This window comes from Passer domesticus, chromosome 9 (assembly GCF_036417665.1).
Source record: "Passer domesticus isolate bPasDom1 chromosome 9, bPasDom1.hap1, whole genome shotgun sequence".
NCBI lineage: Eukaryota > Metazoa > Chordata > Aves > Passeriformes > Passeridae > Passer > Passer domesticus.
Window position 1 is genome coordinate 27,866,122 of NC_087482.1, and position 53,732 is coordinate 27,919,853.

A 53,732-nucleotide genomic window follows, 5' to 3' on the forward strand; every position below is an offset into this window, starting at 1 on the left:
AGAATTTGTGCTGCAGGTGGAATTCCAGTTCAATTTGTAACAACTCTTTTCTTTTTTTCCTTGTGTGTGTGTGAATTAAATAACCAGGTAAAAATCCCACTGTGTACAATGCACAATGTGAAAGATGTACAATGCATATTTTTTTCCCCAAAAAATAAACACAAACTGCCAAAAATCTTACTTCAACTGACCACTTCCTCTCCTTGGCTGAAATATTCCTTCTCAGGAAAACCAACCACCACTTCTTTTAGCAGCAAAATGCCCCAGGAAATTCATTGCGACGTGGAAGAAATTTAATTCTTATTCCACTTAGAAAAATCAACAACTGCAGCTGCTCAGATGGGAATAATGAATGGGAATTTGGAATATGGGAATAATTAATTATATGGGAGCAATGCAGAACTTGATGAATATGTAGTGAACAATTTCAAGGCTTCTAAGCCACATTCAGATTGTTAAACGAGGGAAGATGAGTGAAGCCTAAATTATGGGGCTGAAACAGTGGATTTTGCTGCTCCAGAAGCTGTCCTGTAAAAACCCAAGCCAAAAAGAGAGATTTGATGCCTTTCCAGCCACGCTGGGAGCCCAGAATGTGTCAGGGGTGTGTTCCTGAGCACCTCTGGAGATCCTGAGCACTCTCTGGGGATGTTCCTGAGTGTGCCTGGGGATGTTCCTGAGCATTTCTGGAGATGATCCTGAGCACCTCTGGGGATGATCCTGAGCACGTCTGGGGATGTTCCTGAACACCTCTGGGAATGTTCCTGAGCACTTCTGGAGATCCTGAGCACTCTCTGGGGATGTTCCTGAGTGTGTCTGAGGATGTTCCTGAACACTTCTGGGGATGATCCTGAACACTTCTGGGGATGTTCCTGAGCACCACTGAGGATGATGTTCCTGACCAGTCCATGAGGATGTACCTGAGCATCTCTGGGGATGATCCTGAGCACTCTCTGAGGACGATCCTGAGCACTCTCTGAGGACATTCCTGAGCACCCCTGAGGACGTTCCTGAGCACTCTCTGAGGACATTCCTGAGCACTCTCTGAGGACGATCCTGAGCACTCTCTGAGGACGTTCCTGAGCAATCTCTGAGGACATTCCTGAGCACTCTCTGAGGACGTTCCTGAGCAATCTCTGAGGACGATCCTGAGCACTCTCTGAGGACGTTCCTGAGCAATCTCTGAGGACATTCCTGAGCACTCTCTGAGGACGTTCCTGAGCAATCTCTGAGGACGATCCTGAGCACTCTCTGAGGACGATCCTGAGCACTCTCTGAGGACGATCCTGAGCACTCTCTGAGGACGTTCCTGATCACCCCTGAGGATGTTCCTGAGCGTGTCTGAGGATGTTCCTGAGCACTTCTGGGGATGTTCCTGAGCACCACGCAGTGATCAGGGCCCTGCTCAGAGAGGCTGGCTGCATATTCACTCCCTGTGATCTTTTCTCAACAATGATAATGAGCATAATTAGAGGATTCTGCTAAAAGGTTCACGACTTGCAGGACTTCTGGGAATTTTAAAGCGTATGGATTTTTCATTTTCCCCCCAGTTTTTAATTAGAAGTCTCATCTCTTGAATTTTTTTCCCTGGAATTATCCCACCAGGACATGACTCTGTATGCTAAGCAGAATGTATATTCTTGCTTAGCTTTTTCCCCCTATTTTAATTTTTAAGGAGTTGTTTAATTTACAGTAGCCCTTTAATTAGTGGCTGGTTAAATGCTCTGAGGGAAGGTTTTCTGTAGAGGAAAAAGCTGAGCTGGGCTTGCTTATGACTACAGTAAAATGCAGGGTGGGCTAAGGAGTAGTTGGATCCTGGAATCTGATGGAATCTGATGCAGGAGAAAGAAATGAAGGGCTCAGTTCATATTTCCAGCCCAGAGCAGGAGCTGGGACAGACTCTGAGCTGCCTCAAGTGCCAGGGTAGGATCAGAAAAGTCCCAGCTGAGCTTAAAGATTGAGGAAAAATTTAAAAATGCTTTTCAAATCTCAACATTTGCTCTGATGAGCTTGTAGAGAGGAGCTTTTCTACCTACATAATCCTTCTGCTGTCTAATGTGAAATTAGAACTGAATGTGGCAGCAGGAAATAAAATTAACAGCTTAATTTTCTTGTCGTTCTGAGGCCAGGTGGCACTGGAAAAAGGCAGGATTTGTTAGTTGGCAGTGCCAGCACTGTTCTTCCTGCCACTGGATGGCAATGTTTGACTAAAAAATCAAATATTTGTGAGGAAATAAAACCGATTCCTTCTTTTAATGACACATTTTCCTCTGGGTCTGTGGCTTTCTGAAATCTGAAGAGAAGGAAAAGATAATGTTTTATTAAACTGCAGCTAATTTTTTTTTCTCTGTTTGTTATTATTATCCCAACAGTGCTTAGAAACCTCTTGGGCTCTGAACTTCAGCAGGTTGGATGCTGAAGAAAATGTTGGACACTGTAGAAAATTCCCATTTTACGTAAGTCTGGTTGCAGGCAGCTGTCTGTAAGCTCAGCACTGTGGAAAACATAAATCTCAGTGCCCCCTTTGCCATCCTGCCTCTTGCTAGGAAAAGCAGGTTGATAATTAATGCACATTCATTTTGCCACAATGAATATTTATGCTTCAAATTGCACAGGTGCTTTAAATACTGAAACAGTCTCGTGTGTCAGGCCAGGTTACAAGTGGTGTTTGTCAGACAGGATTAATTTGGGGGAAACAAATATAGGTTAATGGAGCTGTTTATTCCTGCTTAAATGGTGAATGTTTAATTTATGGTGGAACTCAGAACAAATTTAATTGGGTGGGCAAAGGGAGTATTTAATTTAGCACTGTATCTTCAACAGGGAATAAGGTAAGAGTGTGGTAAAAAAGATCCAGAGGTCTCCTCTTTGGAAAGGCTTCTTCCACAAATTTGTTGGAGGTTTTTTTTTTGTTGTTTTTGCTTTTTAGAACTGAATCCCTTCAGAGGAGTTCCACAGCTCTATTACATTTTGTGCAAATACCTAATTTCTTAGAGGTTTTGGACTTATTTAGTTGCATAAAAAAAACATGTCAGAACCTTAGAAAAGCCTACTTTGTTGTAGCTCTGCTCTGCCATCAGCCAGAATTTATATGGATTATTTGGGTTTGGGCCAAGTCAGCAGTTGCTTGGGGACTCATTTTGTTTGATTTATTTGCAAATGGCCAATGAGGAAGGAAAAAAGTGGATTGCAGTGGAGACAGAATGAAATTCTGTGATTGTGTCTGGAGCAGGGCTTGTTGGCAGGATAAACTTGAGGAGTCTGGACATGAAGGAAGAGAGGAATGTGAGGAGGGCAGGTGCCCAGCTGGCTGAGTAGATTTAGATGAAATTCACAGTTACTTTAACAGGCCATTTTTCTCATTAAAGGATTTCTTTTTACCACTGCTCTAAGTCTAACCCACTAATTCCAACCAGTAACTAAATATATTGGGATTATTTCCAAAGGTGAGATGGGAGCCCTCCAGTCTGGCTTCAAGGATGGAATTCCTGCCTGGAGTCTTGCCCTGAGCAGGACCAAGTCTGGCATCTCAGGATGTTGTGGGATCCCAGCAGGTTCTGCTCGTGGGGCAGCAGCCCCTTCCAGGGAAAGCACCAAGGGCCATGTTCTGCTTTAAAACCACAAATCCCAGACTGGTTTGGGTTGGGAGGGACCTCAAAGCCCATCCAGTGCCACTCCATGTTGTAGTAAGGTAGAAAAATGACAAAGAAAAGCCTTATAAAATCAGGCCTGCTCTGTTAGCCTGTCATTTCTTCTAAAGTCAGGCCAGCACTTTGCAAGTTCCCATGTGAAAGCAATCCTGGTGGGAGCAGTTCATTAACATCACAATCTATTCCTGGGTGAAAAACACCTTACACCTCTATAAACTGTTTTTACACCATCAGATAGAAAAATGAAAACTATCTCTCACAAACAACTGTCCCTGTACTGGGACATACTGGGGGTTTGAGTGACCAATCAATACAGAATAACAACTTGTTAATAACCAATAAAGTAATTGGCAAGAAAGCTACTGACCAATTGGAGTCCCACACAAGGGAGTATAAAAAGGAGTTACATAAATAAAGAATGGCCTTTTTTACCATGAAGGAAATGGAGTTTGTCTGATTTATTCCCATAACCCCCTGCCCTGGTCAGGGGCACTTCCACTGTCCCAGGCTGCTCCGAGCCCCTTCCAGCCTGGCTTTGGACACTTCCAGGGATCCAGGGGCAGCCACAGCTGCTCTGGGCACCCTGTGCCAGGGCCTGCCCACCCTCACAGGGAGAATTCCTTCCAAACATCTCACGGCAATTTCTCCTTCTTTAATTTAAAACCATTCCCCTTTTGTTGTATCATTATCCTGAATCACTGCTGTCTAGCTAATTTAAGGCTAATCCAATCTTAGTCAAGCACAGAATTCCTTTTTTTCTTGAAATAAACACTCCAACAGGTTTAGGATCTATGCTGCAGTGTAGAAGCATTGAAAGTGTGCTTTTTCAGGATTTGTAACTGTTCTTGTAACCACAAAGAAGCTCAGATCGTGCAGTTATAAAGGCAGGTTCACCCCTCCACACCCTGAGCACAGTACAGAGGGAAGGACAGTTTTCCCTGGCAAGCTCATTGCCTGGAATTTGGTGGGGAAAAAAGGTTTTGAGGTGCAATTTCCTGTGGAATATCCAGTAAATTCAGCCCATTTGCCAGTCTGACTTCCATTGAGAGAAATGTATTATTTTGCCTACATATAAAAATTTACACTCTTCTCCCAGAGAATAATATTTGATGAACTTGTAGCTCCTTCAGAACTCTCCCTCTATGCCAGGCAGTTTTCCCTTCCTTGCAATAATCTGCTCAAATGTAGAAGTGTCAGGGAGGTTTTAGACAGATAAATTAGCTTTAGAGTCCATTGGGGCTGAACATGATCCACTGTAAATGTGTCTGCTTCCATTTGCCTCTCCAGCTGCTGCACAGCTCCTGAGACACGGAGCAGGGAACTGGAAAAAAAGCAAGAGCAAGTGTTAAAATTTTTATTTGCTATCAGTTATGACACCATGGAAACATTTGTGTTTGAAATCAGAGGTGTTGGGAACACCAAAAGCACAGAAAAAGCTGGTGTAGCATGAAGGATAATGACTCTGAATTTGTGGTTTGTGTTCTATTTAAAAAGTATTTAAGTGATTGACAGATAGTATTCTTAGAAACTTCCTGATATTCATCCCCATACACCTGGATCCTTTGCAGCTCAAAGGCACTTGGTAAAACAGCACAGATTTATGGGGGTCTCCTGGTTTATTTGGTTTTATTTTATTTCCCTTTGCATTTCCATTTAAAGTTCCCTTGAATTCACACTGCAGAGAGAAACCTCTGAAGGGCTTTCAGTAGGATGCTCCCTGTAATTATGGAGCAAGGAGGAGAAGATTCTTCTGCAGCTCTAGATGGTGTCTAATGGAGATAAGAGCAAAATTATCCTTTGGATTCACCCTGATGTGCTACTTTTTGTCCACATCAAAGTGTTCATAGGATTTTATTCTGTTTATTCTGTTTTTCCCTGTTTAGATGCTGCTCCAGTGCTGTGAAGTGTCATTTTTAAGGTCAGGTTGCCACAGCCTGCTTGGGTCCCCTCCTTAGGGTACTAGTGGCACAAAGATTTTTTCTCATTTTCTTTTTGTCTCTGTATCTAAGCTCTAACTGCATTTTGGATTTGGGAAACATGAGGTGTGGGAAGAGAACATTAACAAATATATTTGGCGTGGAGAAATAGAAGAGGCAGGATCAGACAGCTTTCCCCATGCTGAGCTAATTTGTGCTAATTCTATTTTTCCATTAATATCTATTTATTCTGTGATGATTTTGATAGGCTTTTCTGCTAGCTGCACGTTTTCCCAGAGGTTTTGGGAACATCTGCCTCCCTGGCTTGAGCTTTCCAGTATCCTGGCCTGGGGAGATGCTGTTTTTGGGGTGCTGAAGGCACCAGGCTTCACTCTGAGCCAGACAGGGAAGCTCTGACCAGTCCATCCCATGGATGGGATCCAGCAGTGCTGGATTTCCTGCTCCAGGTTAATAGAACAGGTGTAGGTCACTTCTCCAAGACTTTCTTAAGGCCATTTATCATTAAAAATAATGGGTTTGGTCAGCTTCCACTTCCCACCTTGGATTAATTAAAAAGACTTGGTGTTTAAAGGAAAAATTGATGCTTCTCTTTGGTTGTGGGGTTTGGTGGCTTTTTTTGGGTTTTAATTGGTTGATGGATTTTTTGGTAAGGGGCAGAATTTATTCATCTGAATGCTGTTTCCAAAGAGAGAGAGAAAAAATTGAAATGTTTTTAAAGAAGCTTTCGTAAGAAAAAGCTAAATTTGCTTATTTTTTTTCCAAGAAAAACAGGCTGAAAAACTCCCCAGCAGCAGCCTGAGCCCTTGGAATGGCACCACTGAACTGGGGCATTTGTGTGGCAGGTGTCACCCGCCAGGATTTCCATCCCAGCTGCATCCTGAGCATTTACTGATGTTAAAATCATCTGAAACTGCTGATGTGTAAATACCAAAGGCAGGCTCTGTGACTGTGCACATGGAAAAACCTGAAGGGAGGATTCTGAGAGGACCTGAACTTTCCATGACCTGCTACCTGTTGATCGCCAGCTTGGCTGAACTCTGAGTCTGCTCCCGATCTTGATTGGTGGTGTAGGAACAAAATTTCAATTATTTTATGTGTAAAATAAGAAATCTTGACTAATATTTTTAATCCTGTGAAAGTAAGAATCTGTTACAAAAATACTCAGTGTTATGTGTACAATGAACTTAATAAAAGTCTTTAAAAGGTGAAACTGCAGCAATGTAAGAAAAGTTTTGCCACCCTCAAAATAAATTCTTTACCTCTGAAAGTGGTTGAAGTGGTTGTAACTTATCCCATTTTTGGTTGTTCATTATCAAATATAGTTGGCTGTGTTGTTCAAACCACACCAAGCAATTTGATAGAAATATTTATATAATATAGAAATGATATAAAAATAAATTATATCATTATATTATTATATGATATTATTATAATAAGACATTATTAATGGTATAATGTTTATTGTATAAGCATGATTATATGAATTAGAATTATTCATTTTAATTATATTAATGCCATATAAATAACATAGAGTAATAATATATATTATTACATTATAGTATTGTATTATATTGTTATAATATATCTATTATATTACACTATATTATATATTATATTATACCTATCATTATATATGTTAGAGATAATTTATATTATATAATGTTAAATATTATTATAATATAAAACAAGATAGTAATATTGTAATATGGTAATATAAAATATAGCAAAATATATATTATTCTAATATTATTATAATGGACATGATATATTTTATATATATCTATCTATATATAAAGTATAAATAGTGATATAAATACATATAATATTCTATTATTCTTCTATATTCTGGGGAGGTGGGATATCTCCTGTTGGGAAGAGCTGCATGGAGCAGCAATTCCCCAGAGCAGCACTGGGTGTGACCATGGGGCTGCCACAGAGCAGTGCAGCAGGGTAATTTTTCTGTCCATCACTGTCAGCTCTGAGCGAGTGGGGCTCTGGCAGCTGCAGGAACAGCTGTAGCCCAGGTCCATTGTCCTTGTGACCACCCTATGAATTTCCACAGCCTATTCATGGCACTCTCAGGGCTTGAAAGCTGGATGGTAGGAATGAAAAATCTGAATATTCTAAATGCCACTGGCTCATTAGGCAGCGCTTCCCACAATAATATCTAATTTTTGAGAGTTCACTTGGCAAAAGAAAAGGCGTTTGCAATGGGACAAGTGTTTCACAGCTTTACAAATGCGAGCAGCGTTTTCCCAGCGAGCACAAAGGGGGAGGAAAACTCTCCCCAGATGGATTTAATTGCTCCTTCTGCTCCCTGGGCTTGGTTTCTTCGCAGAAAGAAGACTTGGCCTTTATGGCAAAGGGAAAAATTCCTGTCATGGAGATCCAGGTGCAGGTGGAGCAGGAGATTCCAGAGGAAGATGGGGAAGGTGGAGAATTTTCTGTTGTGTATTCACAGAACCACAGAATGACCAGGCTGGAAGAGACCTTCAAGATCATCAAGTCCAGCCCAGCCCCAACACCTCAACTAAACCCTGGCACCCAGTGCCACATCCAGGCTTTGATAACACATCCAGGGATGGTGACTGCACCACCTCCTCAGGCAGCCATTCCAGAACTTTACCACTCTTTCTGTGAAAATTTTTTTCCTGATATCCAACCTGTATTTCCCTTGGTGCAGCTTGAGGCTGTGTCCTCTGGTTCTGTCAGTGCTGCCTGGAGAAAGAAACCAACCCCACCTGACTACAACTACCCTTCAGGGAGCTGTGGAGTGATAAGGTCACCTCGGAGTCTCCTTTTCTCCAGGGTAAACACCCCCAGCTCCCTCAGTCATTCCTCACCAGGGCTTGTGCTCCCAGCCCCTCACCATCCTCGTTGCCCCCTCTGGATGTGCTCGAGCGACTCAATGTCCTTCCCAAACTGATGGCCCAGAACTGGACACAGCACTCGAGGTGCGGCCTCACCAGTGCCAAGAACAGGGACAGAATGACCTCCCTGCTCCTGCTGGCCACGCTCTTCCTGACACAGGCCAGGAGCCATTGGCCTCCTTGGCCACCAGGCCACACTGCTGGCTCATGTTCAGCTGGTTGTGACCAGTGCCCCCAGGTCCCTTTCTGCCTGGCCACTGTCCAGCCACACTGTCCCCACCTTGAACACTGCAGGTGGTTCTTGTGGCCAAAGTGCAGGACTGGGCACTTGGGCTCATTAACCTTCATCCTGACCTCACAGACAGCAGGAAATGAGATCTCTGTTGTATTTGTCTTCCTGCACTCCTGGAAGTTCGGGTTTTAAGCTCCACCTTCCTCCTGGATGAATTTTTCTGTTTGCTGATTCCTTAACAGTTTTGTGCCTTGGGGATTTTGAAATTTTCATTAAAAGAGCTGGACTTGTCCAAGGCACACAGAATCCAGGCTGGTGGCTGTTTTGCAGATGGGATTTTATTTGATTAAAAGAGGAAAATAAGGTGTTGGAGACCTTTGAAAATAAGGAACTTTTGAAGAAGAAGAAAGAATTATTTTAGCTCCTGGGTTAGGAGCTGTTCCAATCTAAATTTTATAATCTCATGAGGCTGAGCCCTGCTTTGCCTCCTTGCTCTTGCTTCAGTGAAGATATTTAATATTTTTCAGCATTTTTTTCTTCAGGTTAAGCACCTGCTAAACTTTCTGTAGGGTTTTATTTTGGTCCTGCGTATCAAACAAAACTCTGTAGGCACTCCTCCTTTTCCAAAATTCATCATTTTGATGCAGTATTTTGGCTGCAGAGTTCTCGTGGGTTTGATGAGTGTATTTTGCTTGGCAGTTGTAGTAGCCATATGGAGCCCTGCTGAAAGCTGAGACAGGCTCGAGACTTGGAGAGATAGTGAAAAAAAAAATTAAAATCTGACACAGCTGCTATTTCTACTTGGAAATTGGAAGGAGTTTCTTACATGGCACTGAACCTCAAATCTACATGGCAGTAGTGAAGAATTAATTGAAATTTTTATTTCAATATATGATGGAGCACTGCATTTCCAGTTTCCCTGGTCAAAGGTTGCTTCAGTTCTTTCTGTGGCTCTCACTTCATTTATTATAACTTCATTTATTGTAACTTCATGGCAACCTTCAGCATTTTACTTCAAGCAATGACAGAATTAGTATTTGCTTTATATAATTATACAATGTGGAGAGCATTGGTTAACAGTGCTTTCTACTTATTTATAGTAAATCTATTTCCTCTTCCTCTTCCTTTTTTCCTTTTTTTTCCAGTTTTTCTGGTTCAGAAAATAATGAGAAGCTGCTGAATCTCAAAGAATCTTTACTAACATGCAGCTCCTTTTATGTTTATCTGTTCCACCCCGCTCTTTGGAAATAAAATTCTCTGTTCTGACCAGTCTGAGCTGAGAGCAAAACTCTGATGATTATAAGCATTAAAGAAATTTAAAAAGGAGGTGCTTGGATTCGAGGGACAGAAAAAGAAAGTGGTGATATTTTGGGATTTCCTGTCACTGGTTGGTGGTATCTCCTGCCCTCTCATTTTCTTTGGATCTTCTTGAAATTTGGGCAGACAGGAATGGTATATCTGAATAATGTATGTAATCCAAATAAATGGAAAAAATTATGGTTGTATAGTAATTGCAGCTACTGAAAGGCACTAAAACCCCATTCTTATTTGGGTAAACTCACCCACATTTGTAAGATTTCGCACCTCCCACCAGCAAGATTGCTTCTTTAGCATGCTGGTGCTATCATTTTACACATGTATCAAAAGAACAATTGCCGTGTGTCCTCTAATGTCATGGATATTAAAATGCAGCAGAATATTTTAGGTCTTCTGTAGTGATCCAGTGTATGGAATAATTACAGAGGATTCAGAGTTACAGGTTAGGACTTAATCTTCCAAATTTAGTTCTTCATTTTGAGGAGATAAATTAAATATTGGACTTGTGACAGCAAGGAAGCAACTCTAGCAAAGCTCTAATAACTTGTGAAGATAAATATATGTGTGTGTTATGTGGAGCAGAAGTGGAGTATCTGTGACCCAGCTTAGCTGAGAGCCAAAGGTGATCACAAGGATGGTGGATTCTGCCACTTCAGAGGGTTATTAATCCTCTGAGGAAGGGGATATGGGACATGGATATATCAGATATTAGAAAAAAATTCTTGGAGGAACTCATAAAGAGGAGCTGCTTTTAACAGATGTTTGTGTTTTTCATGTTTGGACATATTGGGGCTTAAGAAGGAGGGAGCTGTAAATGTTACCTGTGAAACACCAGTGAAAAGGAGGGAATAAATGGGAATATTCATATGCACATGCCAGGGAATAATCCTGCTGATGGAGGAATGTCTGTGGTGTGTGCATTCACGTATAAAAATGAGTTTTTATTTTAAATAACACTCAAAATGGCTGGGCTGCAGGGAGTTTGTTCCTATTTTTCTCTCTATTGGAATGCTTGTTTTCCCATTTATAAACAAAAGCAATGATGGTTGGCTCTCTTGTGGACAGCTTGAGCATGACACCAGGAGAATTTAAAAGATAAACACTTCCCCCTTACTTATTTTATGTCATAGATTTATTTCTTCTGCTCCCAGGAGTTCTTTTTCTCCCTTCTTCTTCTTCATCACTAAAAACTCACTATATATATATATATATATATATATATATATATATATTTTAATTTTTTAAAATGGAATGTATGGAGCAAATTCCCAATGATCTGCATTGTCTAATAACATAAACTTTTCTCTTCTTTTTCATATTTCACTGTAATTTACGTAACTGTTTTAATTCATGTTCAGTATTTCAAAAGTGAGCACTTTGAGAGGCACCCTGCTGAACCTGCCATCCCTCCCCATGTGCAGCTGCACATGCTGACCAGAACATTTCAGTGATGTATTTTGGCACGTTCCAAAGACTCTCTGCAGCCCTGAGCCTGGAAATTTTGTTTTTCCTGAGACCAGGATAGCCAAGGAAGATGTCATCCTTCTGCTCCAGAGTAAGAACAAAAGTTCATCTTGTCTTGCTCTGAATCCTTCCTGCTAAAGCCTCTGCTCTGAGTGTGAGTGTGCAGTAGGAAATTATCTTTATTAACAAAAGTACAATGCCAAATTAATGGTTTTTTCCCCATCAAAACAGACTTTTCCCATCCCTAGGAGTTGAACCTTCCCATAGTGGTGTGTCCATGTTGTCTTCTGAAAGTAGGGTTTAGTCCAATGCATTCTCTCATCTCATTTCAGTTTAATTTCACCCTGATCTTGAGGATAATAAAGATGATACATATTAATTATGCACATTAAAAAGTAACATGTCTTCATTTAATTAGTTCAGTGATTAGAAGCAGAAATATAAAAATATACAGTCTATGTTTACCAAGCTGCTTTACTTAGAAAAAAGCCTAAAAAACCCCCACAAGCTGATGGCTGAAAGACACCAACACAAATTAATTTATTTTCATGAAATAATTTCACTTGTAAATCCGCTGCTATTGCTTCATTTTCAGATTTATTTCCTGGCTACTTATTTCTCCTTGATTAAAATATATCCTGATTAATGCTGAGCTGAAAGGCTTTGACTGTTCAAGAACTGACATTGCAATGAGTTTTTCAACTTGCAAAATCGCCTGGAGGAGATCTGCTCCTTCAGATTTGTGTTTTTCCCCACCCATGACAGCCTGATTAGAATATCCAGCACATCTTTCCTCATGCACAAGCTCTCCTGCTCACTTAAAAAAGAAAAAAATAAAATTATAATAATTATTCATCAAGGTGCACAAAATAGAAATATTTATGTGTCATGCAAGAGCATGGGCAAAGTGTGTTCTGCTTCTCCCACTGCAGAATTCCGTGGCTCTGGCCCTGCCAAAATCCATGTCCCTCATTTTTCAAGCTCAGCTTTGCCTGGGGAAGAAGACAGGATCACCTGGAGTGCATCAGCTTGGATTAAAAACTCCAAAGCCACTGGATTTTAGAATTTACTGGCATATAAAATGTTAATCAGCAGGTAATTTATTTACTGAGGTGTCAAGGAGACAATACTAAGAAGAATTTGCAAGTAAATAAATAGAAACTCAATCTAGAACATAAATCAGGGATCAGTTGAACAATGTATTGTGTGCTACATGGATTTAACTTGGTGGATTTAATCTCTGCTGCACTGGATGTCAGGCAGGTCCTAAACAGTGTGCGTCTTTCAGAGAATAAATGAACAAATGATTTATTTACCAGAAAATGTTTGGGAATGTTTCTCCTGGCAATCCTGCTGTGTTCTAAACCAATATATTCAAATATCTGCACCCCCTTCCTGTTCTGGGGAAAGGTTTTTAATTCCCCTTGCTTGGTTTTCTCTTTAAGAAGAGTCATTATGCCCCTATCACAATCAGAGTATTAAAATAAAGGAGATTTACAACATTTCTAATTATTGAACTTTACTAGAGAATAAAGCAGCAGGAAAAAATTTCCTAATAACTGGCTTTTAATAGTTCTGCATTAAGGCTTAATGAGGTGATCCTTTACCTGAAACCACTCAGTTTTGCTTTAGCTCAGAATAATCCTGAGTTGAAACTAGATTCCACCAGCAGTTCCTGCCTCCCCTGATCTTTTTAGGAGGCATTGGTTTGGGGATTATTTGGGGAAAGTTGATATTTTGGGTAAAAAGACATAAATTTATGGAATTAATGGAGCCTGCTAGAAAACATAACTATCACAGTAATGTTTAAATCTGTTTATCTGAACCAGGCTCTTGCCTTTCTTAAGGAAAATTCACTTTGCTCTGCTTTTGCTGTCACTGGCAGTGAATGCTGTGAAATTTCCACCACGGGAGGGAATTTTGGGCAGCTGGTTCAGCCTGGGCAGAGCTGTGGGGCTGGGAATGGCTTTGGGCACCAAAAATGGACCCCTCAATTCCAAGAGCTGGAGTGAGCTCAATTCCTTCATTTGCCTTGTGCAAATTCCTGAGTTATACTGGGGATTGGTTATTGGTTTGGGGTTTTTATTTTTTTCTTTTTTTTTGTTTGTTTGTGGGTTTTTTTTTTTTTAATTTTGGGTTTTTTTGGCACTTTGTGTGGTGTTATTTTGCTTGTTTAGTTTTTAAAGGTCACTTAACTCACCTGGCCCATCATTTCCGCAAGGAAATGTAAATTTGAGCAGCAGTCAAGACATATTCTGGGTATCTCAGCCTGGAGAAGCAAACCTCTTCTCATTCCTGCCAGAAATGAGGGAAAGTTTGTTCAGCTGCAGAGTGCACGAGGGGAAAGTGTAAAAAGGAGGAAAACCCAGGATTTTCATTGTTATGAATGATGAGATGAGTTTTGTTACCTCAGATGCCTCTTTTGCAAGTTAATCGTGAGAACAAAAAGTGGTCTCCTGTAGCCAAGAATTGAAGGGAAGTTTTCCCAGAGAGTGTCAGCAGTGAAATTTGCCTCTGATGTGGTCGTTTGAGCTGCTTTGGAAACTTTTCACTAATTTATTCACAAAATTATCTGTTTATAGCCAAACTAAAAAATGCCTCATAGCAAGTGCAGAATTACCTGTAAAAATTGGAATCAAGCAAGAAGAGGCAGGAAATCCCAGCCTGTTTGAAATGGCTGGGATTATTTCATAAACTGGAATAAAAAGCCATCATGTTGAGGCAGTCCTGTCTAGGGTGACATGCTGGGAGATTGGTGTCTAAGAATAAGTAAATGCCTGTTTTTAAAGAAAATAATATTCTTACTGAAAAATAAGAAGTATTTAAAAATAGTTTTAAGAAAGGCAAGGGCTGGAAAATAAGGCCCTCATATTTTTATTTGTTGGATAGCAAAAGATTAGGAAAATGAGAAATGGATTAGGGTGACCTTTCCATCTGCAGGGCATCCTGGTGGTGTGACTGCAGTCAGAACTCCTGGAAATGCTGATATTTTGGTTAAACCCACCCCCAGCAGGGTCACAATTTGTGAGGGAGCTCTGACTGGTACCCCAATGTCAGCAAAGTTAACTTGCTTTGTTCCAGACATAAATAAACCAGAACTCAATGTTCCAACCAAGCTGTTTTCCTGGAAAATGAGCGAGTGCCTCCGGAGCCCTGGCACTGAAGTTGCTCTTCTTTGCTGCTGCTTTCTGCGCCCCAATCAATGGGGGGGTTTGGACCTCAACCTTTCAGTCCTTTTCCTCTCCCCATCAGCACAGGAGCATCACCCTAGAGGTTAATGCAGTTACTGCTGCTTCTTGCAGGAAAACATCTCTGAAAAAGCAGCTAATTCCCTCTTACTCCTTATTTTATTGAGGAATTATGAGGGAGACCTTGCTTTGAGGCAGGCAGGGACAGACTGGACCTTGATGTCTTCCTCTCCTCTGCTAGAAGGGGGCTCAGTATCTGTTTAATTCACCCTCCTCAAATGAAATTCTCAAATGAACATTTCCATTTCGATCCAAGGAGGAACACAGAAGGATACAAACAAGGTGAATTTCAGTATAATTTACAAACTGAGTAATATAAACTCTATTTACATTTTACATTTTTTTCCTTTTTCTTTCTTTCTTTTTTTTTTTTTTTTTTTTTTTTTTTTTTTTTTTTTTTTTTTTTTAAATTTTAGGACTAATCTAACTCTTGGCTCATCCATAATGTGGGAGACCAGGACCTCTGTCTCAGGGTGTGCCAACCAGCACCTCCTCACCTTCCAAAGAGGCTCCTTGGGTCTTCTCTCCTGTGAAAGCTCTTCCACTTGGCATGAACCACGCAGCTCCTGATCACAGAGAGCCTCAAGGACAGGACACTCTTTAACAGGCTCTGGCTTCATTAGGAATTTAATTTTTTATCCTCTTGGTGCTGCAAAGTCCCTTTGCAGGGCTGTGGCTAGGAAGGTATTGATATTTCATTTTCCTCTCCCTTCCTTGTGCTTGGCTTTATGGATCTGTGTCAATGAAGTGTCACTGGAGTCCTTTTCTCAAGGCAAAGGTGACCCAGCAGCAGCCAAAGTGAATTGAGTGAATTTTGCTTCCATTTGAGCTGTTTCTGGGGATGAATGCTTCACAAAGAGCATCTGATGATCTCTTGATAATCAAGTCTATTGGTGAGCGGTGCTTGGCTGGAGAAATTGCTGCTGCCTGGTTGGGAAAGCACTGCTTTCAGTCTGGAGGGGACTAGAGCTAAAAGTGGCAGTTAAATAATAATTATGAAACGTTACCTTTCTGCATGATATCTGCCTGCCTTGCTTCCAGAAAAATACAGTTCCTGTAGGTGCATTCACTGTGTACAGAGCCATCCTTTGGGGACTACTCATGCAAAAACTGGGGCATGCAGGCAGGAGAGGCACAAGGGTGAATGTTAGCCCAATAATAATTTTGAAGCATGTGCCAAATCCTTCTAGAACAGTTTGTTAGTATTTAGGAGCTGTGTTGTCAGTAGCACCTGTAATTCATGGATATTCTGTATTTGTAGCTGCCAGCAGAATGAGAAGTCCCTGCTCCATGGGAACTGGACACCAAAAAAACCCCTTATTTTGGAATAAAAAAGGCCTGATTTTCCACAGGGAATGTGCTGAGGGATCAGAGATGCTGGAGTGCTTGGCACCAGTGTCTCCCAGTTTGGTTTTGCTTTGGCACACAAGGAGCCCCTGCTCTGACCTTCTCCCCAGCCCTCACCATCACCACCCCCACCCCCATCCACTGCTGCTTCCAGCTGGAAAATGCCCCAAAATAAATGGCAGCAACATCCTCAGTGCACTTTCTTTCACTGCCTTGTTAGTGTGGCTCAGAAAAACCCCCAAAACCAGGCAAACACCTTTAAAAATCCTTACCCAACAGCTGGCACTGAACTAGCACAGGGGGGTCTCTACAAAGTGGTTTCCACTTTGCTCTTTTCCTTTGGGAAGACTTGCTGGGAAATTGCTGCACAGCTTCCATCCATAAAAACTGTTGTTTTTTTTTTTCTCCAAGTGTGATATTTTCTCAGCCCATTCGTTTCCCTGAGTGCACACATCACTCCTGGCAGGGAAATGCTCCGAGGGACCAGGCAGCTCTGCCAGCCTGGCCCTGCCAAGGTGGGAAATGATTCCCCCCACAGAGCAATTTTCTCCAACAATTCTGAGCTTCTCACAGGGAACAAGTTCTTTCTGGAGACTGATTTTTACAGGGCACATTTTCAAATGGGTTGGAGTCATGATTTATTTTCACAAAAGTTCATCCCTTGGCCTTCTCCAGGTGAGGCCCTCAGAGATTGCTGTTGGTGACAGGGCCCTGATGCTGCTGATGTGATTTAAATATGAAAACAAACCCCCTATATCCAAATGTGTCACACTTTTGAAGATGCCTAACTAGTTCTGATCTTTTTTAAAGTAAAATACAACTTTTAAAACCTCAGATCCTCCCAAAAAACCCTGGGCTTTTCCAGGTGAGGTCCTCAGGGTTGAGGTAGAAATTGGTGTTGGTCACAGGGCCCTGATGCTGCTGTTGTGATTTAAATATGAAAAAAACCCCTATATCCAAAAGTGTCACACTTTTGAAGCTCCCTAACTAGTTTTGATATTTTTAAAGTCAAATATAACTTTTAAAACCTCAGATCCTCTCAAAAAATGATGCTTTTGGGGAAGAGTTGCTGAAGAGGAAAGTAAAATACAAGCCAGAAAATGAACAGGAAAAAGACCTTTAGGAAGGATTAGACTTGAAACTAATTTTGTCCTTCAGATACTTTCTTCTTCATTTTAATTTCCAGTTAATAGTTATGAATAAAGAGTTATTCCTCTTGCACACTGGACTAAACCATCCTCTGGATAACATATTTGTAGCCTGCTGCTTTGTCTCCTTTTTTTTTCTGATGGAGATCCATACTTCTGTTGTTTGGAAGAATCTTGCTCTCCTGTATATGTTCATTTTACATGTTTTATATCCTCAGTGTGAAGTGTCCTTTGATCACCACAAACCTGTTTGAACCCATCTGGGCAGTGAACATTTTCTTCAGAGCTTCTCCTGTTCCAGAAGATTCTGCACTGGCCCCACAGTGTCACCCAGCACTCACTGTTTATTCTTTATTTCAATTCTCAGACTCTACACAAGCAGATATTCAGCACATCTGAGCCATATATTAAAGTTATTTAAATGTCTTGTGGTATCTTGAATGAGGCAATCACAAACCAGTCTGTGATTTACCTATCTCAAGTTTATCTTCCCTTTTAGCCAGCCTCTCCTAAAATGTGTTTTCACTTTGACAGAGCACTGAGAGGCTCCTGCCCTTTGTAGGGTTAATGGGCTCTGCTTGGACGTGGAGCAAGTGAGTAATTAGCAAGGCTATTTACACAGATGTAAGCACTGCACAAATGATGACTAGAATTTTTAAATACTCAAATGTGGAGTGAGGGAAAAAAAAACAAGAAAATTACAAATATTTCTGTCTTTATGCTCACTTTAACAACATGATCATAGAGAAAGAAAGAAGGCTATTCCTTATTTATTTCTTATTTCTTTCTATTATAAATATGAACTATATATACACGACTATATATATATATGACTATTTCTTATTTCTTTCTTATAAGGAATTAGGCTATTCCTGTCTTGCTCATGGGGCAGAGCTAATGAAAACTGCATCCCCTCACCAGCACCCCCCAGAAGGAGAGTTCCTGAAGATGTAATTTCTAGGAGTTCATGTCAGAGTCTGAAGTTCTTGGAAGATTGTTTTCCCTTGCAGCAAAGCTTTTGGGAGTGATTCATCAGATCGAGGTATTTTTTGAGTCCATGGAGGCAGGTGCAGCTGAAGGCAAAGTCACTTTGGTGGGTATTTACAGGTCTGCTGTTCCAGATGTGCTCTGGGTTTGTGTTCATCCACACTCACCTCTGGCACAGAAAATCCCCAGCCCTGGCACTGCCCTGTGTGCAATTTGCACACGTTGGAGATGACAACAACTCAGGGGGCTCAGAATCCTGATAGGATCAGCTCTGATTTAGTCCTGACACAAGAGCCCCGTGATGGATGGCTCAAGGAGCAGCTAGAAAATGGCTTGTCCAGTGCTGTTAACGTGAGCCATCTCCTTGGTGTTCCTGCAGCCCCTGACAGTGTGGTGGGTCTGAAACACAGCCTGGCTGGCCCTGCAGCACTGTCCTGATTCGGAGCCTCTCTTTAGGTTTATTTGTGCAGATTCTGAGCACACAGCAGCATGGCTGTGCAATGTGACACATCCCATTAGCCTGAGCCCTGCACGCAACGGGCAGGGCAGAGCTGCTGCAGTGATGGTAATAAACTGGGAAGGTGTAGGGCAGTGATGGAAATAGCACTCCAGGGAAATGTTCTCAGCTCAGTCTTGCAACAGATAGGCTGTGCTGGGCTTCAGACAAAACTCAGAGCTGATGGCTTTGCTGCTGCCTTGACTGGGAGAAGCAGAAGTGGTGCAGAATTGCCCAAGTCTGGAAAACCATTTATCCTAAAGGGTTGACTTCAAGGTTTGGGGAAAAGAGCTGCAGCATTTTAGCTGGGGGTTAAATCAGCTTAGTTTTGGCTGTGATTTGGGATTCCTGAATAGGACAGGATCCCTAATGGTCTAAATATTGGCATGAGAAGCTAGTGCAAGGAAGGAGGAAGGAGTTTTTGTTTGTATGAAGTTTCAATTCTAATTTCTGTCATGCTCCCCCAATAAAATGTGCCAACATAGTGCCAAAAGGCACAACTGAAACCTCAGCAAGTTCTTTTTTTTTGGTACTTGGTAGTACAGAGGAAAAATAATCCCAAATAAAGAGCTGTGCTGTAGACAACAAGGGGAACAAGATGCCTTATCAGCAGCTGTCCAGAGCAGTGATAAGGGAGATGTGCATTTCTCCAGCTGAATTCCTGATGAGGCTGTGGCTGCCAGCCCTGCTCAAGGGCAGGGCACTGGGAAGAGCAGGTTCTGCTCTGTGACAGACAATGGAGGTGCTGGCAGGGGAACATCACTGCCACAATCAGCAAAGGGAGCAGAAAACCAGACCCTGGGCCCAAAGAGAAAAAGCAGTGCTTGTAGTGATGCCTTGAGAAGGCTGCTCTAGAACACAGGCTGGACAGAGTTACAGAATAAAGCAGGGATTTATCAGGAGGCCTCAAGGGATGCACCTTGGGCAGCACAAGAGCCCAGCCAGGGCTGCACCCAAGATGAACCCAAATGGTCCCAAAATGCACGAGCGCTCCCGGGGTCTCTCCCTGGGATCAGCTCTGCTCCATGTGCAGATTGCAGTTCAGTGTCCAGTTCCAGCTGCAGCCCCTGCAGTCCCATCCTGCTTGTTTTTCTCTCTGCAGCCCACGGGGTTTGTGCTCTTGGGGCTGAGATTTGGGTCATTTGTCCTTGGTGCCCAGCTGGAGCAGGAATTGTTTTGTCTCCCTGCTCTGTGCACAGAGCTCACCATCCCCTGATATGAAGCCCAGACCCACACACTATAGCAGCACAGAATGTGAAACTATAAAAGCCAAAACCTGAGGCATCAGAAGGATGTGTTGTTTGCCATATAGAGCATCCAAAATCTCTGGAATGCATTGCACTCCACCTGTTGCACTCAGATTCTTTCTTGGCATTCTGTAGGGTCTGTGTGGCATCTCCTTTCCTCTAAGAAACTCTGTGGGTGTGGGTAAGGTGAAAAACCATCTTGCTGGACCTGCAGAGAGGCTGTTTGGATTGTCTTCCTTTCTTTTTTTCAAGAGAATTTTTTTTTTCTCTTAAAAAGCAATACAGAGGACAAACTGATTTAGAAATCATGGACCTTCTGTAGAACAGGTGAGATTTTGGTTTTTTCAACTGGATTAGTGGAGGTGGTTTAGTGTCTGAGCGACACAGGCCATGAACTGATAATATTAATTTTATTCATGTGTATGTTTAAGGTTTATTCACTGCTAACCAGGTTCTTTCTATGGTTTGGCAATGCAGAGGTGTTGTAGGACTCAGAATGGCCCCATGGGAGAGGAGCCTGTGTGTTCTGAGTTGTAGGGAAATATCTTGGCCACATCTCCCTTCTCAGTGCTGGCACTGCCGAAGCAGAACTCAGACCCCTGCAATGCCTCATGTTCCAAGCCCAGCACCTCCCCCTGCAAAGCTGGGCCATTGCACAATGGCAGAAAAACCCCCAGTTAACAGCAAATCTCAGCAAAAATCCCTCTTCCCTGCCCCCTCTCCCAAAATTTCCAACTGCTACAACAGAAGAAGCCAGGAGTTTTGTAGGTTTAAACACCTTTTACTGCTCCGTTAAGTAAAGGAGAGATGGGCAGTGCTCCTTTCTTCTGCTATAAAATGTCACAAGAGCTACAACAGTGTGAAGAGCAGGAAATCAAACATGCAACCTGGAAATAATTGAACCCCTCAATTATTTCAGCTATAAATTGAAATGGAGTGGCTGCAAGCTGCAGTTGGTTATTTTTAGATTGCTTTGATGGTTTGATGATTTAAAGTCCCATCACTGCCTCCAGTATTTATCCCAGCAATCTATTTTAAATTTGATCAGAGACTGTACAATCCTCCAGAGTTTGTTCTTGTGTTATTTAGGAGTTGGCTGGCGAGGCAAGAGGCTGCCCACGTTTCAGTGTTCAGCAGCAGTGTGTGCAATGCAAAGAGGAATTTTGGATAAATCCCTCCCTGATTCCTCACTTTCACCTGTTGCAACATTCAGGGGATGGCTGTGAGAGCAGGAAACCTCCAGTGAGGGAGACCAAAGGCAGCAGGGCTGCTTTGGATACAGGCAGAATCTGAGGCTGGAAGAAGATGGAATGAATGGGGAAAGGTGGGAAGGAAATTCCATTAGAGCTTGGGAGAGCTCCTGAAGTTATAAAAAGATGTGCCAGACCTTCATGGCAGTGTCAGGGTTCCTCTGTGTGATGGTCTGAGAGGACAGCAGTGATTTATAAACCTTTATATTCAGATAAACAGTATATAAAAAAAATAGCTTAGCAGTTTCCAGCTTTCATTGTTAATGATTTGAGAATCAACTCTTAGATTCTTCTTAAAATTATAAACTTATAAAATCATAACTTACTAAGTTAAAGCAGAGGCCTTTTGCCTGGTCCTTACTTGGCTCTCCTGGAGGGAAGAGGCACATGGGGTCTTTGTCCTTTTTTAGATGTGTAGTTGCAGATCCAGGCACTCATTGCAGCTCACTGTAAATAAATTCACAATCACTTGGTTGGTTTTTCTCAAGTTCTCTGTTTCTTAATTCATGCAGCATAACCTAAACACATTGTGGGGACTGCCTGAGTTTCAGGGCTGACTTTGATTAAATAAACTTAATTTTTTAAAAGAGAAAACAAGGAAGCCTTGCTGCTGGTGGGAGCTCTGGGTTCCTGTTTGACCAAAGGACCAGGCTGCTGTGAAGGGTGTTTATTATTGATGGGGAATCGGTGCACAGAACTTGTTTTTACACAAGCCAATGTCAAATAACTTTTCAGTTCATTATTAAATTCATTTTTATTCATTATCAGGATTCATTATTAAATTTTCCTGTATATGTATGAAACCAAGCAGGGCTGTAATAATTTTTAACTCCACCAACAGATTTTCTTTCGTTTGTTTTGTTGTTGGTTTTTTGCTGGGGGTTTGGAACTCGATGATCTTTGAGGTTCCTTCCAAACCATTCTGTGAGTCCACAAAAGTCCCAAAAAATCATTTACACCCACAGTTATTCTGCTAGAAATAACCATCAAGCTTATGACATTTTTCCTGTTGCAAGACCATCACAGACAGCTTCTTTCTTTCCCAAAGCTGCCATCCTGAGGTCAGCCTTTCCAAGCTAGCAGAGTCAAGCTACCACTACCCCAAAATTGCCATTTTTGTCATTAATACCTGCTGAAGCTCTGTTCCAGCTGGGGAGCAGCTGCTCCAAATTTTCCTTTATATATTTTATGGCTGCTAAACAGTTGACTTCTGCCATGTGCTTGACTGGGGACAGATTTGTGTTTGACAGCTTTGGAGTAGCTGAAAAATGCACAAGGGAAAATTTGTGCTGGGCCAGTGAGAAAATCCAGGAAATAAATATTTAAGGAAGCATTTATCAGATGAGTTTAATGCTGGATTTTACATAGGCTGGAAAACCAGGAAAACATCCAAGACCAGAAGGGATTGTTTATGTTCCAAGTGTAAGTTCAGGTATGCTAATGTCTGTATGAGCAGCAGGATTTGTTAAAAAAGGATAGAAGAGCTTTGTTTTGTTTGTTTTAAGCCTTTTGGCTGCAGAAATTTAGGATTAGAGAGGGACAATGGCTCTGGACTAATTTTTAGTGTTCAGGGAACCAAGAATTGTCTTTTTGTTTAATTATGAGTGGGAGTGGGTTGGTGTGAAGAGGACAGATTTTCAGGTTTTAATGCACTGAAGGATATACAGAAGCAAGCTGGGGTTTGATTGGGAAAACCCAGAGGTGGAGAACATTTTCTCTTCGTTTCCTCTTCTGTTCCTTGTTGTGTTCAATCTGTTCAGCAGCACCCAGGAATTTCTTGAGCCTAATGACAAAAACCCGCTTCCTGGGTGGGTGCCTCGAGCAGAATTTGTTTCCAGCCTCATCAACTCAAAGGTCTGCAAGAAAGGATGAAATGTGGCCTTCTGTTTCCTTTTTCACACTACATAACAAACCGATGATTAATGAAATAAGTTCTTTCCAGTTAAAGAGAGAAAAGACAAAATTTAATGTAATTTATTTGTCTAATTGGAATGCATATTTGATCTGAAATATTTAAGCTTTTTTGTCTCATTAAGCAACTTAGTTTGGTTTTATATCGGAAAGGTTTTTCAGTTTTGCTGTTTAATGAAGGAAACAGACTATGACATCCTCTGGAAAGAAAAGAAAAAGTGTTGGCACTCTGCAACTTAATATTCATAAATAGAAAGGGTAAAAATATAGAATATGAAAAGGGCAAAAAATATAGGATATGAAAAGGGGAAAATATGGAATATGAAATATAAGTGTTGCATGAGAAAAGCAAAGAATGGCTAAGAGAGAGAATGTCTAAGGGGGAGAACATCTCCTTGCCCACCTTGTCCCACCTCTCCCAACAGGGCTCTGATATCTGGCCTGCCAACACCACTGGGTTGTGGCCACCTCCCTTCCATCTGTGAGGTCAGAATTTCAGAATTTCAGCAGATTATTGCTTTAATTACCAGGCATATTCAGAGTTCCTCAGGAGGCAAACGAGCTCCTTGCCCACGGTGCTATCGGAGCTGGAGTGAAACAGAGCTGTGGGATTTTGTTTGCTGCCAGATCAGATTGTCCCTGTGCAGATCTCTCATGCTGAGGTCATGATTCAGGTGACATCAGGGGAGTGCTGCTAAGCAGCAGGTAGTAACTTGGATCCCACATTTGGTTCTGTGATTTTGTGTTTGGGATCTGTCCTGACATGTTCGTGTTCCACACCTGGGCACAGGGCTTTGTGCTGCTCCGGGTTTCTCACATGCAGGAGCTGTCCAGCTCAAGTCCAGCCTTTTGGAACAAGGTGGACTTGGGCAAAGCTTTGTGGGCTGAGATACCAGCACACACTGTGGGGAAAAGGAAGAAAATAAAGCATTATAAAAAGAGAAAATGGAGAAAAAAGTGATATGAAAGAATAGAGAAACCCAACTGTATCCTCCTTGGATAGCATCCCAGCTGGTCCCACAGACACGTCTTTTAAAAACACATATTTATTTAAAGCTGCATAGTATTTGTCCTCCTCCACACAGAGCAGGCTAAAAATGTCCTTTAAATTGTGCCAGGCATAAGCGGAAAATGAGATTCATGACTGCATGCCCTACATTTTGCATTCAGCTTTGTTTTGAATTGTATATTCTCTCCATTATTAGTCCTTTCTGTTTAATTCCACATGAACATTAGGCAGTAGTTCATAAATGTTAATTAAACTTTACTATTCACCAGTGAGGAATTATTCTTGTTTGATAGGCAAGGAGCATGAAGTGGAAGTGGAGGAATATAACCTGTGTAGGTAGGGGACCAATAAACAAAATGCACTTTTCCTGGTGATTTTTGGGGTTTGAATTAGCACTGCCAAGCCCAGGAGAACATCGGGGATCTCTTCTCACAGTGTCTGAGGTCTGTGTGACCACAGCCACATTAAATTGACCTCTTCAGAACAACCAGCTGAGGTCAAGCTGCCTTTCCCAGCTGAAGCCCCAAACTGCTAATTAATTTTCCCTGCCTTGATGTGCTAATTTCAAGCATGTGCAGGGAGGGTTGTCTAGCCCTGATAAACACAACAGGCAGCAATTTTTTCTCCCAGATATCAATCTAATAAGGCAGGAGGGGACTGTTGGCTCTGGAGGGTGCACAGGGACAGGAAGCACCAGCGTGGTCAGGTGTTTGTTATGTCCTCACAACACCCAGGATTGGTGAGCAGCCACCCTTAACCCCCCAAAGCCCACCTGCCTCCTCCAGCTCAGCCCCTGGAGCCTGCAGCCCCTCTTGTTACACCCTCAGGAGCAATGCCAGTTGAATTTTCCATGTGTAAACACCTCAAAGTGCAGTTGTTTGGGAGAAGTGTCCATGTTGAATGCTGCTGGTTTGGATTTGCTCTTGCTCTGCCTTGAGGCAGATGCTCCCCATTATAAAGGTGAATCTTGGCATAGCTGCACTCCGCAGGCATTTCTGGTACCAACAAACATTCCTTTCCAATGAGAGTTTGCTTTTTCCTCCTACTTGGTGATGCCTCAGGTTTTAACTTTTATATTTTTCACATTCTGTGCTGCTTTAGTGTATAATTCTGAGCTTCACATCAGGGGATGGTGAGCTCTGTGCACAGAGCAGGGAGACAAAACAATTCCTGCTCCAGCTGGGCACCAAGGACAAATGATCCAAATCTCAGCCCCAAGAGCACAAACCCCGTGGGCTGCAGAGAGAAAAACAAGCAGGATGGGACTGCAGGGGCTGCAGCTGGAACTGGACACTGAACTGCAATCTGCACATGGAGCAGAGCTGATCCCAGGGAGAGACCCCGGGAGCGCTCGTGCATTTTGGGACCATTTGGGTTCATCTTGGGTGCAGCCCTGGCTGGGCTCCTGTGCTGCCCAAGGGGCATCCCTTGAGGCCTCCTAATAAATGCCTGCTTTATTCTGTAACTCTGTTCAGCCTCTGTTCTAGGGCAGCCCTCACAAGGCATCACTGGAGTCAAGAAAACATATCCATGTGTTTTGTGCTTTGTACTCACAGTGGTTTCCTTCTCTTGACCCCACTGAGGGCACTGAAGCAGTGTTGCTGCATCACTCCACAGCTCGTTCAGCTACAGATTATTAAAACTATCTCATTGGGTAACTTTCAGTTTCCCATTTTATTCCAAGAAATGTGCTGCAGTCACAACTTCCTTATCAAAGCCAAGCAGGGTTCATCATTCAGCCAGAACGTAATATTTGGTTCCCAGGTTAAAACAACCCCTTCTGGGGTGGTGGTAAAATCTACTAGGGCAATATAATCCTCCTTTTTAGCCTTCTGAATATCCCTCTTTCTCAGAAGGTTTCTCATTGTTCCATTCCATCTTTGTTTCAAGCAGATGGTTCTCTCCTTTCACATATTCTGCATTCTTAGATAAATTCTAATTATTGTTTCTCTCCCTAAATGCCTCATGCTTTGTGTGCTGACAAGTACTCATTTGTGTTGTCCCAGGAGTGATTTTAATTCTGTTTCTTCACAGCCAGTGTTAAGTTCAGTCTGTACATGGTACAAAAGATGTTGTACAGAGAACAAAGCTGTGTCTGGACTTCTTGAAGTCTTTGTGTGTATTTGCAAAAATACCTGAAAAATCACAGCACCTCTGCTGCCCAACAGTATCAGGATTTTCCTACTAAAATAAGGGCTAGATTAAAAAAAATTATAAACCCTAAGGCCTTGAAAGCTGATGGGTAGAGTTTCAGAAGGTCAGTGTTCAAGTGTTGATGTATTTTGTGAAATTCCAGCTTCTCACATCATGTGACTAATTAGGAGATCGGAGGCTTTTGGAAAATGAAGGCCACAAAGTTCAGTCTCCTCCAGAAGCAGCCAAAAGAGCTGAATTAGGATGCTGAGAAGAGACCTGCAGGCTTCAATTAAACAGCTCTGAACAGCCACGTGTGCTTTGGAGAGCTCCACAAGGGAGCAAGGTCAGGCTGGAACACCACGGGAGAAAAAACTGCACCCCCTGAAAGGAGACTGCAGGAAATGTTCTCCAAGGGCTGGAAAATAATACAGAACTAAAGAACGTGGCCAGAGAAAATGAGGGAATGTCAGGGCATGATTTGCAGCAAGTGGAGGAGGAACAGACTGACCCCATGCAGATAACTGGGGCTTATTTGTTCACACTTCTGTCCTCAAGTACATCTGGCTTTATTTCCCAAGAGGAAAGGCAGCAAAGGGGTTAAAAGGAAAAGCCAATTTTCACAGATTGAATAAAATTTTCCAAGAAATAGGTGAAACAGTGAAGGAAAAAGTGATTTTCCTCTCATGCTGGAGTGCTGAACATGCAATCTTCAGTGGAACTGAGCACCAGAGGAAAGGAAAATTCAAGGGACCCAAAGTCCTGGGAGCCTAAAGCTGTGTGTGCTGGTAATTTGTCCATGCAAAGCATTTGGACATCACCTTACTGGAGACAGGAAAATATTAAAATGTGTGCATTGATTTCAGAGCAAGAGCTCAGAGAAATGTCAATATCCAGTGTTGTCAGTCAGCACTGGCATGGCTTGGTGGCACTGAGCCTCAAAGTGACTTTGTGTCCTTGCAGAGGAGCCAAATCTCAAATCCCTCTCCTGAGATTCCCTTGGAATGTGAGAACCTTGAGGGTTTGTCTACATATTCTGCTTTTTTTGCTTATTTATTTATTTTTATTTTATCTGCAGCTTAAAAGGTCTTCTTGAATTAATTTTATGTTGATTTGAAAATAGTGTACTTAAAACAGGTTATGAGAAAGGCTTCCTCTGAAATATATATCCACATAAGAATGGAAGGTGATTCATTTCCAGGTGAAAACAAATGATAAATTAATAATTTAATTGATTAAATTAAATTTTGTTAAATTCCCCCTCTTAGGGAAGGGGAATTTAATGCAGTGAGGCAGCTGTGAAATAATCATTGCATGGTGCTCATTTGGTCTCACAAATCATTGGGTACCATTTCATTTTTGGATACTTTTGGAAAGAAATCTAAAAGATCTACTATAATATATAATGTAAAAAAATCAACAGTTTTTTTTTTTGCTTAATGGGTAATTAGGACCAGGTGATACTTTGTGGTCTCTTGCCATTTTAATTTGTGAAAACCCAGGAATTTATGCCATGAAAAATGGCAAAATCTGGTGGATTTCATCTGGTGGATGAAAATGGAGCTGGTGGCAGATGACATGGAAACCTTTGCTTGGGAAGAAAAGGGGCAGACAGGTGAAACTGAGGGACCCAAACACCTTGGGAGTCAGTCCAGAATGTTTCTAGAACATTTTTTCCCCTTTTTTTTTTGCCCTTTTATATATTTTGAGGAGCAGAGGCAAAGCAGGAATGGCAGGAGGAGCCCTGCCATGAGCTCAGCAGACATTTAGGAGCTCTGCAAATGCCTGCTGCTGTAAATCCCGGGATATTTTAGGAGTGTGGTCTTGACAAGGAAGTTGTTTTCCATCAGGGATGGGTGAGAAGCTGTCCAGGTAACTCAGGTTTCAGGCTGGAGGAAACACCAAGGTGCATTCCCTCACCTTTGGCACTATGGAGGTAAATAAATTCCATATTTTCATTACTCACCCGAGGAATTGATGGAAAGCAGATTTTAACACAAGTTGAAACAATACCTAGTGAACAGCAATATTATTTAATGCTAAAAAAATCATAATTATAACCATTTGTGGGGGGAAAACAATAATCTCAGAGCTCCAAAGACTCACCTGTAACAGCACTTTACAAGGTAAAGCAACACAGGAGGACAATCAATTATCAGGACCAATTAAGTCAGGAATTAGCTGAGTGTGGTCATTGAAATTCTGCACTGTAAAGGCAGGCTGAACTTTGCTGTTCCCTGACAGCAGCTCACGTGGATTTCCACCTTAATAAACCCAGAATTCACCACAGATACAGGCAGACACTGAAATGCCTTTGAAAGTAATTGCTGCAGGAAAATGTCCAATATTACAGGAAATAAATGTATTGTATATGCCAGGACTTGACAGAGTCCAAAGCTATCCAGAAAAGAGATGGAAATAGCCTGAGACACGGCTGAGATGATGTGAAATTTGGGAGAACATGTCTAAGGAGCTGATTGAAGGAATCTGTCTATTAAATAAAACTGATGGAAGAAAAACCTTTGGGTTTGGAGGGCATGGCTGGGACTGGACAGCAGAACCTTCAGCCCTGGAGGAATTCCCAAAGGAATTAGCTTAAATGAGGAGATGTAAAAAAAATCTTTTTTCTGTCTTCATAAGAATTTTTAGAGGAGAAATTGTCTTTGCTGGTTCTCGAGGAACCATCTGGGGTTTAATTTTTGTTTGGAGACCCAAGAGAGGCCAGTGAATAACCCCAACCCTCATGGAGTAGGTGCACCACAAGCACTTCCACTTCTGCATTTTGGTAGAAAAATAAGTATTCTTTTAATTAGTAGTTAATTTTTTTTGGCTGCTATGAGGCTCCTCCTTAACCTTAAAATCTTATTTTATTTCAGTTTAAAGAAGGCTTTGCATGCCCAAAATGAGCATTTTGCTTTACCCCAACTCCTGGGCTAAACCTGAACAAAAATATGTTTTCTTCTCCCTAAAATCCTTGCTTCCCTTAAATCAACATTGATTAAACAACTTTATTGTGTCAGCTTTATGAGCTTTCTACAGAAGGAGATCCCATATTAACAGTGTGATTTTGAGGAGTTGTTGTGTATAAACCAAACTAAATCATTATTTATTTAACTACTGGTGAGCTTTGCACTTTGGTTTCCCAGCATCAAGGAAAACTTATTGACTGAGAATGACTTTGAGTTCTTTAAATTTTCCTAAACTGCCAATTCTGGCAGCAGCTAATAATTCAAAGCTTCTGTAAATCAGTTATTTTAGGTTTTATTGATTTGTACCTGTAAGCAAGCATTCAGTTATTCCAGTTATTTCTCCAAATGGATTACCAAGCTTTTCAATATATTTTGCCGTTTTTTTTCTGTCAGTTCATTCCCTTAAAAATTCAGAATGAATGTATCTATACCTACCTGGGAGCAAATTTTAGTTTTGTGTGCCTCTTTGTTTGTGAAAAGGAAAAGAGAGACAAACTAATTCAAATATGATTAGGGAAATTTGTTTGACTGGTGACCAGAACAAAATGGATCCAATTTTGTTTTCAACCACTTCATTAGAATTTCTTTTCCCTGGGGTTCAAGAATGGTTTCCCACTTTCTCTTCTCAGTGTTCACACCACGAGGTGAGAACAGGATGACAAGCAAGAAGTTGTGTGCTGGAAAGAGAGGTCACTTGGGCAGGGGAATCAACCATGGGCTGCCAAAACCCTAATCTGGGCATTAAGGAAAGATCAGGTTAATGAGCTCATTAATGGCTTCGTTATTCAGAGGAAATCTCGAGGAAGAACAGTGCTGATGCTGCAATTCCCTTGCACAGTTTCAATTCCCTTGCACAGTTTCAACTCCTCCAGTTTCAATTCCCTCCCATGGTTTCAGCCAGTGCTGTGTGGTGTAAATGAGGATTCTCAGGGCTCTGGGGCTGTAGACTATTAGGTTCTATTTTGTCGGGCCAGGGTTTTATGAGCCTTCAAAAGGGAACCTAATACACCCAAGGATAGCTTAGCTATTACCTTTGGAGGTGAAGAATGAGCAGGATGGCTTCTGCTGCGGTGATTGAAACAAAAAGGTTTAATAAAAGGCAAAATAACAAACAGAAAATCCGAGCCAGGTACAGAGGTCTGCCCCTGGTACAAACACCTTCACAAAAGTCTCGTGGCTCTTTTGTTTTCTTCTTTTCTACTTGATGGACCAGGCGGGACTTTTTGGCTTCTATCCAATTAGGTGACCCCAAGGTTTTAGTGAAGTCTCTGGGGTCCTATAAGGTGGCTTTTCACCTGATCGTTGGGAGAAACTTCTGGGCTTCTTTCCTTTTTTGGGGGACAAAGGCTAGTTTGCCACTCTGTCATTAGGGGGGCATTCTCCTACACTCCTACAGTAGAGCCCCGTGTTTAAGGCAGAGGATGGGTCCAAAGCTGGTGCTGCTCCAGTGCAGAAATAGATGTCACTGAGTGACCTCTCCAGAAGGATGAGAAGCAGTGGAAGGTGAGGGGTTGGCCCTTGGTACAAACTGTGACTATTCCAGTGCCCTAAAAGGACCCAGCCTGTTTCCCCATAGCCCTGCTGCCGGGAAAAGCCCTGCTACAAGCAGCTGCTTGTGCCAGATCCCAAACATTTATGTATATATTGATATAATGATATGAATCAACCAAAGCTGCTCAGATCAGCCTGGCCTGTGACACAATTCTCTGTGGCATCAGAGAGAAACTGCAGGACCCTGCTCAGTGTGTGCAGGGAGAAACCAGGGGTAGTAATGCCTGAACTCTTCTAGACACATGGAGTGGATTTAATTATTAAAGTTATTACAGTTGTGGAAGCCTCTCTGTCCTGAGAGGAAGGAGATGCAGTCCTGGATGTGTTACAGAGCTGATCCTTGCACTGGAGCTTTCCCAGCTGGGAAATCCTGCTAGCTGCTCTGATCCTGTGAGGAGATTCAAAATCCATCTCAGAGCAGAGTCTTCTGGAGAAAGAAACTTTCTGGAGATTCCTGTCTGATGTTCCCTTTTCAGCATGGCTAAAATGGCTTTTGCGGATCTGACCTGGAGGATGAAAACCCACTAAAAGTCTGAATTATCTGCAGGGAGTTGCTTGGTACCCTCTGTAAAACAGTGACATAAATCCTGTTCTCCCTTCCCTAAACTGGAAATAGCATAAAAGATGGAGCCCAATTTATTATTTCCACGTCATTAGTGCACTCTGTGTTCTCTCAGCACACATTTGGGGGCTCACTGCAGTGGAGGAGGAAGTGGCTGGTGGAAATCTGTCAGCAGGACTTTCCCCTGCTCCCACAGCTTCAGGATCAGTGCAGGAAGGAGCTGGATGTTCTCTTTGGGCAGTGCCACACAGTCCTCTCTCCTGCCAGCCACACCAGCTTCGGGAAGCAACTTAAAGAATGAAATAAAGTCCAAACATCTGATCTGGCACAACCCTGTACTAGAAATTTATCACCAGGGTGGCTTTTATTCACTGGCTCATAAAGAAATCCACCGGTAAAATCACTTTGATTTTTTTAAATTCTTTTTTTTTATTATTTTTTTTTCCTTTTTCTTTTGAGAGGAACTGCCCAGTTAGCAGCCTTCTGCAGCACTGCTGTCTTTGCAGCGGGAGCAAGGCACACACTGCAGCACCATGTAGCTCCAGGTTGTTTGCTGGGGTCACAGAAGAAGGACATGGATCTATTTGAAGATGAGATCTTAACACTTTCCCAGCTTCTCTGGAAGAATGAAACCAGCCCTTCAAAGGGGCAGGCTGGAATTCTATTTAATATGTGTTAATCACCAGTGAATATTATGCTCTGAGAGGTGAAGGCTGCTCTCACACAGAGGAAGTTTAGGAAAGTGAAGTGATTTATGAGGAATAACGTTTGCATTAGCAGTTTGATGTTATAACTCAAGCAATCCATCAGATTTCACTTTGGTCCATTTATTTTGTACTTGCCTTGCCCAAGGCCTTGTTTCTCATTGCATTAAAAGGTCAACTCCCAGCACTGAGCTAAGCAAGAGCAGTGCAGAAGGGAGTTCAAAGACAAGGTAACATACAAACCAGAAGAATCCAGACTAGAGCTGATATTTAAAATACATTTATTTGAAATATAAATACATAAAGAAAATCAATGCTTGGGAATAAATCTATCATCTGCCTAAAGCTTGCATTTGGTATGTCATTTTGGGGACAGCAGCTGGTTTGAAAGCCACGTGTACACATCCGTGTCAGGCTCTGCCAGGTGCCACAGATTCTCCTGAAGCCTGACAGGCTGCAAGAATCCTCTGTGAGCCCCAAAATCCTTCCTTAAACCAAACTGGGGATTTCATAGTTTTCCACAATGTCCTGTACCCACAGTCATGGCAATTGTCTGCACAGGAGCACTGCCTAAAATGAAAGCAGTGAGACTGGAAAAAGTAGAGTTTGTGTGCACTGGAGGATCATGCAGCAATCCCAGTTTCTGCAGTGAAGGTGCTGGTCAGGATTATTGTTGCTACCAGGTAAGACTGAGCCTGGATGGAGGAAAAATTCAAATAAGGCTTAAGAGGAAGAGAGTGTGGAGGAAGAGGTGGAGGATGTTTTGTTTTCCCCTGCTGGAGCACTGGAGCCCTGTGTGGCCACCAGAACAGCTGTGGCTGTAGTTTCTGGACACAGCCAAACATGAGGGCTGTGTCACATTTGCTTGATTTGCAAGAGATTTTGTGCCAAATTAAACCAGAGCCTCACTGCAGCAGCAAGAGCTCATTTCCACCTGTTGGTGCAGCTCCCATCTTCCCAATAAATGTCTTTGCAGAGCAGCAGAGGCAGGTTTTGTTTGCTTGTGGAATTTTTTTTCTCTTCCAGTGGCTGGATAAGTGTCAATGGCAGAGCAAGGCAGAACAAAGAGGTCAGAAGGATGAATTTTGTCAAGTCTGGCTTTGCTGGAGCTGCCAGGCTGCTCCTCCTGTTTGCTGAGTGCCCAGCCCTCGCTGTCCCAGAGTGTCCCCTCAAAGTGGCATATGCCACTTCCTTCATGTCTCCTTGGGCTGGTGTGAAACTGCACAGCCCTTCTCTGGCAGCCTTGAAGGGTTCAAACCAGGCCATATTTAGACACCAAAAGGAAAAAAAGGCTGCCTCTGGATTTTAGCTCCCTGGAGAATGGCTCTCCTCAGCACCCTGCCGCGCTTCCATGGTGCCACTGTGGCTTTAGATTTGCTTTTTCAACTCTAAATACATCAACTACTTGAACCTGACAATGTGTGGCGCACATTTAACAACAGAAATCTTTGAATTAAGCTGAAAATTAATGCACATTAACATAGGAGTCCTTTATTTTGTGTTAGCCAATTCTTGGTTTACAGTTGCTGTCTGAATATTAAATATATATTTATCTAAATATAACCCCCCCAACTTCTTGGCTTTATTATTTAATCCATTATACACATAAAATCTTCATCTGAGACAATGAAGGGAGAAACTGAAATTAGCTGATCCATGAATGGGGATAAGCTGAGAATAAGCTGGTGTGGAGCTCACAGGAGAATATGGAAAGTGTCAAAAGTGGCACTCATGGTATTTACTGACAAATGAAATAATTAACAATAAAAAACTCGGTGGATATTTCTGTGCATAAAAGGGTTGGGTTGGATTTCCATTCCACAGCTCTCTGATTTGCATATTAAGGCATAATTGCTGCTCATGATCAGTTATGTTTTGTTAAATCTTGGATGAATAACAACACTAAAAACGACTGATTTCACCCACTTTTGAGCATCTCAAGTTGTTCAAGTTTGGAAAGCAGCATCCCACCAAGAGAACCAGATCTGTACAGAGGCGGTTTTAACTGACCAGCTGAACAACTCAGTAAATGAAAATGTACAATATTTAGGCTGGGAATTAGTTATCTAAATATTTTTCAGGTCAATACCAAACAAATCAAGGAGCTGTAGAGTATTTGACATAAGAAGAGACTTTTATAAGTGACAGTCCTAGAGAGCAGTTGGGCTCACCTTGGAAAACGCTTTGGGAATAGGGGATATACTGTAATTTCAAACACTTATAGCAAAATGCATTAAAGAAGGAATAAAATGCTGGAATCATCTCCTCTGGCACTAATTCCTGGTGTCTGGGAGCTCCTGTGGCATCAGACCTGCCAGCTGGGTGCATCAATGGAGCTGAACTTGGAGTAAATAGTTGAATATCCATGTTTTTAAGGGCTGAACACATCCTGATATAAATTGCATCAATTGCATGTGACCTTTTTATGGCCCCTTTGATATTACATTAATAACTGAAAACAAATATTAAAAACAAACTGGTATTTTGAGGAGAACTGAACAGCACTGTCCCTCTGACAGCTGGTGAGAGATCTGTGTGAGGAGCAGGTGTCTCAAACTTGATTTGAGAGCATAGTTCAGACAGACACTAATTTCTTGTTCTGTTGATATGGGTGGCAGTTTGAAGAAAACACTTTCACCCCCTCAAAATCTGCTTTTTGTGAATTTCTCAGTTCTTCCAACTTAAGGCCACTAATCCTCTAATTGCCTTAAATTAGCTCTGAAGGTCTCATTTCTTCATGACTGAAACATTTTGGAGGATTTAAAGAACATTCTAACCCGGCTGCACAGTGCACTGCACCCCTGTGTGGCTGGGAAAACACATTTTTCCCCTGCAAACATCCATTTTGACCATGAGGCCCTCAGAAGTGAATGCCTATTTCCTCTTCTTGACTGAGATTTATGTTACCCTCTCACTGAGCGAGCAGGTGTGTTGCAGTTAGGTAGAAAAATCATAAAGATAAAAAAAAGGAAGGAAAATCAAAAAGAAAGGCTTCACAAAATTAAGCCTGCTCTCCTGGAATCAGCGGCTGGCCTTGTCAAAGGCAGCATTTTGCAAGTTCCCCTGTAAAAGCAATCCTGGTGGGAGCAGTTCATTAACATCACAATCTATTCCTGGGTGAAGAGAGTAATTAAAAAAAAATATTGCACCTGTATAAACTGTTTTTACACCATCAGATAGAAAAATGAAAACTATCTCTCACAAACAACTGTCCCTGCACTATGCACTGGGGGTTTGAGTGACCAATCAATACAGAATAACAACTTGTTAATAACTAATAAAGTAATTGGCTAGAAAACTATTGTGGTGGTTTCAGGATGTAACCAGGTGGAAATACTAATTTTGTATAGTGGTTTTGGTTTGTTAATTTGAGATTTTACTAATTTTGAGATTTTTTGGTTAATGTATTAAAGAGTGTGGTGGTTAATTACTAATGTACTTTTTGTTGTGAGATAGGATTAGAAGAAAGGTAAAGAAGGCTTAAAACTTTAAAAGGGTATAAAGAAAACTTTATTAACAGTAACTAAAACAAAGAGAAATAAGAATTAGAATAAATTTTCAATGCATGTTACTTCTTTACTAATCAGAAGAGAAAAAAGTAGTTCTTAAGTTTCTTTTGTCTTTACCATGTGTTTTTCACAAAAGCATGTCTAGTTTTCTAGGAGCTAGAAGCTTTACATCACTTCCCTGAATGTCTCTCATGTACAACCACCACAACTACTAACAAACTGGAGTCCCACATGAGGTCTGTAAAACTGTATAGAAAGGAGTTATGTGAGTAAAAAATGGGCTTTTCCACCATGAAGGAAATGGAGTTTGTGTGTGATTTATTCCCATACAGGCGAGGCACAGCAGTGCTGTGTTGAGGAAGAATAACCACTACAGAATGAAATGTTTCTCTGAGCTGAGCCCACCAGCCACAGCTGAGAACAGAATATATTCCTTTTATATGGGTAGAATATATTCCTTTTATATGGGTGGAATATATTCATTTTATATGGGCAGAATATATTCCTTTTATGGCTGTGGGCAGAACATCCTGACTTTTTCCCTGCTTGTTTTCCCCGTTGTTTGCTGTACAGAAATTGAAGTGATGACCCAGCCCCAGCTGGGAGTTCTCTGCACAGCATCACCTGCTGGGATTTATTTGTGTTTTCAGTGCTCTGCATCAATGCAGGGTGATATTTACCCTGGTGTGGTGTGACAATGCCACCGTGTCACAAGGTGCAGACCTGTGCTTTCACCCAGGGTTTGGTGATGGACGGGCCAAGAAAAGCACAGGGATTGCTGAAGCTCTCGTGGAGTGGAAATCCAGGGAAGATCCCTGGGCTTGAGGCTTGGTTTGGGGGATTTTGGGCTGAAAAAGATCCTGTGAGGCCAAGTGATGTGGGGAGAGGTGAACCCCTGATGCCTTCAACCCAAAAGCAGCTCCCAGCCCCTGCTGATGCAGTTACAGAGGAGAAGGTTTGAGCTGGGGACCACTGCAGGGACACCCTGTCCCTTCACAACCTCTAGAGGCACTTGCTTTAGGATTGGGGAGATTTGCTAATTGTAGGAAGGGTCAAGGGGGTAGAAATGTGCCATGGCCATGCCAGGAAGGGCTCAGAGTTTTGTTCTGAATCCACACCAGTGACTTTGTCTGGTCCTTGTGGTGTCACAGACACCAGGCTGAAACCGCTGGGGCAGAGGCACATCCACTGCTCTGCCCTCCCCTGCTCCTTTCCAGGAAGCAATTCAGAGCCAAAAACCAGTATTTCATTCAGCCATGACTGCCTCACCTTGACATTCCAGAAGATTTGAAAATCTCACTATTTCCTTAGAAAATTGCACCTTGAATTAGATAATTTTTTCTTTGAGTCTTTGTTTCTGGAGATGCTCTGTTGGCTTCATTCTGAAATTAAATATTTGGCTGTTTTGCATCCTTTTTTCTCTTTTTTTTTTGTTTTGTCAAAAAATCTGCCACCAAGTCTGACTGTTTTACGGGTAGTTTGGATGGCAAACATACGATCTGATGGAAACAGAGCTGTTGTAGCAGCCAAAGGCTATCTCCCTGCTGAGCAATTTGAACAAAGGAGGGAAGCAAAGGACTCCACGTGTTTTAGTGATTGTAAACTGAGGCTCAAATGCTCCAACTTGTTTCCAAACTGGGGTCTGAGAACAGAAAAGGAAGTGTTCTGCTGAGGGGATCTGCACTGCTGTGAAGCAAAGCACAAATATTAAAAAAAAAAAAAAAAAAAAAAGCATTTTGTGGTACTTTTAAATGAAGCTGGGCACTATGGTGGTTTCCAGGAAGTTCTGAGGGTTGGGAGAGAGATCTGGACCTAAAAATTGGGAATCAATATTGCTAAAGGAAAGCAGAGCAGTGGAGTTGGTCGTTTTCTAAACAAACATATCTCTACATATGAAGCTGTAAACTTATTTTTTTTTCCCAAGTCTAGTCCTGTGAGATTCTCCTCAAATAATTGGATTACACAGGAATAGACGAGCATATAAAGAGGCTAACTTCGAATTTGCTGAATAGCTTAAGTGAATTGTATTTTTTATTATTTCTTTAAGATGTTCATAGTCTGTGTGGGTGGATAACAGAGAGAGAGAGAGTTCAGGCAGCACTACGGCCTTGCATTAGGAATAAATTGCAGCCTGGAGGAGTTCTGCTTTATAGTCAAATTTTAAAGCCTTTGATAATAAGAAGAGTAAAGAAAATGGATTTGCCATTGCTGCAGAACACACAAAGCTGTGTGTCTGTAACCTGTCCTAGATTAGCGTGGCACGTGCAGCAGTTGTTGCAGCAGCAGCACGAAGGGATCTGCTTTGGGAACTCTCTCCTGGCTGGGGGTTTTTCTGAGCCCACCCTGAGTGTGCTCCCGAGGTCTGTGCTGCTCTGGAGAGGGCAGAGATGAGATTTAATGTGCTGTGAAAGGCACTGAGCACGGGAGAGAGGGGAGGGAGCACAGCAAAAAGTTTACGCTCCCGACTTGTCAGTATGATTTTGCCCCTGCAGGATCTTTTTTCCTTTTTTTTTTGGGATGCAGAGCATGTGAGCCAGGAATGTTGCCTGGCAACTGGAGGGGAGCAACCTGTGCAGGGGGAAGGGAAGAGAGAAGGAATAGATGTGGCCCCTATTGCTCCTTTTAGGGCTGAGCCAGGAAATCTTTTGCTGAAGCTCTTTTCTTCTGCATTTCTTTCCCCAAACAAGTCACTTTTCTCTCTCTCTAAGGAGGATGCACCCAGTTGATGAATTGTTGTGATAAAGGAGATTGGGCATCTGGAAATCATAAAAATTTAGCGTTCCCAGAGTGACTAAAATGAGAGAATGCACTGGAGGAAATTCTGGTTGCTGGGATGGAAATGGTTAAGTTGCTTGGGCTGAGCTCTGGACTGAATTGGGGTAACAAAGGGAGGAGATCCCTCCCACCAAGGAGTGGCATGATGTACTCAGGTGCTAGAGGAGATGGATTTGGTTAACAAATCCCACGTTAAGGGTCAGGACTGGGGGTCTGGATTTCATGGGATTATCTTCAGCACTCTCCTGGTTTGTGTCAAGTGCCAAAAGGAAGGGGGGTGTGTCACCCTGCCAGACTCTGTGGGCACAGAGAAAATCTGGCTCACCCCCTAAGAATTTTAGGAGGAAAGCCAGGCAAAGTATCTGTTCCAGGCTCTTTATTATCAGATAACCTCAACTGCAGAATCACAGCTGAGACCATCCAAACCACACTCGAAACATAAAATTCCCCTTACTGCAACTTTTATTCTACAAGTGCAAGCAGAAATAGTAGATTTAAGTTGGCCTCTGGTTGCACAGAACATCACTGGTTGCCTGCAAACTCTGCAGAAACAGCTATAAAATGGATTTTAACTAGCAGGCTCTGTGGGCAGCGAGTCCATGAAGCACAGCTGTTTGAAATTCAGGTCTTTTTGGAATGCAGGAGCTGAAATTCAGGTGCTCTCCTGCAAGAGGCAGAAACAGGAGGTGGGAGAAGAGGCTGCCCAGAAAATTTATTTGCATGCAGGACACTTGGTGCTGGCAGCCTGGGAGGGAGCACTGAGCAGATTAACAATTAGCTCTGGCTGGGCACGAAGCAGGATGACCTAATGCTGAGATCAAACCCTTCCCCTGCCTGTGGCACTTCTTCTTCTTCTGCCACTTCTTCTTTGCCTGCTAGGAAATGTCAGAATAAATATTTTCTTTTTTTCTGGTAAGTCTGGATTAGTCCTACAATTGCAAAGATGAGCTGCATGTAATTTTCATGGAATCACAGGATGGTTTGGGTTGGGAGGGACCTCAAAATTCATCCAGTGTCACCCCTGCCATGGCAGGGACACCTTCCATTGCCCCAGGCTGCTCCAAGCCCCAGTGTCCAGCCTGGCCTTGGGCACTGCCAGGGATGCAGGGGCAGCCACAGCTGCTCTGGGCACCCTGTGCCAGGGCCTGCCCACCCTCACAGGGAAAAATTTCTTCCTAATTTCCAATCTGAACTCACTTTCTCTCTGTTTGAAGCCATTCCCCCTTGTCCCATCACCACATGTTCTCCTAAAAAGTCTGTCTCCATCTTTCCTGCAGCCCCTCCAGGTCCTGCATAGGCCACAATTGTCACCCCAAAGTTTCTCCTGTGCAGGTGAGCAATGCCAGCTGTGCCAGCCTTTCCTCCCAGTAGAGCTGCTCCATCCTCTGCTCATCCTTGAGCCTCCTCTGAGCTCTCTGCAGTAGCTCCACATCCTTCCAGGGCTGGAATTTGCCCTCACGTGTGGAAAGCCCTGTGCTGCCTTTTGTGAGAAGCTTGGAAGGGCTCTCAGCAGTGAGGCCAGTGCCTGTGTTTGGGTGGATCATTCCAAAAGAGGGCAAAATCCACACCAAAATATTTCAAAGGATATCATTTTGTACAAAACTCCACATCCTGAGAAGACAGCTACTAGAGCTGCCTGCATTGGGTTTTTGTGCATGGAGGAGGGAGGGAACTGGAATTCCAGCTCTGTAGACAATGTCCAGTAACTGCCTAGGAACTGGGGAAGGAGGATTAGGGTGATGTTCTGCTGCACTCCAAATTTAGATTGTTTTGAGGCAGCTTGAGCTCTGCTTTGGTGCTGGAGGACTGGACAGGAGAAGGGTGGGAGATGAGGAGCTCCTTCCACTCCAAAGCCTTCCCTTTCCAGGGAGAGCACCAGGGCAGCACCTCACCAGCAGCCAATGCCAAGACATTTCCTCCTCTCCTCACACAGCTTTTCCCTACAGACTGATTTTTGGAACCAGGGAATTCTCACTGATGGGAACCATTTGATTTGGGAATTGTCAAGGGCAAAACACAATGGTGTCGAGTTCTTACCTGGAATCTTGCTACAATTTAAGGATTTAAGAGGAGACCAAAGAGATGTTTGGGAGGGAGGTGGACGAGAACAGGAATTGCCCAGATTTTGGGTTGGCACTTTGGATTCACTGCCTGCCTTGGAGCCCTGAGCTCAGGCAGGGTTGGAGTTTTGGGAAGCAAGGATTTGTGTGCAGAATGTGATGCCTTGGAGGGGCCCCAGAGCAGGCAAGGTTAAGAGAATAAAGTGGGGATTTATTAAAGCCTTCAGCAGGCACAGCTTGGGCAGCCACAGCCTCCCGAGGCTGCAGCCAAGGTGGGCGATGGGCACGAGTTTTTCCCACAATTATCAGTTTGTGATTCACATATCAGGGGTTAATGCTCCAATTCCAGCTGCAGGTAATGAAGTCATTTACCCCAGTTTGCTCCCCCAGCTCACTTTAGGTTTTCCTTTTTGGGGCCTGAGGCAGTGAGGTGTCCTTGAGTTCCAGGCCTGGAGAGGAATTGTTGTGTCTGAATAAAACCTGAAGACAGTAACTAACACTCTAAATGGAGTTTAGAGTTACAGTACAGGATTTTAAAAATACAAAAGCTAAAATCCTAAGACATCAAACAGAACAAAGGCTGATTGTACCCAGCTGCCACTCCTGGAGGGCTTTACCTGAGTGTTCCTCTTTGCCATCTGAGAGATTCCTGTTCCAATCCCATTATCCCAACACAAAACCAGGCAGCAGCACCTGCAGAAGGGCACAGAGCCATTAACTCGGGCCATCTAAAAGCTGTGACTGACATCCAACTTCATGAATGTCTCATGTTGCAAACCTCACTTGTTAAGGTGCTTTTTTCTGCCAGATTTGCATATGAACAATTCAGATTTAAACTCAACCAGTGTATTTTCAGAAATAACTCCAGTAAATCACTTTAATCCCCAGTGTGCTCTGTTAAATATAGTTGTTGTTAAAGTGTAAGCTGATATCATTAAAAGATTTAGCTGAGTGATGTCATACTCTGCTTTATCTAAACTGCTTTTTGCAGTTGAAATAATTAAGCACTAAAAATTTTTCTCAGAGGGCATCCTGAATCCAAGACTATCCAGATATATCTTATTTTTCTCCAGGTTTTGGGATTGTTTGTCTGCAGTTAAATACTTTAACAGAGCGAGCCGCACTGGTATTATTTTATTTAGGTTTTTTTTTCCTTTCTTTTGACCTTGGTGTGTCCTCAGTCTTTGCTGGATTGCTTGGAGGCTCGTCTGAGCAAAGAACCTCGTGTGTGTGATGTCAGCTCCATGCCACAAGGCTTGGAAGGTGAAGAACACTTAGATTTTCCTCTGCAAGGCTTTCTGAAAAATATTCTTTCACGACAACAAAAATTTCTGTCACTGGGTTTTGGATTTTGCTGAGATGTGAAAGGGGAAATCAGCAGCAAAATGGGAATGGGGCGAGAAAGGATTGTATGGAAATATTTGAAATTACTCTTCAAAGTATTTATGATTTACTTAGCAGGAGAGGCTATAAAGCACAAAAGGCTTATGACTAAAAACAATAAAAAAGGAAAGATGAAAGGAGATGCAGTAAGAAGCTGCTTTGAGATTAAACTGGCTGATCAAATAATAAGAGCTAAAAATTGTGATCTACTCCATTCATAAACCTGTCTTGGATTAATTAAATCTGCCATTTATTTACTTTATATACATGTCATATTGCCATATTAAGGTTTCTACCTAAAACAAAGGAGTTGCTGGGAAAACCAGAATAATTTGGTTTAAAATCAAAGCCATGAGCATAAGCTGAAGATCAGAAGGTTTTATAAATTCCACGTGTGGCTGCCTGATCCCAGCATCCTGGAATTTATCATTCCCCCAGAGTCAGATGGGCAGGATCCATCTTCTCCTGGAGCTCTCTGGGAACATTTTAGGAAATTTCACTTCAGTTTAGAAGGTTGTGCTATTCAGTGTTTGTCTCCATGGTCTCAGTTCTGCTGAACTTCTGTGAAACAACCAAATTTTTGCTTTTCATCATCCAGACAAATGCTGGTGAAACCTGAATTTGTGCTGAACTCTGTGGAGTTGCCTCGTCATGAGCAAGCCCACACATGAGAGGCAGAATTCTGGTGTTGAGGCTCTGCAGAGCAGCAACCTGAGCAGAAAATAAATTATTTTTCCCACTTTTGCTGCCCTGGATAAACCAGCGCAGCTTGCCTGATGTGGGGAAAGGGACGAGTCCTTTCAGACAGGCCCTGGGACCTGAGCTGCAGGTGCCAGATGAAGCTTTGTGAAGTTAATTCCCATTAATTTTATTCCACCGGCTGCAATGGAAATGCACTTTATCATGGGCAAATATTTCCAAACATAGGGAAATATTTGTGAAATAAATGAATGTTAAGTATAAAAACAGTGGAATTTGGACAAAGTCTGAAGAGTCACATGGTTTTCTTTCTGTGCCCTTGCATCAGGTCACCAAAAACTGAGATTTTTCACAGGAAACTACTGCAAGTTACAGGGAATAACACGAGTGAACCAGAGGAGTCTCAGACTTCCCTTTCTTGCTGTGTGCTTTATTAGGAATTTAATTTTTTCAGATTTTCATGAACATTTCAAAGTCATCTGTGTCTTCTTGTGCATGAATGTGAATTTCAAGCCAAGATTTATTACACATAAGGGGAAACTGATGGAATTTATCACTTCAGCAGCTTCAGGAGGGTAGTGAAGTCATTGCCACTACAAAAATATTGTTGAACAGAAAAAATTGTGTTTTCTGTGAGAGGAAATGGTGTTTTCTGTTTCCCTCCCTGCTCTCCACACAGACTGTGACTTTCATCTCATACATCTGAGAAAAGCTGCAGCAAAAATCTTGTGGGAAATGCCTTTAAATCTCTCAGATCCCAAAGTCCAGAGATGCTGCTGGAGCTGATTCCAGGACGTACCTGAGCAGTTCCTCAATTCCTGCTCTCTGCAATGCAGAAAGGGCTGGAACAGCTGAATCAGGACTAACAAATATCTGAATATCCCAAAAATGTCTGATGGTCAAAGCACAGTTCTCTGCTCCCCTGAAGAGCTTGGGATGAGTGCAACTGCATATAGCAAGGAGAAACGAGGAGAAAATTGAAATTCTTCACCTTTTGGACTTGTTTTCAACTCCAGGACAAAACTGATGGAGGCACACACTCCAAGGAAGCTTTTGTGGGGTTTGGTTTCCATCTCCAGCTGCTTCCCGAGACCTCCAATTTGTCCCAGCTGCAAAGCTCATATGACAGGGTGATTATCTTGATTGGTAGGCAAAACAAGAAGGCTCTGAGACAGACTAATGAAGTCAATTGTGCTGCTGTAGGGGCCAGTTGAATGCACTCTGTGGGAAATGGATTCACGCAGCTTCTGCAGAATATGTGAAAAAAATCTATATTTTCCTAAATTCCCACCCCTCAGATTAATTCTGAACTTTAATCCTGCTTAGAGCTATGATACATTTTGAAATAAGAAGTTCCAGGCACTCTTCCTTTTTCATTAGGAAGGAATATTCTGGTCCTTTGTTTGATGCATTTTGAGGAAAGGAATTTTTCAGGCAGTGACGTGTTGGGGTGACCATGCCTTGGTGTGAGCTGGGGAGGGAGTCCAAAGAGAATTCCCCAGTGTTTTAGAATGGAAAGGCAAAGTGTGGCTGGGGGTGTGTGTTCTATTTGCCATCTGTTAGAGGTGGGGCAGTTCTGTTCATTGGGCAGTTTTCTCTCTCTCTTCCACAACCAATCCTCCCTCCAAGAAATATCTTTTGTTCATGGGCCAGGGAGTGTCACTGCATGGCTGATCAAATTCCATCATCCCACTGGGAGAAGCTCCACCCAGGAGGAGGAGCCAAGCATTCCTACCTGGATAGAATCGGAGATTTTGGGACACCACAGCAGCCTTTTTCCAACTGCATTCCCAGAGGAGCAGCTTTCTTCTCCACTGCATTCCCAGAGGAAGAGCAGACCCATCTAAACCACCACTGGATCTTCAGAGGAAAACTCTTCCCTTCTGCAGGATCCCTGCTCCAGCAGAACCACAGCTGGCACTGCAGGAGGGCTGAGCCCCCATGGGATGGGACTGTGCCACCACCCTGACCCACAGGGGGTCAGGTCTTATTCTGACTCTTGTCAGTGGTTTGTTTTGTATCACTGCATTTTATTTTAGTTTTCCTAGTGAAAAACTGTTATTCCTATTCCCATATCTTTGCCTGAGAGCCCCTTAATTTCAAAATTACAATAATTTGGAGGGAGAGGTCTTACATTTTTCATTTCAAGAGAGGCTCCTGCCTTCCTTAGCAGCCACCTGTTTTTCCAACCAAGACACCCAGGGAATTCAGCCCCTCTGGAGTGCTGGCCTTGGTCTGCAACTGGACATTGATGGAGCTGCTGTGCTGTAAATTCTATTTATGGGTAAATGAGATTCATACAGTGAATACCCACCCCAGAATGTGCTGTTGATACCATTGAAACCCCAATAATCTCATTCAAGGGCCATCAGCAGCCTAGGTGGAAGTGATGATTTCTTCTATTTTACTCTAGAATTAGTTTGTGAACATTTTTCTTACTTGCTGACATGCTTTTACATTTTTATTTTCCTTCTTCCCTAACTGCAGCTCCACAATTCATCTGAATGCACTATACCTGGTACCTTTCACATATTTTAAACAACTATTTTTTTGTTTTGTCCCTCTCTAGGTCTGCATTTCTCAGTAGTGATGAGCTGTTTATTGCACTGGAGGTCTCTTGTGCCCCAAATTTTACCATCCCACGTGTGTTCTCCTCCTCCTGTGGCTCCAGCTCTCACTGCTGCACCAGGCCCGTGTTTCTCTGCATTTTATCTTTGCATTGCATTCATTAAAAAACCCCTTTCACATAGAATTACTGCTGTGGCTATAAAACTATGTTTGTAGCACACCAAGATAACAAACCCAAACCAGATTATCCATAGATAACTGGTCATTTAGAGAAATTGCTGTCACAGCTAAACCAAGTAAAACAAAGCTGTGGGCAGGTCAGGAGAAGTTCAGACTGAGCAGCCCCGAGGTTCTGCAAACCCTGCATGAAACTGATGGCTTGTTACTAACACAGAAAATGCCAAAAAATTCCACTTCCCAAGGCCTCTTCCTGCTGGTGAAGATGAGCATGTTTTACACAGAAAAACTCCAGTGTGTTTTCCCAATTTCCTCTTGAATCAGGGTTTTCTGGATGCACAGAGTTTGCCTGTACAGATATTTGTACAGATATTTTTAGGGGTGTTACCACTTGGCCAACATCCATCAGTGTAGGTTTTCTCACAAGGAATTCCATTCTCCTAAAGATGCCCAAACTGAAATAGTTAGAGGCAAACCCTGTGAAAAATCTGCACAAGGGAAGAAAAATCTGCATGTGGGAAGATGGAGTGAGAAAACATCCAAGGCAATCTTGCCTGGTCTCAAGGAAAAGGTTGTTTATAGGAATGAGTAGTGTATATATATATATATATATACACACACACATATACACACAAATTATATATATAATATGTTATATACATATAATCTGTATATATATATTTAGGAATTTGTATATATATACATACAAATTATATTTATAAAATATATATATTATATAAATGATGTAAAAATTTGTATATATATATGTGTATATATATATATATATAGTCAATATATAGTATATATATATTTTTTTTTTTTAATAGGAATTTGCTCAGTGTTGTCACCAGCCAGGAGGATCCTGGAGCAGATTTCCCTCCTCCTCCCCGGATTTTCTGGTTCTCAAGAGGCTTTGGAAGAGCTGGTGCTCCCCTGTGTTTGGATTTTGCTGTCATCACCTGCCCACACAGCAGATGCTCTGCATTTAGCACAGAAAACACCCTTCCCCTGAGAGGGGGAATTTCCCACTGGAATTCCTGCTCCCTGTTTAGCACAGGTGAAATTTTCCAGGTTCTTTTACAAGCTCCTAAATTCAGCCCTGCCTCCCTCTCTGCATTCTGTAGCTGCATTTTTCCTGTGGCCCCTTTCCTCTGATATGTTTTATCACAGAAGGATGTGGTGTTCTGTTAGAAAGTTCTTGGAATTAAAAATACCCTTTTTTAATTAACTATTTCATAATTCTCCTCATTAGTAAGCAGAGAGAAAAATCAGAAAATCATTAAGGTTGAAAAAGATTTCCAAGTACCTTCAAACCAACTCCACCATGATGTAAAGTGCCACATATGCTTAATTTTTTTACATTTTCAGGAGTGGTGACTCCACCACCTCCCAGGGCAGCCCATCCTAATAAATACTTGAACAATTTGATTTTTTGGAAGTAATTTTTAACTTTGAAATGAGGAGATGTGTATCAAAAGCATGTTTATCTATGATTCTTCAAGGGAAAAGAAAGTAAAGGTTCTTTTTAGCCATGAATAAATCTTTAAAAAAGTATGTCATCTGCAATAATTTATTCAAAATATTTTTGTTCCAATTAATTTCTAAAGTGCTAAGAAATATTTGCATAAGGAAATCTTTGTAGTTGTGACTCCTTTAAAAAATAAACCCAGCCATTCATGATGTAATAATTAGTGAGAAGTACAAAGTGATCTAATACCCATTCTTCTGCATCAAACTGGCTTTCATTTTTAATCATAAATGCTGCCATTCTTAGCTCTGGAATAATTACAATTTCCATCGAGCTGCCCTGGGGGATGTGCTCAGCCCTGGGAGAAGGAAAGCAGGTCACTCCTTTGTTCTTTTTCTCCAAGGCCAGACCCAAACTTTTCCACCCATGGTGGGAAAGGTGTTGAGAAGCTCACCCCATAAACTCATCCACGCTCCTCCCTGAGCTTTTGGCATTGCTGCTTTGCCTTCTGGGGAAAATGTGGGTCTGGAGAGCCTTAGGAAATAGAAACATAAAGATCTGTCTCATGAGTGTGGCATTAGGAAATGCTTATTCTTCTTAAATCAGCTCATTGCAGCCCCTTAAGTGCAGCAGGTGCCTCCAGCAGATTAAAAATCAGCCCAGCAGGTCCTAAAGCAGTTTTATTTTGCATGTTGTCTGTAAAACAGTCAGGCTGCAGAGTCACAATTATTACTGAATTTAGGGGCCAGGTGTTGGTGCTGATGCCTTTTCTGGGGCAGTTTTCTGGCATTTTTCCAACGGCACATGGGCAAAATTAAAAGAAAATCCACCAGTTTTGATAAGAAATCTAGAAACCTAAAAAGAGAGGCCAGCCAAAATTAGGGGAATAAAAGCAGTTTTATTTATTGAGGAGCCTTCAGGTACATTTAGGGCAGACAAAGCCCCCAGGGGCTACACACAAAATGGACCACAGGTCATGGGTTTTTATACTTTTATAAGTTTGGTCCATTTGCACATTGGGGGTTCATCTGCCAATTCCAGCTGCAGGTAATGAAGTCATTGACCCCAGGTTTGCTCCCCCAAGTCCCTTTTGTTCCCATCTCTGGACCTGAGGCAGTGAGGTGTCCTTGATTGCCAGGCCTGGAGAGGAATTGTTGTGTCTGCCCAAAATGGGAAAGCTGCAGCTGACCCTGTGTGTGGGGTTTGGAGTTCTACACTCAAGAACTGCAGGAGTGCAAATAGATGAAAAATAGACAAGCTAAAATGCTGAGGCATCAGTGCCTTTTTGCTAAAATCTGCTAGGCACTTTGAGTGGGTAAACAGTGACCCTTGCAGAAAAACCTGATGGTCCTTTCAGAGTGGTGGAAGGAAAAAGGAGCTAATTTGAGCCATCCCAGCCACCAGTGGTGTCTCTGCAAAGGACATCCCATTGAGTGTGGGAGGTGTGCAGCAATACTGAGTATTTGCCACATCCAGGTGCCATAAATCCTGTGGATGTAAGAAGATTTCCTGCAGGGATGTGTGTAAAGATGACTTCTCTGAAACAGTAAGATTCAAAGTTCTGGGGATGGTCCCTGTGAAAAGCAGAACTGGAAGCTGGACGTGGTGGGGTTTATTTTTTAAAAGGTGCTGAGCACCTTCTGTCCTTGTGCATTAGGATGCAGTTGGTGGGGATGTCACCTGAGCCTGTACTCACCCAGACTGGGAGGTCCCCCTGCCATGGGAGTGTGTGGTCACTCAGAATTGGGATTTGTTATTCACAGATGGACAGGGCCTGGTGAAGGAACCTTTTGCCCTTCCTCCAAAGCCCAGGTAAAACCAAGCCCTGGAAAGCCAAGCCCTGTAAAACCAACCCCTGTAAAGCCAAGCCTTGTGTTTGTGCAGTGTTGAAGGAATGAGAACTTGGCTTAGCCAAGACCCCTGGGCTGCTCCAGTGGCAGTGGGAAATAAGGAAATAAGGAAATAAGTGAAGGAAACAATCCTTGAGCAGATAAAGACAAGTTGTCAAAGTGGTAGCGAGGTTAAAATCCAGCTGACTGAGCTCTGATGTACATACAACCTGCAATCTGCCACCCTTTAAAAGCCATCAGGACATTCCCAGGGCACTGTGGGGCCAGTGTGTGGCCATGAGGTGTGAATTTGGTGAGTTTAATGGGGAATGTTGTCCCTTCTGTCCGAGCTGCTCATCCCAGGGATGCAGGAGAGGAGCCACAGGCTGCCGGCGATGCAGCTCTCAGCATATGGACTCACTAGGGACTTCAAGGGAGATGAATTCCCCTCCTCTTTTGCCTCCCCTTGCCTCCATCAGTCCCAAAAAGAATGTCCCTGGCCGGTTTGAAGGCTTAGGCAGTTGTGGCATTTGCACTTGCCCTGACAAAAAGCTGGGCTGCGCGGAGCGCCGCGGGAACATCGTTCTGACAGCCCAGTGAGTTTTACACTCCCAAACCCTCCTGGTTAATGTACCGTGGGCTCTGGCCTGCTCCTGCCTCCCTGTGCTGGCTCCAGGGCCCAGGAGATGCTGGCACACGTGGCATGGATCCTGGCAGCTGGGATTACCCAGAGGGATGGGAACAGGAATGGGAATGGGAACGGGATATTCCTGACCCCCTCCTATGCCAGGGGAAATGTGTGCAGGGGTGAGAGGGAAAAGTGGCCTTTGCAGGAGTGGTAAAATGCTCAAAATAGAGGCAATGAAGAGGTTGGAGCAGGGAGTGCTCCTTGGGAAAAATGGGGATTTCCAACACTTGGACAGTGGTGTGGTGGTGCTGTTCTCTTATTTGCATTTTTGGGCTAATGAAAGCTGCTAATGAGGCTGCTCCTACAGCAGTGACTGATCTTGGAGAATTTGGAATGAAACATTTCCTGAAAAGCCAGCAGTAAATAAAAATAACCCCTCATCCACGAGTCCCAGTTGCATAATCTTGGAGAATCAAGGTTCATGAGATAAAGAAAAATCAAAGCAGAATGTGGAAGTACAAAACAAGCCAGGAAACCCTGGAGAGGAGTGTGGCTTACAAAGGAAAAAGATGAGCCAAACCCACAACAGATCATTAAATATTAAATGGTAAGTAACACAGAGCATGTAAAGAACAAAGGAAAAAACTTCTCTGAGCATTTTTGAGCAAGTTTTCTGTGCAAGTGAGAAGCATAAAAATGACACATACAATGTTTCATGCTGACACTTGGATGGCTTTGAGTGATGGAGCCAGCAAAATTCCCCTTCTCCACCAGCAAAAGGCAGTGCATTGGATCCTTGATATTTTCCAGACTTGTTTTATTGTGCCATTTTCTTATAAGCTGGCATTTTATTATTTAACTAGAAACATTCAAACCTATGTATTTTTTCCCCTCAAAACCCCAACAGCAGCCTCATAAAATTGTGTGTAAAGAGAGCAAGTCATGAGAGCAAGTCCTGTTGGGGCTGAGGGAGCTGGGAAGGGGCTCAGCCTGGAGCAAAGGAGGCTCAGGGGGGACCTTGTGGCTCTGCACAACTCCTGACACGAGGGGACAGCCAGGTGGGCTCCAGGAGGAGAGGGAACGACTTCAGGTTGTGCCAGTTGGGACATCAGGAGGAATTTCTCCACAAAAAGTTATCACAGTGATGATTGAGTTGGGCAAGAACAAATATTCCTTCTCTAGCTCATTCCTAGGTTGTATTTCCTTATCCCAGCTGGGCTGGGGGACCTGGTGGATGGCTGGGAGCAGCTGCTGGGAGCTCAGTGCATTCAGGGGGACGTGGACTGGAACTCAGTCCCCTCAGTAGCACAGGAGGACTGAGGTAGAAATGGTTTTTAATGCACGCCCAATTCTAAATTTTTAGGTTTGAAGCAGATCCTGACAGGCAAATTCTGTCACGACACAGAGTGCTCAAAACAGGAGGAACCAGGCTGGGAAAGGTCACCCTCAACCCTCAGAGTGAGGCTGGATCTGGGGAAAATCAGCAGGAAAGGTCATGTGCTGCTGCTGTGTGACAGCTGGGAGAGAGCAGGTTAAAAAGCGCTGAGCTCTGTCACTTTTAGGCAAAGTTTGTTGCCTGCAGTGTGAGTTGGTGTTTCTCCCCAGCATTTTGATTAATTATTTTGGTCATTCATTCAGTGCAGAGTTTGCAGTGCAGTGCAGTGAACTGAAATGACCTAGAAATAATTCCCTAACACAACCTGACGCTCTGGCTTATATTCACAGAGAGATTTTTGGTTTTACTCCTCACCAAAGCACTCCTCAGCCATCCCAGGGAAGCTGGTGCTATTCCTGCAGGACCAAACAGCTTTCCATCCTCCAGGTGATGTTCAGTGCCTCCTGCTCCAGCACTGCACTGTCTTGGGTCAGAGATTTTGCCTGTGGAGCTCTGGAGGAGCCCTGTGGGACCTGCACGGGGGTTGAGTCCTGGCAGCAGGAACTGCAGCTGATTTTTGGGAATCAGCCTTGGGTTTTGGGAATCAGCAGCTCCTCAGGCACAGCCAGGGCTGGGGCAACTGCTGTTTGTGGGGTCTGCTTAGGGTTTTACCAGGGTCACTGCCCTGCAGGAGCTGTAGTTCACTTTTGGTGCCTTTCCACCCACTGGGAGCACTGGGATGCAACAGCAGCACTGTGTCTGCACAAGGTGTGGCCAGTAAATGATAGTGACAGTGGAGCCTGGAAAACCTTTTCCTAGACTAAACTGAACCTCCAAGGCTTCTTTTTTATGTTAAACATTTTCAGATGTTCCCAGGTTGCTTTAGAATAATTATAAGGAACAGGAAGTGCACGATGTAAGGGAATAAGGCTTCAATTCTGTTTTATTCCCCTTCAGCACCAAGTGGGTTTCCAGTTTGGTGAAGTGCAGGGGAAGCTCCAGGTTCCAATTGAACATGAACATTTTGGTTATTTTCTACCCTGTGATACTTTGTTTGCAGCCACCTCTCAGCTGCTGATCCCCAAAGGCACAGCAAGCAGCTCTTGCAGCCTGACTAAAGCACCATTGCTGGCAAAACACATTAATTTTTGTCCTGGTGACAATGCCTGATCCGTCCTGTCCTTCTCTTAGGCACTGTTGGACACATTTAGCACCAGCATGTACTTATGACTCACAAATAACTCACAGGATTACTTCAGCCTGCTTGAGATTCCAAAATAATCACTCAGGATTTGCCACTGAGCTGAATGTGAGACCGTTCACAATCCTGGGGGGGAAAGTGATCAGACGTGAAGCTGCAGAATCACGGAATCATGGCATCACAGGATGGTTTGGGTTGGAAAGGACCTTAAAGATCATCCCATGGGCAGGGACACCTTCCACTGACCTGAGCCCCAGCCTGGCCTTGGACACTCCCAGGGATCCAGGGGCAGCCCCAGGTTCTCTGGCACCCTGTGTCAGGGCTGGAATTCCTTCCCTTAACACTAATCCCACCTAACCCTGCCCTCTGCCAGTGTGAAGCTATTCCCTGTGTCCTGGCATTCCAGGCTTTTGTAAATAGGCTAAAAATTCCCTCCCATCAATCCATACATTTAAAAACTAATGACAAATCCTGAATGAAAGCACCGGTGTAGTGTGTGTTCAGAAGGAAGAACAAACCACAACAATACAACTCTAAAAGTTAATGGGATTTCTGTGAAAACAGAGGAAAGTTGCCCATTTTCCATCAATTATCAGCAGGAAAGAGTGATGTCATTATTGACTGGCCTCAAACTATAAAGGCAGGAATGAGAAATGGCAATACTTGGACGAGCTTCTTGAGAATACCAAGCTCTGTGCAGGGATGAATATTTTGTTTCACTTTACCCCATTTGTGCTTTCATATTAGTTAATTTTTTTTTTTTGCTTACTTTTGTAACTTCAGAAGAAGAAGAGAGGAAGTAATTTAGATTGCAGAAAAAATATTTGTAAATGGGTAAATCCCCTCCTCCCATCTTATTTTTATTTGCTTTATTTAAACACCCCCAGCAGGGCAAGAAACTGGGAAAGGAGAGCGAGGGGGGAGTAGAAAGAGCCTTTAGGATGTGAAGGCTGGTGCCTTCCTTCCTGAGCAGTGAAAGTGGTAACTGTGGTGCTTTGGCAGAGTCAAACAGGGGCTGGCAGCTGCTGCAGCTCTGAGCTGATCCCTTCAGGTGCTGGGAGTGAGGATTTGGTGCTGCTGCTCCCTCGCTGTGTCTGTCCGTGGGTGTCTGTCCATGCTGTGCAACATCTCCTGGGAGTGGAGCCAATCCATCCTGGAGGGAAAGGGATCAAGAGATGGATATCCAAATGCTTTAGTGCAGCCCCTTTTTGCTGCTGCCTGCTGGGCAGTGCCCACAGGGGGATGTTGGCAGCAGGAGCTGCTGCCCTGTGCCATGGGATCACCCTGCCTTTGGGTTCAACCCCTGAGAACCAGCCAGCAGTGCGGGCTGAGCAGTTCTAATAGTTAATTGTAATGCTATAGTGGCCTGAGCAGAACAAAACAGAAATAATCAGGCTTAAAACAAACAAAAAACCCCCAAAAGCAACACAGTGTTTTTTTAGCATAAAAGCACATGTAGCTGAACTAATACTCCTGACGAGCAAGGACATGGATTTCTCCCAGGGCATCCTGCTGTCCTGTAGGGGAGAAGTGACCTTATTTGCATTTTTCTTGTTGAATTGCTGTTGGGATTTCTGCAGCACGGCAAGAGCAAATTCCTTCAGGAGAACATGGAAATATCACAGCACTAACGCAATATCCTCCAAGTAGCTTCTTGCTCCTCAGCCCCTGCTGTCACCCTGCCCTCCCACCACCCCCAGCCAGCAATGACAGCCCTCGGCCTCTTCCTTTCCCATTTCCCTCTCATTTCCCTCTGTATTCCCAAAATTGCTGCTTCCCCTTTTCCAGAACAATCCGGGACCTGCCCTCCCCGCCGCGCCCTCGCCGTGCGCTCCTCGCGAAGGTCAGCACTTGGCGCTTGAAGGCTGCGATTCCAGACGCCTCTCTCGGGAGCGTTTTCCACTCTAATCAGGTCCTCTAAATTGCTTAGGCTCTTCCCCAGCATGAAGCCCTGCTCCAGTTTTGCAGGCAGATAATTAAATCCCGAGCCCAGGAGCGGCGTTGCAGCTGCGCCGCCACTTCTTCTCCGCG

General features: G+C 43.0%; 1 long non-coding RNA gene across 1 annotated transcript; it reads right to left on the reverse strand.

Moving 5' to 3' along the window:
* Positions 1–11,349: 11,349 nt before the first annotated feature.
* On the reverse strand, positions 11,350–17,515 carry LOC135307313 (uncharacterized). The gene is made up of 4 exons (XR_010368016.1): positions 16,335–17,515; positions 15,213–15,684; positions 13,668–13,762; positions 11,350–12,284 (listed from the first exon to the last, which is right to left on the reverse strand). It is a non-coding gene; the product is annotated as an uncharacterized LOC135307313 (long non-coding RNA).
* Positions 17,516–53,732: the final 36,217 nt, after the last annotated feature.